The sequence below is a fragment of the Theropithecus gelada genome, chromosome 12 (genome assembly GCF_003255815.1).
Source record: "Theropithecus gelada isolate Dixy chromosome 12, Tgel_1.0, whole genome shotgun sequence".
Lineage (NCBI taxonomy): Eukaryota > Metazoa > Chordata > Mammalia > Primates > Cercopithecidae > Theropithecus > Theropithecus gelada.
In genome coordinates, this window is record NC_037680.1 from 78,929,324 (window position 1) to 78,991,876 (window position 62,553).

At 43.0% G+C, this 62,553-nt stretch overlaps 1 protein-coding gene and 4 non-coding genes across 5 annotated transcripts; all 5 read left to right on the forward strand.

Moving 5' to 3' along the window:
* The first annotated feature begins 14,963 nt into the window (after positions 1-14,963).
* NOP58 (NOP58 ribonucleoprotein) lies at positions 14,964-51,032 on the forward strand. Its single transcript, XM_025404927.1, has 15 exons — positions 14,964-15,234; positions 22,731-22,807; positions 24,918-24,970; positions 29,632-29,753; positions 31,769-31,905; positions 35,066-35,130; positions 38,295-38,429; positions 39,111-39,256; positions 41,238-41,364; positions 43,856-44,019; positions 45,568-45,702; positions 46,027-46,088; positions 48,448-48,581; positions 50,228-50,367; positions 50,757-51,032. The coding sequence occupies exons 1-15, from the start codon at positions 15,190-15,192 to the stop codon at positions 50,805-50,807; spliced, it is 1,593 nt and encodes a 530-aa protein (XP_025260712.1). The 5' UTR covers positions 14,964-15,189; the 3' UTR covers positions 50,808-51,032.
* LOC112636820 lies at positions 24,050-24,137 on the forward strand. Its single transcript, XR_003122293.1, has one exon. It is a non-coding gene; the product is annotated as a small nucleolar RNA SNORD70 (small nucleolar RNA).
* On the forward strand, positions 25,075-25,159 carry LOC112636821. The gene has a single exon (XR_003122294.1). It is a non-coding gene; the product is annotated as a small nucleolar RNA SNORD70 (small nucleolar RNA).
* Positions 39,318-39,405, forward strand: LOC112636826. Its single transcript, XR_003122298.1, has one exon. It is a non-coding gene; the product is annotated as a small nucleolar RNA SNORD11B (small nucleolar RNA).
* Positions 41,512-41,595, forward strand: LOC112636825. Its single transcript, XR_003122297.1, has one exon. It is a non-coding gene; the product is annotated as a small nucleolar RNA SNORD11 (small nucleolar RNA).
* Positions 51,033-62,553: the final 11,521 nt, after the last annotated feature.

Consider the following 62,553-nt stretch of genomic DNA (forward strand, 5'->3'; position numbering starts at 1 on the left):
TTTGAGACGCAGTCTCACTCTGTTGCCCGGGCTGGAGTGCAGTGGCCCGATCTGGGCTCACTGCAAGCTCCGCCTCCCGGGTTCACGCCATTCTCCTGCCTCAGCCTCCTGAGTAGCTGGGACTACAGGCGCCCGCCACCTCGCCCGGCTAGTTTTTTGTATTTTTTAGTAGAGATGGGGTTTCACCGTGTTAGCCAGGATGGTCTTGATCTCCTGACCTCGTGATCCGCCCGTCTCGGCCTCCCAAAGTGCTGGGATTACAGGCTTGAGCCACCGCGCCTGGCTGAATTCTTTCTTTTGAGGAGGCAAGAATTGAGGTTGCTGCAGACCCATATGGATTTGCCGCCAGTAACTCAGACACCTTTTGCCAATAACACACTGTCCTTGCTTGTGAACATAAGTGTGTTTCTATCCAACCTGAAAAGTATACAATGAAGTCAGGCTTGGTGGCTCACAATTGTAATCCTAGAATTTTGGGAGGCCAAGCCAGGAGGATCATTTGAGACCGAAAGTTCCAAACCAGCCTGGGCAACTGTATTAGCCTGTTTTCATGCTGCTGATAAAGACATACCCAAGACTGGGAAGAAAAAAGAGGTTTAATGCGCATGTTCTCACTCACAGGTGGGAATTGAAGAATGACAACACTTCGACACAGGGTGGGAACATCACACACTGGGGCCTGTCCTGGGGTGGGGAGAGCAGGCAGGGATAGCATTAGGAAATATGCCTAATGTAAATGACGAGTTAATGGGTGCAGCACACCAACATGGCACATGTGTACATATGTAACAAGACTGCACATTGTGGCCGGGCGCGGTGGCTCAAGCCTGTAATCCCAGCACTTTGGGAGGCCGAGATGGGCAGATCACGAGGTCAGGAGATTGAGACCATCCTGGCTAACACGGTGAAACCCCGTCTCTACTAAAAAATACAAAAAACTAGCCGGGCGAGGTGGCGGGCGCCTGTAGTCCCAGCTACTCAGGAGGCTGAGGCAGGAGAATGGCGTAAACCTGGGAGGCAGAGCTTGCAGTGAGCTGAGATCCGGCCACTGCACTCCAGCCTGGGGGACAGAGCGAGACTCCATCTCAAAAAAAAAAAAAAAAAAAGACTGCACATTGTGCACATGTACCCTAGAACTTAAAGTATAATAAATAAATAAATAAATAAATAAATAAATAAATAAAAAGAGGTTTAATGGACATACAGTTCCACATAGCTGGGAAGGTCTCATGAACAAGGCAGAAGGCAAGGAAGAGCAAGTCATGTGTTACGTGTATGGCAACAAGTAAAGAGAGAGCTTGTGCAGGGAAACTCCCCCTTAAAAACTCCCCCTTAAAAAGACTTATTCACTATTATGAGAACAGCATCAAAAAGACCTGCCCCCCCATGATTCAATTACCTCCCACAGGGTACCTCCCAAAGCACTTGGGAATTCAAGATGAGATTTGGGTGGGGACACAGCCAAACCATATCAGCAACATAGCAAGATCCTGTCTCTACAAAAAATTTAAAAATTGCTGGACGTGGTGGCTCACGCCTGTAATCCCAGCACTTTCGGACGCTGAAGCAGGTGGATCACCTGATGTCAGTAGTTTGAGACCACCCTGCCCAACATGGCGAAACTCCGTTTCTACTAAAAATATAAAAAATTAGCCAGGCGTGATGGCAGGTGCCTATAGTCCCAGCTACTCAGGAGGCTGAGGCAGGAGAATCACTTAAACCTGGGAGGCGGAGGTGGCAGTGAGTTGAGATCTTACCACTGCACTCCAGCCTGGGTGACAAGAGTGAAATTCCGTCTAATAAATAAATAAATAAATATCAGCTAGGCATGCTGGTGTGACCTGTAATTCTAGCTACTCCAGAAGCTGAAGTGAGAGGATCACCTGAAACCAGAAGATTGAGGCTGCAGTGAGCTGTGATTATGCCACTGCACTATAGCCTGGGTGACAGAGTAAAACCTTGTCTCTTAAAAAAAAATACATATATATATATACACACACACACACACCCCCAATTACTAATATATACTCATTACTCATATCAATAATTGATATCATTTTTACAATATATAATTAACTTGTAGACGTTGAGCTTTTCTTTTCTTTTTTTTTTTTTTTTTTTTTTTGAGACTGAGTCTCACTCTGTCACCAGGCTGGAGTGCAGTGGGGCGATCTTGGCTCACTGCAACCTCCACATCCCAAGTTCAAGCAATTCTCCAGCCTCAGCCTCCCGAGTAGCTGGGATTACAGGGGCATGCCACCATGCCCAGCTAATTTTTGTATTTTTAGTAGAGACAGGGTTTTACCATGTTGGCCAGGATGGTCTGGATCTCTTGACGTTATGATCTGCCCTCCTTAGCCTCCCAAAGTGCTGGGATTACAGGCATGAGCCACTGCACCTGGCCCCTGAGCTTTTCTTTTTTAAAAAAATTCCTTTTTTTAATTTTGAGACAGAGTCTTGCTCTGTCGTCAAGGCTAGAGTGTGGGTCTTTCCCTATGTCATGTACTGTATTGTATAATACTCAGTCAGATTATGAGTCAATCTAGGGGCGCAACTCTTTTTTGAAATAAAGATTGGGTCTTGCTGTGTTGCTCAGGCTGGTCTCAAACTCCTGGGGTCAAGCGATCCATCTGCATGGACCTCCCAAAGTGCTGGAATTACAGGCGTGACCTACAGTGCCCAGCCTAGGGGCACAACTTTAGGATTAATTATTTAATTTTTAAATTTTTTATTTTTTTTTCAGACGGAGTTTCACAATTGTTGCCTAGGCTGGAGTGTAATGGGCAATCGCAGCTCACCGCAACCTCTGCCTCCCGGATTCAAGTGATTCTCCTGCCTCAGCCTCCCGAGTAGCTGGGATTACAGGCATGCGCCACCACGCCCAGCTAATTTTTGTATTTTTAGTAGAGACGGGGTTTCTCCATGTTGGTCAGGCTGGTCTCAAACTTCTGACCTCAGGTGATCCTCCCGCCTGAGTCTGCCAAAGTGCTGGGATTACAGGTGTGAGCCACCACGCACAGCCGAACTTTAGGATTTATCAATACCTTGTGAAAGGAAAATAGAACCACAAAATCGCCAAGTCAAAGGTAAATTCAAGCTGGGTACTGTGTCAGGCAAATCTGACTCCCATTTTATTCTTAAATAAGATAGCTGCAAAGATAAAAAAAAGCTCCATACCTCCCTTACAATTTAGCCACAAGGAAATTCCTTGTGGGTCTCAACATCTTTTTTTTATTTTTTTATTTTTTTTTTATTTTTTATTTTTTTGAGATGGTGTTTTGCTCTTGTTGCCCAGGCTGGAGTGCAATGGTGCAATCTCAACTCACTGCAACCTCTGCCTCCCGGGTTCAAGCGATTCTCCTGCCTCAGCCTCCCTAGTAGCTGAGATTACAAGCATGTGCCACTACGCCCAGCTAATTTTATATTTTTAGTAGAGACAGGGTTTCTCCGTGTTGGTCAGGCTGGTCTCGAACTCCTGACCTCAGGTGATCAGCCCGCCTCGGCCTCCCAAAGTGCAGGGATTACAGGTGTGAGCCACCGCACCCGGTCTTCAACATCTTTATCCTAAAACATTTCTGTTGAATTTCACCCTGGCAAAGTAAATTGATAGCTTATCTTCACAGGTGCAATACAGAAAGTCATCCTTCTGCTCAACTGAGACAAATGCATATCTGATCACTTCCTCTGCCCTATTTTTTATGTAAAAATGCAGATTCACTCAGCCAGACTAAGGCATAAGTGACTATTTCTCTACTCCCCTCTCACATGTAAATTGTGGATTTAGTGAAAGACTGATCAGGCCGGGAGCGGTGGCTCACGCCTGTAATCCCAGCACTTTGGGAGGCTGAGGCGGGCGGATCACGAGGTCAGGAGATCGAGACCATCCTGGCTAACACGGTGAAACCCCGTCTCTACTAACAATACAAAAAATTAGCCAGGCGTGGTGCGGGCGCCTGTAGTCCCAGCTACTCAGGAGGCTGCGGCAGGAGAATGGCGTGAACCCGGGAGGCGGAGCTTGCAGTGAGCTGAGATCGCACCACTGCACTCCAGCCTGGGCGACCCAGCGAGACTCCGTCTCAAAAAAAAAAAAAAAAAAGGCTGATCAAAGACTCAAAAGAATGCAACCATTTGTCTCTTATCTGCGGGCGACCTGGAAGCTCCACCCCTCTAATGCCCCACCGCACCCAGCGCCCCACCCCCACCCCCAGCCTATGCCTGGCTTCCAGTTGTCCCACCACCTAACCAATGTACATCTTACACATATTGATTGACATCTCATGTCTTATGTCTCCCTAAATGTATAAAAGGAAGCTGTACCCTGACCACCTTAGGCGCATTTGGGCACACGTTGTCAGGACCTCCTGAGGCTGTGTCACAGGCGCATCCTTAACCTTGGCAAAATAAATTTTCTTTTTTTTTTTTTTTGTTGAGACAGAGTCTTGCTTTGTTGCCCAGCCTGGAGTGCAGTGGCCGGATCTCAGCTCACTGCAAGCTCCGCCTCCCGGGTTCACGCCATTCTCCTGCCTCAGCCTCCTGAGTAGCTGGGACTACAGGCGCCCGCCACCTCGCCCGGCTAGTTTTTTGTATTTTTTAGTAGAGATGGGGTTTCACCGTGTTAGCCAGGATGGTCTTGATCTCCTGACCTTGTGATCCGCCCGTCTCGGCCTCCCAAAGTGCTGGGATTACAGGCTTGAGCCACCGCGCCCGGCCCTTTTTTTTTTTTTTTTTTTTTTTTTTTTTGAGACGGAGCCTTGCTCTGTGGCCTAGGCTAGAGTGCAGTGGCATGATCTCGGCTCACTGCAGACTCCGCCTCCCGGGTTCAAGCAATTCACCTGCCTCAGCCTCCAGAGCAGCTGGGATTACAGGTGCCTGCCATCGTGCCTGGCTAATGTTTGTATTTTCAGTAGAGATGGGGTTTTTACCATGTTGGCCAGGCTGGTCTCGAATTCCTGACCTCGTGATCCACCCACCTCGGCCTCCCAAAGTGCTGGGATTACAGACGTGAGCCACCGCACCCAGCCGGCAAAATAAACTTTCTAAATTGATTGAGACCCGTCTCAGATAGTTTGGGTTCATAAGCTTGACCATACATGGAGCTTTCCGTCACATCTGACTTAGTTCATTTGTGTATTTCTATAGGACTTTTCTAATTTCCTTTGAAAAAGGAGAGGAAAAAAGTAATGCTTCCAGAACCCTTTAGATTTCTCAAAAGATTGTGAAGCTCCATTGTTTTGGATTTTCGTTCTATCACACATTCAAGCTCATTCATATAATTATTCATATAATTATTGTTAAACCAAGTAAATCCATTTTAAAATTCTCTATCCTTTGTTCTAACTCCATATGCCTGGACTTAGCTTAACTGCAAAGTTTAAAGCTAACTATCATGTTTAGAAGGCACACAGTCTTCCAAAAAACTGCCCTCACTTCTGACACTAACTGCAATTTTGGGGGGGTTCCCAAAACCACCCTCAGATTGAGTAATTAACTACAAGTATTCACAGAATTCACTGAAAGCTGTCATACTCATGGTTACAATTTATTATAGGGAAAGGATACAGATGAAAATCAGCCAATGGAAAAGCACACAGGGCAAAATCTGGGCAGGTTCTGCTATGGACTAAATGTTTGTGTCCCACCCAAATTCATACGTTGAAACATAATCCCCAATGGGCGGTATTTGGAGGTGAGGCCTTTGGGAGGTGATTAGGTTATGAGGGCTCTGAGGGCTTTAATATCCAGAGTTGTTTTTTTTTTTTTTTGAGAGGGAGTCTCACTCTGTTGCTCAGGCTGGAGTGCAGTGGCACGATCTCCACTCACTGCAAGCTCCGCCTCCCGAGTTCACACCATTCTCCCACCTCCACACCATTCTCCTGCCTCAGCGGGACTACAGGCCTGTGCTACCATGCCTGGCTAATTTTGGTTTTGAATTTTTAGCAGAGACAGGGTTTCACCATGGTAGCCAGGATGGTCTCGGTCTCCTGATCTTGTGATCCACCCGCCTCGGCCTCCCAAAGTGTTGGGATTACAGGCGTGAGCCACCGCGCCCAGCCTTTTTATTTTTTTGAGATGGAGTCTTGCTCTGTCACCCAGGCTGGAATGCAATGTCACGATCTCAGCTCACTGCAACCTTCACCTCCCGGGTTCAAGCAATTCTCCTGCCTCAGTCTCCCAAGTAGCTGGGACTATGGGCGCCCGCCACCACGCCCAGCTAATTTTTGTATTATTAGTAGAGATGGGGTTTCACTATGTTGGCCAGGATGGTCTCAATCTCTCGACCTTGTGATCCTCCTGCCTTGTCCTCCCAAGTGCTGGGGTTACAGGTGTGAGCCACCATGCCCGGCCTTATCCAGAGTTTTTATTGGACTTTATCACATAAGTCATAGGATTAATGCCCTCATAAAAGAGACCCCAGAGAGCTCCCTCCCCACTTCAGCCATGTGAGGTTACAATGAAAAGACAGCCATCTTTGAACCAGGAAGTGGGTCCTTGCCAGACATCAAGTGTGCTGGCACCTTGATCCTGGACTCCCCACTCTCTAGAACCGTAAGAAATAAATTTCTGTTGTTTATAAGACACATAATTCATGGTGTTCTATTATAGCAGCTGGAATGGACTAAGACAGGTCCCAAACTCAAAGCTTTCACTGTTCTGTCCTGTGGAGAGATGTGTTACCCTCTCAGTATCAACATATGACCCTATCCGTGGAGTACTGCCACCAGAGAATTTCACCCAAGTTTTAATGTTCAGAGTTTTTATTGGTGCTTCATCACATAGGCATGATTAATTGATTGATTGCCCACCAGCTGCACTCAGTCTCCAGTGTGAGTGACATTACATGACCCAAAGTCCCACTCTAAATCACATGGTGGGACTTTCTCACATGGCCAGCCCCTACCCTACAACTATTGATTGTGGCTAGCCCCTGCTCTAAACTAAGACCCTCCTATAAGGTATGACATAGATTACCTCCCAGAAGCTGAGGGTAAAGGCCAAACCTCATTTTAGACAAAGTCAAATTATCTCCTATATGTCACATGAAAACAGTTTCCATTTTTTCTTTCTTGTATACATTTTCTCCACTTAGATGGTGATCTTTGGGATTGCATACAAACAGCAGACTTTTAAGATTAATTAATCTCAAATAGTTTTCAGAGGGTACATAGCCATAGATACAGAAACATAAATGAACCATTGTAAATGTTAGCTATCTTACTTTTGCAGAAAGAAGGAAAGCTTTTTTCATTTGTATGGAAACAGAAAATGAGCAGCCACAGTTTTCCAACCTCAAAGGTTGACAGGAAGCACAGAGCACAAAACTCACCAATTACTTATAGCAGCTCCAGATCTCAAAGAGCTGTTTTCTGTTCACAGACCCATACAATATTTTTAGTTCATTAATTTATAATGACCTGCAGACAAGACAAATAACATAGAGGATACCAGGACAAACAAAGAGACAAACCAATTAAAAAAAAAAAAAGAAAGAAAAAAAACATAGAAAGACAGCCAGATTCTCTGACTTCTGCTACCCAACAGTGAGAGATTCGTTGTGTCTGCTGGCCATCGGGCAGAGACCAAATGGACATTTCATAAACAAACAAGTAAATGCCAGATTCCATGTTGCTACCATCCATAGTGTTATATAAATCAAAACCAGAACTAGGTCCAGACTTGGCCATTAACTAGAAACACTGAAATAAATTTAGGGTAAAACTCTATTGCCACACAAGAGTCAACTCAGGAGCTAGAAAAATTATGCAGAGGTGAAAATAAGCTACTTGGTTCCCTTCTCTGGAAGTACAGTCTCCTAAGCACTGATAGGCAAATCCGTGTGGTCCTCTCAATGGAATCTAAAGAATGAAACAAAAAGTCATTTAGAAAAAAAAATTACTTGCAGAAAAGTTGTTGAGAAGGTCATTTTATTTTACAGTTGTTGTTGTTGTTGTTTTTTTTCTCTTGTTGCCCAGGCTGGAGTGCAATGCCATGATCTCGGCTCACCGCAACCTCTGCCTCCCAGATTCAAGTGATTCTCCTGCCTCAGCCTCCCGAGTAGCTGGGATTACAGGCATGTGTCACCACGCCCGGCTAATTTTTTATTTTTAGTAGAGACAGGGTTTCTCCATGTTGTTCAGGCTGGTCTGGAACTCCAGACCTCAGGTGATCCGCCCACCTCGGCCTCCCAAAATGCTGGGATTACAGGCGTGAGCCACTGTGCCTGGCCAGGAGGTCAGTTTTTAAATAATAAACGTAGGCCTGGTGAAGTGGCTTATGCCTGTAATCCCAACGCTTTGGGAGGCAGAGGTGGGCGGATCACCTGAGACCAGGAGTTAGAGACCAGCCTGGCCAACATGGAGGAAACCCATCCCTACTAAAAATACAAGAGTTAGCCAGGCATGGTGGCACATGCCTGGAATCCCAGCTACTCGGGAGGCTGAGGCAGGAGAATCACTTGAGCCTGGGATGCGGGTATTACAGTGAGGGGAGATCTCACCACCACACTCCAGCCTGGGCGACAGAGCAAGGCTCTTTCTCAAAAATAATACTAATAGGCCAGGCGTGGTGGCTCACACCTGTAATCCCAGCACTTTGGGAGATTGAGGTGGGTGGATCACAAGGTCAGGAGTTCAAGACCAGCCTGGCCAACATAGCGAAACTCTGTCTCTACTGAAAATACAAAAATTAGCCAGGCGTGGTGGCATACACCTGTAGTCCCAGCTACTCCGGAGGCTGAGGCAGGAGAATCACTTGAACCCAGGAGGCAGAGATTGTGGTGAGCTGAGATCCTGCCACTGCACTCCAGCCTGGCTGACAGAGCAAGGCTCGGTCTCAAAAAATAAATAAATAAATAATAATCAAAGGTATTATTATTATTTTATTATAATTCTTATTGTTTTATACATCTCATTTTTGTTTATGTTTACCTCAAGGTTTACCAATTTATTCGCTCACTTTTTTTTTTTTTTTGATGAGACGGAGTCTTGCTCTGTGCCCCAGGCTGGAGTGCAGTGGCGCGATCTCAGCTCACTGCAAGCTCTGCTCCCCGGGTTCACGCCATTCTCCTGCCTCAGCCTCCCAAGTAGCTGGGACTACAGGCGCCCGCCACCACACCCGGCTAATTTTCTTGTATTTTTAGTAGAGACGGGGTTTCACCGTGTTAGCCAGGATGGTCTCGATCTCCTGACCTTGTGATCCGCCCGCCTCGGCCTCCCAAAGTGCTGGGATTGCAGGCGTGAGCCACCGCGCCTGGCCAATTTTTGTATTTTTAGTAGAGACGGGGGTTTCTCCATGTTGGTCAGGCTGGTCTCGAACTCCTCACCTCAGGTGATCCACCCGTCTCAGCCTGCCAAAGTGCTGGGATTACAGGCATGAGCCACCGCACCCGGCCATGTTCAGGAAACTTTTAAACTGAACTAGAAACTCAATTGAAACAGATATCCTTGATTTGCATAGGGCCCACAGGGTAAAGTGAGGGAAAGACATTGAGGTTCCTACTAGTACTGATTTGATGGCAAGAAGTCCTCAGAAAATGCTGGACTGCCCAAAAAGACAACAGCGTCATAAGAGAAAACCATCACACATCTAGTTGCATGAGCCAGACCAAACCAAAAGGATAGCTGTTAGAACAGATGATCAGAGGTTTGAGGCTATTTCTGGCCATCTCCCAATATATTATCCTAGTAGCCTGATTTCTCCAAGCACCTATGATCTCTGGGAAAAAAAGGACTCTGGCAAAAAGAAAGACATGTGACACAAGAGGCCAATAACTCTGAAAGAACAAATTAGAAGGCACAAAAGCTGATTCCCTGTTGGCTGGAAAGGGACATCAACCCATGAAGGTAGCGATATAGAGAAGGTAGGCAATCCTGTGGGCAGCACCTGTTCAACAAAGTGGGAGCAGTCAACACAGTAGAGGTCTGCAATACCAGCAGACACCACAGCAAGAAAATACAGCGCTGTAGACCCTGCGCGGTGGCTCCCGCCTGTAATCCCAGCTCCCAGCACTTTGGGAGGCTGAGGTGGGCGATCACCTGAGGTCAGGAGTTCAAAACCAGCCTGGCCAACATGCAGAAACCTTGTCTCTACAAAAATACAAAAATTAGCCAGGCATAATGGCGGGTGCCTGAAATCCCAGCTATTCTGGAGGGTGAGGCGGCAGAATCGCTTGAACCCGGGAGGTGGAGGTTGCAGTGAACTGAGATCGCACCATTGCATGACACAGCAAGACTCTGTCTCAAAAAAAAAAAAGAAAAAAAAAAAAAGAAAGAAAGAAAATATAGCACTGTACGTGGCAGGTCAGTGATTGTATGATAGAAACAATTTCCATGTCCATCTTCTGGGTAGTCCTAAAGGAAACTATGAGGAAGATTATATGATCTTGCATTACTTAACTTCTCTGAGAAGGAAAATAAGAGTAATAATAAGTATAGAGATTTTTACATATTTCTTTCACTGCTGTGTCCTTAGTGCCTGTAAGAATGCCTGGCACAGGCGAGGTGCGGTGGCTCATGTCTGTAATCCCAACACTTTGGGAGGCCAAAGTTGGCGGATCACAAGGTCAGGAGTTCAAGACTAGCCTGACCAACATGGCAAAACCCTGTCTCTACTAAAAATGCCAAAATTAGCTGGGCGTGGTAGTGCGCGCCTGTATAGTCCCAGCTACTCAAGAGGCTGAGGCAGGAGAATTCCTGAACCTGGGAGGTGGAGGTTGCAGTGAGCCGAGATCCCACCATTGCACTCCAGCCTGGGCGACAGTGTGAGACTTCACCCCCCCCCCCAAAAAAAAAAAAAAACAAGAATGCCTGGCACAGAGTAGACACTCAAATATCTGTTGAATATATAAAAGATGTTCACAAGGCCTGGTGCGGTGGCTCATACCTGTAATCCCAGCACTTTGGGAGGCTGAGGTGGGCAGATCATGAGGTCAGGAGATAGAGACCCTCCTACCTAACACGGTGAAACCCCGTTTCTACTGAAAATACAAAAAATTAGCTGGGCGTGGTGGCGGGCGCCTGTAGTCCCAGCTCCTCGGGAGGCTGAGGTGGGAGAATGGCGTGAATCCGAGGTGGAGCTTGCAGTGAGCCAAGATCGCGCCACTGCACTCCAGCCTGGACAACAGAGTGAGACTACATCTCAAAAAAAAAAAAAAAAAAATGTTCACCATCCAGAACATCCCCTTCTTGTTACCAGGCACGTGGAAGGTGTCTGAGCAAAATGATATCTTTTGCTAATCTTAATAGGTTTCTAAAAGTCCCTGGAGGCTCTACCAGCACCTTGAAATTATCCCACTATTCACTCATTCCATTTATTCATTTACTTACTTATTAGTCATGTTTATGGAATCTCTACTATGTGCCAGATACTAGCCTAGTACTTGCAGATTTTGCAACAAACTTTTATAGAGTTTATATTCTAGTTGGAACAGGGGTGGAGGTGGGGTGTACAGAGAGGACACACGAACCATGTTTCTCATCCTTGTCATTTCACCATGTTAACCACCAGTAAAACTATAAGCCCCTGGCTGGGCGCAGTTGCTCACGACTGTAATCCCAGCACTTTGGGAGGCCAAGGGGGGCAGATCACCTGAGCCTGGGAGTTCAAGACCAGCCTGACCAACATGGAGAAACCCCATCTCTACTAAAAATACAAAATTAACTGGGTGTGATGGCACATGTCTGTAATCCCAGCTACTCAGGAGGCTAAGACAGGAGAATCACTCGAACCCAGGAGGCAGAGGTTGCAGTGAGCTGAGATCATGCCATTGCACTCCAGCCTGGGCAACAAGAGCGAAACTCTGTCTCAAAAAAAAAAAAAAAATTGTAAGCCCTTCTATCATCTGTACTCTCCTATATTCTCCTTTTTATATTTCTTTGTGCTATCTCCCCTTGACTCAGTACTTTAACAAAGTACTAAGACTCTTACCTCTCCCTTGCAAGAAAAAATCTCTACTTTATTTGGCCAAGTTACAAACTCAAAATCAGAGTCAGCTCTGAACTCCTGATTAAAGCATCATATGGAGATGACTATGTAAATGGTAATGTGCAAGGACAAACTATAGGAGATACCATGGTAAAGAGATTTCTCATTGAATAAGTGGTTTCATTTCTTTTTGGGAAAAGGATTTAAGGCTTTAAATGTAAAGAAAAGAATTTTACGGCCGGGCGCGGTGGCTCACGCCTGTAATCCCAGCACTTTGGGAGGCCGAGGCGGGCGGATCACAAGGTCAGGAGATCGAGACCACGGTGAAACCCCGTCTCTACTAAAAATACAAAAAATTAGCCGGGCGCGGTTGTGGGCGCCTGTAGTCCCAGCTACTCGGGAGGCTGAGGCAGGAGAATGGCGTGAACCCGGGAGGCGGAGCTTGCAGTGAGCCGAGATCCCGCCACTGCACTCCAGCCTGGGCGACAGAGCGAGACTCTGTCTCAAAAAAAAAAAAAAAAAAAAAAAGAAAAGAATTTTACTTCCTGCAGACATTCATTCATTAAATTTTTAAGAACTAATGAGATTCTATTTCATCAGTAGCACATCATAACATGCTATACAGACACAAATACATGTAAAGTATACTCAATTCTCTAGCAGATGTCACTTCTGCTAAGGAGACTAGACAGAAAAATACTGTGCTGTTAAATAACACTATAAACAGACATGGTGTTTCTATCTCGTCCACTGACACATACCCTTCTCCCAATTAGGTAATTTTCATCTCTCTTGTCTCCCTGACCACACTGGATTATAGCTATAACTACAATCAACCATGCTGCGTTTTGTTTTTGTTTTTTTTTTGAGATAGGGTCTTGCTTAGTAGTCCAGGCTGGAATGCAATGGCAGGATCATAGTAGGTGTGAACCATGCACTCGGCCAATTATGCTCTTGAATTCACCCTAGGCAGGGCATGGTAGCTCACGCCTGTAATCCCAGCAAGCACTTTGGGGGGCTGAGGCAGGCAGATCACCGGAGGTCAAGTGTTCAAGACCAGCCTGGTCAACATGGGGAAACCCCATCTCTACTAAAAATACAAAAATTAGCCGGGCACAGTGGTGTGTGCCTGTAATCCCCGCTACTGGGGAGGCTGAAGCAGAAAAATCGCTTGAGCCCAAGAGGCGGAGGCTTCAGTGAGCTGAGATCGCGACACCGCGCTCCAGCCTGAGTGACAGAGTGAGACTCCATCTCAAAAAAAAAAAAAATAATAATTCACCCTAGATTCCTCTGTCCTGTGACTTTCTGTTATTCAACCCAGGATTTTCTTTCCTCTTGATCTCAGGTTGCAGAGTTGCTACCTATTTAATGTTCCACAATCTTGAGCAGGTTGCAACTTTTTGTTTTTGTAGGCGGACTCTGGCTGTGTCACCTAGCCTGGAGTGCAGTGGTGCCACCTTGGCTCACTGCACCCTCCACCTCCCGGGTTCAAGCAATTCTCCAAGCAGGTTGCAATTTAATGATTAGGAGCAATCTGCATATAGGGCCTGGGAAGTGAGTGAGGAAATTTTACTCCTGTTGGAAGACAGACTTGTGAAATAACTAGGGTATTTAATCCCAGTCCCTGAGACTGAAAAGCCTCCAGAAAAGCAAGTAACACTATGCCAAGAAGACAGTTTAAATTCAGCCGCGCACGGTGGCTCATGCCCATAATCCCAGCACTTCAGGAGGCCAAGGCGGGCGGATCACCTGAGGTCGGGAGTTTGAGACCAGCCTGACTAACCTGGAGAAACCCTATCTCTACTAAAAATACAAAATTAGCCAGGCAAGGTGGCGCATACCTGTAATCCCAACTACTCAGGAGGCTGAGGCAGGAGAATCGCTTGAACCCGGGAGGCGGAGGTTGCAGTGAAGCGAGATCGTGCCATTGCACTCCAGCCTGGGCAGCAAGAGTGAAACTCCATCTCAAAAAAAAAAAAAAAAAAAAAAAAAAAGAAAAAAGTCTAAATTCACACCCTTGGGTCATTTTAACAAATGCAGCAAACATGGGAGACATTGAGAGAAAACTGTGCTAATAATTAATTTGGCCAGACAGAATGGCCAGGAATGCTCACAAATATAGTGACAGTAATGGTGTCATTCTGAGGCCTTCGCCTCAAGGAAGGGCTTGAAAGGAGATAAAGTCTAAGGGCAGTAGCTGGCATTTCAAATTCTAGATGCCTGAGACAGACAGGCACCGAGACAGCTCCACGCTTCTCTCAAAGTAAACATATAATTCATAGAGGGTTAACAAAATAATAATGTGAAATTTTTCCCCTTTAAATCTCTGGGGGTGGCTCACGCCTGCAACCCAGCACTTTGGGAGGCCGAGGTGGGAGGATTGCTTTAGGTCAGGAGTCCGAGACCAAACTGGGCAACATAGCGAAACCCTGTCTCTACAAAAAATTAGCTGGGTGTGGTGGCACAGGCCTGTAGTCCCAGCTGCTCGAGAGGTTGAGGTGAGAGGACCGCTTGAGCCTGGGAGTTCGAGGTTGCAGTGAGTCGTGATGGTGGCACTGCACTCCAGCTTGGGCGACAGCAAGGCTGTCTCAAAACAGAAAAAAAAAAAAAAGGCTGGGCGCGGTGGGTCACACTTGTAATTCCAGCACTTTGGGAGGCCGAGGTGGGCGTATTAGGAGGTCAAGAGATCGAGACTATTCTGGCCAACATGCTGAAAACCCTGTCTCTACTAAAAATACAAAAATTAGCTGGGCATGGTAGTGCGTGACTCTAGTCGCAGCTACTCCGGAGGCTGAGGCAGGAAAATTGCTTGAACCCGGGAGGCGGAGGGTGCAGTAAGCCGAGATCACACCACTGCACTCCAGCCTGTGCAACACAGCGAGACTCCGTCTCAAAAAGAAAAGAAAAAAGAAAAAAAGGCGCAAAGTCTCCGTTCAGTCCTTAGATCCCACGATACAAACTTTCTCCTCCCGACCCAGCCCCGTGTGGCGGGAACATTCTGGAAGTGACGGCAATCTCTGCGGCAGTCTTCTGTCGGAAGTGACGTCGCTATCCCAGAATCCTTAGAGAAGGAGAAGCGCGTTCTTGCGTCCTAGTCCCAGTACAGCGTGGAGGGCTTAGGGAACGTGTTCTGATTCTCTGCGGGACGGCTAGCACGTTTGTGCTTTGCCCGCCGCGGCTTAGGGGACTTTTTGGGACCGTGTAGTCGGTGTTTTTGAACTGAGTCCACAGCTCGTGGTGGGCCGTGCGGCGCCCTGACCCGGCCTCACCATGTTGGTGCTGTTTGAAACGTCTGTGGGCTACGCCATCTTTAAGGTAGGTGGGAGAGCGAGCCGTTAAAGGGGGAAGGCGGGTGCTGGACAGACGAGGAGAGGGAAAGACTTAAGCACAGAACTACTCAGGGTAGCGTGGGTGCCTGTTATGGCCCGGGCTCTGGGAGGAGGGAGAAGGCCTTTACATCTGAGAGCCCTGTTACGGGTAACACGTGGCCCCGCCGTTTGGGGAGACCCGTTCTGCGTTAAAGGATTTTATTTCCTCCGTTGAAGAGGTGGGCAGGAGGCGTGTTAGAATTTAACAGTATAGTTATAGGAAATTCGGATTTTCTTCTAGATGTTTTGAGGAATGATCGAAAGGTTTTTTTTGTTGTTGTTTTGTTTTGTTTTTTGAGATGGAGTTTCGCTCTTGTTGCCCATGCTGGAGTGCAGTGGCGCAATCTTGGCTCACAGCAACCTCCGTCTCCCGGGTTCAAGCCATTCTCCTGCCTTAGCCTCCCGAGTAGCTGGGATTACAGGCATCCACCACCACGCCTGGCTAGTTGCTTTGTTTGTTTGTTTGTTTGTTTGTCTTTTAGTAGAGACAGGGTTTCACCATGTTGGCTAGGCTGGTCTTGAACTCCTGACCAAGTGATCCAACTGCCTCGGCCTCCAAAGTGCTGGGATTACAGGCGTGAGCCACCGTGCTCTGCCGATCGAAAGGATTTAAGCAAAGGAATGACCTGCTAATTGGTCTTAATACGGTTACTCTGCTATGTGGAGATTAGACTCGAGGAGGTGAGAAAGGCGGCAAGAATACTTTTGCATTCATTTAGACAAGATGAAATTGCCTGGTATGGAGATAAACAAATATCGATAGAAATTTTGAAGGTAGAACAGAAAGGATTGGCTGATAGATTGAATTTGGAGTTTTGGTTTAAATAAGATGTTAAGAAAGTTTCTTGCGGGGAAAGGACGAAAGATTTCCGGTTTGGGCTGTGCAAAGCTTGCAATGTTTATTAGACCTGATAATGCAGTTGTGTAGATCGGGCAGTTCAGTATTTCAAATTCGAAGCTTAGGGGAAACAATCTGGGCTGGTGATGTCAATTTGAGATTTGGTTGTTTTCATGGGCAGAGTTTGACAAGTTCGTCAGCACTGAAATGGTTGAACGGTAAGACATTCGTATCGCAAGATGCTGTTGAGATGTCAGTAAGAATGAGTGAGATTGAGTGCCTTTTGTGCCGTGCACTCTTCTGAGCTCTGCGAATATAGCAATGAAAAATAAAGTTTTATGTATATTCTACGTATATATGTGTTGGTAGAAAGCAAAAAACGCTAGATAAAAATAAATGCAATACAATTTTAGCTGTGAACCAAAAAAAAACCATTTGTGGTGTGGATGCAGAAGGTCTAGATGGGTGCGGAGTTCTCCATGTTTCACTTCTGACATTTGAAAATACGCAGTTTGCATTTGATACGTCAAATACTTATTTTTAAGAAAACCAATAAAATCATTAAAACCGAAAAGGCAGTTTTGCTTGTTTTTACCTTAATTGGAGTTATCTGTAATTGCAGTGTTAGTAGTTTTAAGGATTTTAAGTTACTTAGTCCCCTTTAGAGCTACGAAACATATCAATTTTACTTTTCTCCAGCTTTTTGGAATCTTATCTAAAATCTCATGTAGAGTTCTGCATAGCTCCAAATTCTCTTAGCCAATGTGGTCTGTCAGTGTCTGTCGACGAATTTCACCGTTAATTGATACAATATGCTGTTCTGAACCGGATGTTAAGAGGAGCAACTGTGCACAGTGCACTGGTTGTCTCCCATGGTAGGAAGGAATTGGCTTATCAATGGTCCGCCTAAAATTATTATTATTTTTTTTTTTAGAGACAGAGTCTCCCTATGTTGCCTAGGCTGGTCTCAAACTCCTGGCCTCAAGGTGCTGGGATTACAGGCATGAGGTACAGTGTTCTGCCCACTTCCGTATTTAGAGCGATTCGAAAGGAAAACACTTCAAAACTTTATTGTTCATTAACAGGGTTATATATATGTATATATATTAATATAAAGACATTGTGTAAAGCAACTTTTGTGATTAATTCTAGGATATTATAAAAATTCAACCTGTGGCCGAGTGCTGTGGCTCACACCTGTAATCCCAGCTACTCAGAAGGGTGAGGCAGGAGAATCAGTTGAACCTGGGAGGCAGAGGTTGCAGTGAGCTGAGGTCGCATCACTGCACTGCAGCCTGGGCGACAAGGCAAGACTCCATCTCAAAAAAAAAAAAAAAATTTACACCTGTGTCCTTGTGTAACGTGGCACACAGCATAAGATGTTAGTCTTGCTCATACCAGACTTTCTTCGGCTGCTCCTCATGTGGTAGCCATTAGTACATATAACTATTTCACATGAGATATAACTGATAGGACTGAGGCAGTGCATTTTAACTTATTTGAATTTTAATGGTTATATGGTACAGTGTAGCTGTGTAGCATAGCATTTTGTGTCACTTCGTTTTCTCAAGGTTTGGAGAAAGATTTTTGGTTTATATACCAAATGTCTGTATAAAACCTAGGCACTGAGCAATATATTTTTTCTAACTTTATTAGGGGTACTTTACATACTGTATAACTCGCCTTTTTTTTTTTTTTTTTTTTTTTTTGAGGCGGAGTCTCGCTCTGTCACCCAGGCTGGAGTGCAGTGGCGCGATCTCGGCTCACTGCAAGCTCCGCCTCCCGGGTTCCCGCCATTCTCCTGCCTCAGCCTCCCGAGTAGCTGGGACTACAGGCGCCGCCACCACGCCCGGCTAATTTTTTTTTTTGTATTTTTAGTAGAGACGGGGTTTCACTGTGTTAGCCAGGATGGTCTCGATCTCCTGACCTCGTGATCCGCCCGTCTCGGCCTCCCAAAGTGCTGGGATTACAGGCTTGAGCCACCGCGCCCGGCCTATAACTCGCCTTTGTTGCAAAAAGTTATGCCCATTTTCAAGTTAGTCCTGCTCTAGACAACCACTGATCAGCTTTCTTTGCGTAATTTTTTCTAGAAGTTTCATGTAAGTGGAGTAGTATTTAGTCTTTTGTGTTTGGCTTTTTTCACTTAGTCTAGTGCTTCTGAAGCTAACCCAAGAGCTTTTTCACTCTTGTTGCGTGTATGGATTTGTTTCTTTTTGAGCCGTGCACATTTTAAACTAATTATCAGTTTTATCCTGTATTCAAACAAGTTTCATAAAACATTACTTGCTCATATTGTCTGGGGAAGTAAAAGTTAGCATCATGTATTTACAAATATAGAGGTTGGGTGCAGTGGCTCATGCCTGTCACCCTAACACTTTGGGAGGTGAGGCAAGAGGATTGTTTGAGCCCAGGAGTTGCAGACCAGCCTGGGCAACATGGTGGGAAAAAAATTAGCTGGGCACAGTGGTGCTTGCCTGTAGTGCCAGCTACTGCAGGAGGCTGAGGTGGGAGGGAGATCATGGCTGCAGTGAGCCGTGATTGGGCCTCTGCACTTTAGCCTGGGCAATAGAGTGAGACCTCATCTCAAAAAAAAAAACAAAACAAAACGAAAACCACATAAAGTCTCAAGCAATCAAGTAAAAGTGAAAATTAGGAGCTGTGCATGGTGGCTCATACCTGTAATCCCAATACTTTGGAAGGCTGAGGTGGGCAGATCATGAGATCAGGAGTTTGAGACCAGCCTGGCCAACATAGTGAAACCCCGTCTCTACTAAAAATACAAAAATTAGCCAGGCATGGTGGCACGCATCTGTAGTCCCAGCTGAGGCGGGAGAATCGCTTGAACCAGGGAGGTGGAGGTTGCGGTGAGAAGACTGCGCCTCTGCACTCCAGCCTGGGTGACAGGGCAAGACACTGTCTCAAAAAAAAAAAGTGATTAAAATTATTAATTCCATACAGCCTCACCAATATTCTGTGTCAACTGCCAAAGTATTGGATAGGATGGGATTAATCCTGAAATGCACAACCCCCATATTTAACATCCCTAAAATTCGGATGTCTTAAAATTGATGACAGGTCAATTGGGAGTGTAAAAGAATAGCATAAGCCGGGTGCGGTGGCTCACGCCTGTAATCCCAGCACTTTGGGAGGCTGAGGCGGGAAGATTGCCAGACCTCAGGAGTTGGAGACCAGCCTGGGCAACAGGGTGAAACCCTGTCTTTACTCAAATACAAAATAAATAAATAAATAAGTTAGCCAGGCATGGCAGCGTGTGCCTGTAATCCCAGCTACTTGGGAGGCTGAGGCAGGAGAATTGCTTGAACCAGGGAAGTGGAGGTTGTCGTGAGCCGAGATCATGCCACTGTGCTCCAGCCTAGCCAACAGAGCAAGACTCTGTCTCAAAAAAAAAAATAGCATATTAAATTTGGTGAAATATAGTATGCACAGATATTATGCATATATTTTTATTTAAAAACCAGCTGGGTCAGGCACCATGGTTCCTGCCTGTACTCCCAGCACTTTGAAAAACCAAGGCAAGAGGATCACTTGAGTCCAGAAGTTAGAGATCAGCCTGGGCAATAAAGCAAGCCCCTGTCTCTACAAAAATATTTTTAAAATAGCTAGGTGTGGCAGTGTGCGCCTTTAGTCCTAGCTACTTGGGAGGCCGAGGCAGAAGAATCGCTTGAGGCCAGGAGTTTGAGGCTGCAGTGACATAGCACCACACCACTGCACTGCAGCCTGGACAACAAAGCGAGACCCTGTCTCTGGAAAAACAACACGGCTAGTAAATATAAAACTATACCTTGCTAATAAGCATTATTTATCAAGTCCATAATATAGCACATCTACACATTAACATGCAGTTCTAGTCTGCTTATGTATTTTCAGTAAAAGAAACAAAATTGCAAGTTGTATAAAACTTAGATGAGTGTGACAAGATGATTTTAGGGATTTGTTCTGATGTATAAATTTAATCACACATGGTTGAATTAGATATGTTGGTAAAAATAACCCAAACTAGAAAAACTTAGTCACACAAAGCAGTAAACAACGACAAAGCCTAGAGTTGGTATTAACAATTAATAAACTAATAGTTCTACCTTTATATATCATGAAGCTTTAGAATCCAAAGACAGCTCACCAAGCCTCATGACTATACTGAAAACATTGATTAAAATTTTTTGAAATTGTTCAGAGAATGCAGCTAACCGTAACTGAAGTTCACTATTTTTAAGAGGATATGTATCAACTAGGGGATATGACTCATGAGTAAAATTCACATTTTTTCTAGCTGAAAAGCAAGTATATTTGAAGATAACATTTGGGTAACAAAATTGCCATATTTAAAAGATACTGTAGGCCTGGTGCGGTGGCTCATGCCTGTAATCCCAGCACTTTGGGAGGCCAAGGCGGGTGGATCACGAGGTCAGGAGATAGAGACCATCCTGGCTAACACGGTGAAACCCCGTCTCTACTAAAAATACAAAAAATTAGCCAGGCGTGGTGTGGGCGCCTGTAGTCCCAGCTACTCGGGAGGCTGAGGCAGGAGAATGACGTGAACCCGGGAGGCAGACCTTGCAGTGAGCTGAGATCCTGCCACTGCACTCCAGCTTGGGCGACAGAGGGAGACTCTGTCTCAATAAATAAATAAATAAATAAAATAAAATATACCATCACCATTCTTAAACTGAAGTTAAAATAACAAAGGAGATGTAATAAAATCAGGGCAATTCATGAGCACACAAAGGTTTTCAAAGACTATGTTATGACAGCCAAAACCATTACTATGACAAAACCACTGTGTTCCCAACTGTGCAACAACATCTTGAAGAAAACATTGCTAATAAAGACAATCTAAATAAGAAACTAAGAGATATTGCTACATTTTCTGTTTTACATTTGTCTCAAAATTTTTTTATTTGTCTCAAATTTTTAATCATTTCTTTTCAGCCAGGGTAATGATAAATATTTGTATACAAAAATCCATTTTAAGTTTTATCATTTTAAGTTAAGATAGAATAATTCCCATTTCTAAGTAGAAATAGTATGCAACTATTACCATCGCAATCTTTAGCATTGTTGTTACAATAATAGTAGCTTTAAAACAAGTCTTTATATTTTATAGATACAAACTGAAATATTAACAGGTAAAATTAAATGTCTAGGTCTTGCTTCAGAACAATACGAGGGGGCTGGGTGTGGTGGCTCACGCCTGTAATCCCAGCTCTTTGGGAAGCTGAGGTAGGTGGATCGTCTGATGTCGGTAACTCAAGACCAGCCTGGCCAACTTGGCGAAACACAGTCTCTGCTAAAAATACAAAAACTAGTTGGGTGTTGTGGTGCACGCCTGCAATCCCAGCTATTCGGGAGGCTGAGGCAGGAGAATCGCTTGATCCCAGGAGCCGGGGTTGCAGTGACCCAAGATTGCACCACTACACTCCAGTCTGGGTGACAGAGCTAGACCCCACCTCAAAAATAAAACAACATTTAATGTGATTCCTAAAAGTATGCATGAACATGCATTGCACAGACATTCAAAGTCTTGGAGAATATATACCTGAATGTTGATGAGTATTTTGTTGATTACCCTACATTTAAAAAAATTTCACACATCTAGATGTGTCTCACAATTGGTGATAGTTTTAGAGAAATCCATAATACTTTCATTTAGGATGATCATAGCAGTAAATTATGAATATCTATTGAAAGTAAGCAGTAAAAGGTTTTTTTTGTTTGTTTGTTTGAGATGGAGTTTTTTGCTCTTATTGTCCAGGCTGGAGTGCAGTCACACAATCTCGGCTCACTGCAACCTCCGCCTCTGGGTTCAAGCAGTTCCCCTCCCTCAGCCTCCCGAGTAGCTGGGATTACAGGCATGTGCCAGCACGCCCAGCTGATTTTGTATTTTCTTTTTTTGTAGAGACGGGGTTTCTCCATGTTCGTCAGGCTGGTCTCGGACTCCTGACCTCAGGTGATCTGCCTGCCTCCGCCTCCCAAAGTGCTGGGGTTACAGGTGTGAGCCACCGCACCTGGCACAAATAAAAGTTTTTAATTATTACAGTACTTTATTGTAAAGGGATTAATGGCTCTTTTAAAAGAAAGGTTCTCAACCAGGTGCAGTGGTGCACGGCTATAATCCCAGCTACTCAGGAGGCTGAGGCCCTAAAATCTCATGAACCCAGGAGGTGAAGGTTGCAGTGAGCCAGGATTGCTCCACTGCACTCCAGTCTGGGCTACAGAGTGAGACTCCATCTCAAAAAAATAAAAAGAAAGGTAGGTTCCCTGCCCTACCCCCCAGGACCTGTAGCTCCAGCTATGGTCCAAGGCTGGGGCAGGGATATCACTTGAGGCCAGGTAGATCCTAGACTGTGAATAGCCACTGTACTACATCTGACTGGACTAGATCTGAATTCCATTCAGCTGTTAAATGGGCAATTCGAACTAGTAATTTGACCAAAAATATATACATGGTAGGAAAACTAGTTCATTATCTTAGTGAAAGAAATAGCTTCTACCACCCTCATTTTACATGTAAAATTGTACTTGAAGAATGCAGCTGTGTATGCCTAACCTGTACCATTTAAAGAAAACTAAACATTTTATTATAGGTTCTAAATGAGAAGAAACTTCAAGAGGTTGATAGTTTATGGAAAGAATTTGAAACTCCAGAGAAAGCAAACAAAATGTAAGTAATCTTGAAATCAGTAATTTAGCAGTTAACATTTAGAGCTTGTTTTATTTTTTACATTTTTTCCTGATTTATATAATGTTACATTCGTAGTTTTCTGTTTTGAAATCTGTTTCAGGAATAATTTTGGTATGAACCTAATTATTGTGAATATTTTATTTGGAGTATAGGCCATCTCAATTAATTTAGAGGCAGTAGTCCCTCCCTTACCCCAGGGATTATGTTCCAGAAAACCCAGTGGTTACTTTAAACCTCGGATAGTACCAAATGTGATTGCTGTCAGGAACACATTTGTCTTCATGTCTTCCACACACAAATGTAATACCTTTTCTATCTTAACTAAGCACTTACCACACACAGGGGTTGTAACCTGCTTTTTGAGGTGCAACAGCAAAACTAGCATGAACTTCTTTTTCCTTCATCACAATTTCATGGAAGATTCATTCTTGGTGTAGATCTTAAATCTTTGTTTTTTGTTTGTTTGTTTGTTTTTTGAGACAGTCTTGCTCTGTCTCCCAGGCTGGAGTGCAGTGGCGCGATCTCTGCTCGCTGCAACCTCTGCCTCCTGGGTTCAAGCTATTCTTCTGCCTCAGCCCCCCAGGTAGTTGGGATTACAGGTGCTCACCACCACGCCCAGCTAATTTTTGTGTTTTTAGTAGAGACAGAGTTTTGCCATGTTGGTCAGGCAGGTCTCAAACTCCTGACCTCAGGTGATCCGCCAGCCTTGGTCTCCCAAAGTGCTGGGATTGCAGGCATGAGCCACCGCATCCGGCCTAAATCTTCGTATTTTTATGTATATTTAAGGGACCACACTAGCATGTTCCTTTACAAGGTAAGAAAACCTTGCTTAAGATGACACTGTTGCTGGGCGCGGTGGCTCACATCTGTAATCCTAGTACTTTGGGAGGCCCAGGTGGGTGGATCATTTGAGGTCAGGAGCTCGAGACCAGCCTGGCCAACATGGTGAAATCCCATCTCTCCTAAAAATACAAAATTAGCCAGGCGTGGTGGCGCATGCCTGTAATCCCAAGTACTCGGAGGAAGCTGAGGCAGGAAAATCCCTTGAGCCTGGGAGGTGGAAGTTGCAGTGAGCCAAAATTGCGCCACTGCACTCCAGTGTGGGCGGCAGAGTGAGACCCTGTCTCAAAAAAAAAAAAAAAAAGGTGATACTGTGTTTTAGGCAAATAGAAGACTAGTTTTCCTTCTTAAAGGGTTATATGCTTTGTTGGGTTAATCTGATTCATTGTTGTCAATGATGTATTCTTGTTGGAACTGAATCTAAGTGATCTGACTCAATATTCGTCACTACCACTGAGACAACAATGAATCAACTATTATGTTTCTTTCTGCATAAAATACTGCCCTGAGGCCGGGCGTGATGGCTCACTTCTGTAATTCCAGCATTTTGGGAGGCCAAGGCAGGTGAATCAGTTGAGCCCAGGAGTTCAAGACCAGCCTGGGCAACATAGGGAACTCTACTAAAAACAAAAATTAACCGGGCGTGGTGGTGCACACTATAGTCCTAGCTACTTGGGAGACTGAGGCTGGAAGATCCTTTGAGCCCGGGAAGTCAGGGCTGCGGTGAGCTGTGATTGCACCATTGTATTCCAGCCTGGGTGACAGTGAAGGGAGTCCCTGTCTCAAAAACATAAAGGGTAGGATGTAACAAGAATGAGATCTGACAATAAGTTATTTTTTTAATGGCATTTGTACAGGATAGACAAATGAATATCATGAGATTCTTAAAAGGGACCCACATACTTTTTCTTGAGTCAGTTCTATGCTGTATAATAAAGTCATCTCTGTACGGCTTTATGCAACAGGAGTTTGTATTAAAGCTTCAACATCTTTACAGTTGGCCAAAGTTTCCTTCAAAGCCTACAACTTTCTTTTAATAATCCAAGCATTACTAGTCTAACATTTAGAAAAACTAGTAATTTTATGAAGAATATCTAACTTCACACCCTGACACACAATGATAGGCATGTTTTATTTGTGTGTGCTTTGGAAACAGTCAAGCACTTCTTTCCAAGTTATGTGGCTTTTGAATCAGTGCACTGTCCCCCACCCCCAATAACATGCTTCTCTCTCTTTTTTTAAATTCTAGAGTAAAGCTAAAACATTTTGAGAAATTTCAGGATACAGCAGAAGCATTAGCAGGTAAAGTAAAAAACCAGAAGGTTGCTTTTTTGAAAAAATTAAGTCTTAGCCGCTTGCTTTTCTTGTTAAAAGGTTGTTTGCTTCAGTTGCCTATGTTAACCTTATTCAATGTTGTCAATGATGCATTCTTACTGGAACTGAATTTAAGTGATCTGACTCATTCGTCACTACCACTGAGACAACATTGAGTTAGCTTTTTTCACCGTAGGGCTGATTTTCCCCATGTGTGAGGAGAGGTGAGAAGTGGTTAAGTTGATCTCCCTGTGGAAACCAGCAACATAATGCTGAAGCACAATTCAGTAAAAGGTGTTCTACAAGGGACCAAGGTAATGTGGTCAAGTACACAGCTCTCTCCTCATTTTAAATCAAGGGTAGAGTTGTAATCTTGAGAGCAGCCAGGATTCACAGTTGAAAAAATAATTTAAAAAGCTCTTCTTGGCTTATAGATTTTTAGTTCAAAAAAAGCATATCAATATTCAGATTTATCCGGAAACTGACAGAGGTTTTTTTTTTTTTTTTTTTTTTTGAGACGGAGTCTTTGCTCTGTCGCCCAGGCTGGAGTGCAGTGGCGCGAACTCGGCTCACTACAAGCTCCGCCTCCTGGGTTTACGCCATTCTCCTGCCTCAGCCTCCCGAGTAGCTGGGACTACAGGCACCCGCCACCTCGCCCGGCTAGTTTTTTGTACTTTTAGTAGAGACGGGGTTTCACCGTGTTAGCCAGGATGGTCTCGATCTCCTGACCTTGTGATCCGCCCGTCTCGGCCTCCCAAAGTGCTGGGATTACAGGCGTGAGCCACTGTGCCCGGCCCAGAGGTGTTATTTTTAAAAGATTTAGAAGAATGGATGACTCATACTCTTCAACTAGATTTCATCATGGGACAACAGAGTGGTAGGGTTTATTTACTATAATTGACTGCGGTAGGTCTTACAGTTTTGTTTTTTTAAGTGTTGGGGAAAACAGGAAGAGCAGATATAAAGCCCAAATCATTGAATTTTCAACTGCCTAAATTCTCTATCACAAATCAGCCAACTCTTTGGCAGTGTAGTTTGAAAATGAAGGACTGTGAGGAAGAATATGGCTTAAAGCTGGGCAAGAATATGACAGATGCAAAAAATTGTGTTAAATAACCACAGGAGAAAGGTACAGTTTTTGTTCAAAAATTGGGAATCCAACTAAACATTCTGGAACATAACAGACCACCCTAACCTTGGCAGAGGGGTAAACTGAAGGAAGACCCATAGGGCCAGTTTCTTTGTTTTATAAACATAGTTCTCCAGCTTCACCAACCCTTCAGTAATTAGAGTTATATACAGCCATAAAGAACAACTGTGGTAATATTAACTGGGAGAATTTTTTAAAAGATAGCCTGTTCATCACAGCTTGTAAGTATGGGTAAAAATTTGGTAAAATTCCAAGCAAGATTGTGTTACCTGTATTCCAACTCTAGGGGGTGTTGTTGACACACACTGGGATATGAACAGTTCCTAGTGGAGATGTAGTGTGCTGCAGTCCTGATCTCAAGGAGTGTCTTCTGAATTCTTTTTTGCATATGATCTTTAATCTGCTTGGGATATTTCTGGCCAGTCCTTATTAAACTGTATTAAATGGACAAGCCAAGCTTTTGCCCAAACAAGCAGGTTTTTACTATTAATACCTAATATATTGAGCACATACTGATTGTCAAATTTATGTTTATGATTTCATAATTGTTATTTAATTCTTGAATCCTGTGAGGAAGATAACCATCATCTCTATGTTACAGATGATAAAACTTGAAATTTGAGCAGTATTTCTAGATTCCTTTACCTAGCTTCTTTGTATTATTTAAAGTAATGTACAATAAGGCTAGGCACAGTGGCTCACGCCTGTAATCCCAGCACTTTGGGAGGCCGAGACAGGTGGATCACCTGAGGTCAGGAGTTCGAGATCAGCCTGGCCAACATGGTGAAACCTCGTCTCTACTAAAATTACAAAAATTAGCTAGGTGTGGTGGCAGACACCTATAGTCTCAGCTACTCGGGATGCTGAGGCAGGAGAATCACTTGAACCCAGGAGGCGGAGGTAGCAGTGAGCCAGGATTGCGCCACTGCCCTCCAGCCTGGGCAACAGAGCAAGACTCTGTCTGAAAAATAACGTAAAATTAAGTAATGTACAGTAAATGGACAAAATGCCATAGTAGTTGAGAATTTAAAGTCAGACTCCCCCCTCCCCTCCCAGTCTAAGCTCCATGAGGGCAGAGACTGTTCTGTATTGTCAAATTCCTATATAAGGTTTATAAATAAATACTTTGGGGAAAATGAATGAAAATAGTGAATTTTGTCAGCAGTGCTGTCATAGAAACATTTACAGTGCCTTTTCCTATCTGTTTTCACCAGAAAGTTAAATGAACATCAGCTAATTAAGAGAGCAGAATCCTTTTTTGAGAATTCACTTCTCACTGCCTGTTACGAGGCAGTTTTGACATGACAGAACTACAGCTAAATGACTGTTAATGTCACAGTGTACATTTTAAACCTCATAGCCTTAGAGTTTGATGAGACCAGGCGCAGTGGCTAACGCCTGTAATCCCGACATTTTGAGGGGCTAAGATGGGCAGGAATTTGAGATCAGCCTTGGCAGTATAGCGAGACCCCCTCTCAAATTTTTCTTTTTGGAGACAGAGTCTTGTTCTTTATGTCACCCAGGCTGGAGTGCAGTAGCACGATCTTGGCTTACTGCAGTCTCCACCTCCTAAGATCAAGCAATTCTCCCAGGAGGCTGGGTTCAGCCTCCTAAGTAGCAGGGATTACAGGTGGTACCACCATATCCAGCTAATTTTTATATTTTTTAGTAGAGACGGGGTTTCGCCTGTTGGCCAGGCTGGTCTTGAACTCCTGACCTCAGGTGACCCACCTGCCTTGGCCTCCCAAAGTGCTGGGATTACAAGCACGAGCAAGTGTTCCTGGCCATCAGTTTGTTTTTTTTTTTTTTAAATAAAGAAATAGGGTCTGGGCCGGGCGCGGTGGCTCACTCCTGTAATCCCAGCACTTTGGGAGGCCAAGGCGGGTGGATCACGAGGTCAGGAGATCGAGACCGTCCTGGCTAACAGTGAAACCCCGTCTCTACTAAAAAGAAAAAAAAAATACAAAAACGTAGCCAGGCGTGGTGGTGGGTGCCTGTAGTCCCAGCTACTCGGGAGGCTGAGGCAGAATGGCATGAACCCGGGAGGCGGAGTTTGCAGTGAGCTGAGATCGCACCACTGTACTCCAGCCTGGGTGGCAGAGCGAGACTCCATCTAAAAAAAAAAGAAAGAAATTGGGTCTGTTGGGGTATGACATTGAAGTTGTATTGGTTTCAGACATTCATATATACTATTTACATGAAATGGTTTATTTTTATTCTTGATTGTGTTTTCAACTTGCAAGTCTTTTTTTTTTTTTGAGACTGATCCTTGGCTGGAGTGCAGTGGTGCAATCCCAGCTCACTGCAATCTCTGCCTCCCGTGTAGCTGGGATTACAGGTGCATGCCACCATGCCCACCTAATTTTTGTATTTTTAGTAGTAGAGACGGGGTTTCACCATGTTGCCTAGGATGGTCTCATCTCCTGACGTCGTGATCTGCTCACCTTAGCCTCCCAAAGTGCTGGGATTATCCATTTGATCATAATTCAAATGGATATACAATCTGGAGGGAAGAGCAAGACCTTACTTATTAAGTGCAAACTGCCTTACCTTGGAAATTGTTGACTTCCTTCCTTCCTTCCAAGCATTCTTCTTTTTTTTTTCTTTTTTTGAGATGGAGTTTTGCTCTTGTCTCCCAGGCTGGAGTGCAATGTCACGATATCACTGCAACCTCCACCTTCTGGGTTCAAGTGATTCTTCTACCTCAGCCTCCCGAATAACTAGGATTACAGGCATGAGCCACCAGGGCCAGCTAATTTTTGTATTTTTGGTAAAGAGAGGGTTTCGTCATGTTGGCCAGGCTGGTGGTACATGCCACCATGCCTGGGTAAACCCAAGCATACTTTTACCTCAGTCAAATGTCAGATAAATATCCGAAGAGGTATTAGTTCATGTGGGTCCAGAAAATGGGAATAAAGGTCTAAGGAAGGATGAGTATTATAAAGTAGCCGATTTAGAACTTCCCAGAAATACCAGCGGTCTCAAAATAGAATAGGTAGCCTTTGCTACAAAGTTTTACATTGCTGGAGGTGTACAAGCAGAGATACAGCAAAGGTAAGGCTTTCACTCAAACACGCTTATGTTGTGGCAGAATTTTGAAAATGATTACACTCATTTTTACTAGTTTTGATGTGATTTTAGGGTATTTCAGGACGGTCTATTTGAAATGACAAAGGAAAGTGAATCTATTTTGTCTTCCCAAAAAGATTGTTTCTAAGATTTCATGATTCTCTCTTGAGTTCATGAGAAGATTCTTGTGAGAGGGAAGAAACTCTGTACCTGATTTTACCCCTGACTCTGTAGCAAAAATGAGGGTGGGAAGATCAAATGAAATTGTGAAATTTGTAACTTATAAAACATGTATCGTTTCATTTCAGAAGTAACATTAAATTCAAGCCCTTTGAAAGGTCTATTTTGTTTTTTTAAATGTCAAATAGGACAAGGTCTCAAAGTTAAAAATTTGAGAGTTAATGCTTTTGTTTTTCTTTTTCCTGAAAAGCATTCACAGCTCTGATGGAGGGCAAAATCAATAAGCAGCTGAAGAAAGTTCTGAAGAAAATAGTAAAAGAAGCCCATGAACCGCTGGCAGTAGCTGATGCTAAACTAGGAGGGGTCATAAAGGTAAAGTAATGATTTTTTTGGTCATGCCTGCTAGTCAGATCTCACAGCATACCAACTACAAAGCCTAGCCTTTGTAATAAGTTGCTTATCATAAGTTCTTAATACTTTTTTTTCTCTTTTCTCTAAGCTGCATGATAATGGATTTCCCCTAACATCTGCTGAACCAAGCAAATAAGCAATACCTATTTGTTGTAGAAGATATAGAAGAACAAAAAATGATAAAAATTGTCTTTAACAAATCTGCTACCCATATATAATGTTAACATTCTATGTATATTATGCCATATTTTTGTCTAGCCACATTTTTCTTTTTTCAACAAAAATGGGGTCCTTATATTTTTTAGAAATGTGTTTATTAGAAAACTTTAGTAGGGGTGTATTGCTGAAGATGAAATAAAATGTGAGAGTGGATAGAAAGACTAGGAAAATAGCCTCCCAAATGCAGAAAGCAGAACAATTTGGGCCGGTCGCATTGGCTCACACCTGTAATCCCAGCACTTTGGGAGGCCGAGGTAGGAGGATCACGAAATCAGGAGATCGAGACCATCCTGGCTAACACGGTGAAACCCCATCTCTACTAAAAATACAAAAAAGTAGCTGGGCATGGTGGCAGGCGCCTGTAGTCCCAGCTACTTGGGAGGCTGAGGCAGGAGAATGGCATGAACCCAGGAGGCAGAGCTTGCAGTCAGCCGAGATCACGCTGCTGCACTCCAGCCTGGGCAACAGCAAGACTCCGTCTCAAAAAAAAAAAAAGAAAAAGAAAAAGAACAGTTCGAAAGTCAGGGCTGGAGCGCAGGCAGTGGCGCAGTCTCACAGCTCACCGCAGACTTGACCTCCCGTTCTCAAGCAATCCTCCCTCTTCAGTAGCTGGGACTACAGGCACGTGCCACCATGCCGGCTAATTGTTTTATTTTATTTATTTGAGACAGAGTCTCGCTCTGTCGCCCTAGCTGGAATGCAGTGGCACAATCTCAGCTCACTGCAACCTCTGCCTCCTGGGTTCAGGGGATTCCCCTGCCTTAGCCTTCCCAGTAGCTGAGATTACAGATACCCGCCACTATGCCCTGGCCTCCCAAATTGCTAGGATTACAGGTATGAGCCACCATGTCCAACCTGTAATTTTTTTTTTTAAGGCAGAGTCTCACTCTGTTGCCAGGCTGAAGTGCAGTGGCACAATCTTGGCTCACTGCAACCTCCGCCTCCTGGGTTCAAGAGATTCTCTTGCCTCAGCCTCCCGAGTAGCTGGGACTATAGGCACCTGCCACCATGCCCAGCTAATTTTTGTATTTTTAGTAGAGACAGCGTTTCACCATGTTGGCCAAGATGGTCTTGATCTGTTGACCTTGTGATCCGCCTACCTCGGCCTCCCAAAGTGCTGGGATTACAGGCGTGAGCCACTGCGCCCAGCATAACCTGTAATTTAAAAAGAAAGTTAAGTAACAGGTAGTAAAAGATTCCCTTAAACCAACTACTTGCTCAAATTATATTAATGTTTTTATAGCTTTTATCTTACATAACCAAGCTGCCTTCTGGAAGCTTGTATCAGTTTTTACTTCCACCAATGATACACTCAAGTAATCTACAAACACACTAGAAATTATACTTCTTGTCCAGCTGAGAAATGCATATATTTAAGTCAGTGCCACTTTAATATTTAAGAAATAATTTCAGGCTGGGCACGGTGGCTCATTACTGTAATCCCAGCACTTTGGGAAGCTGAAGCAGGCGGATCACTTGAGGTCAGGACCAGCCTGGCCAACATGGTGAAACCCCGTCTCTACTAAAAATACAAAATTAGCTGGGCATGGTGGTTCATTCTTGTAATAATCCCAGCTACTCGGGAAGCTGACATAGGAGAATCACTTGAACCCAGAAGGTGGAGGTTGTGGTGAGCCAAGATTGTGCCACTGCACTCCAGCCTGGGTGACAGAGCGATACACTGTCTCAAAAAATAATAATAACTACAGGTAAGTCTTCCTTTTCTTTATTTAATATAGATGTTCTTGTTCTCGTAGGAAAAGCTGAATCTCAGTTGTATCCATAGTCCTGTTGTTAATGAACTTATGAGAGGAATTCGTTCACAAATGGATGGATTAATCCCTGGGGTAGAACCACGTGAAATGGCAGCTATGTGTCTTGGATTGGCTCACAGGTGAGAATTACTGGAAAATAAAGTCAACTTACTTTTATTTGATAAGCACTTAACATAGCATTGTTCTAAGAATATTACAAATGTTCATTTGAACCTCATCAGAACCTTATGAAGACGATTATAGTACTATCCTCATTTATAGATGAAACTGATGCCCAAGGTCAGTACAGCTAGTAAGTGGTAAAGCCAGGGTTTGAACCCAGGCAGTCTGGCTCCATTGTCTGGATTCTGAAAACCTCAAAACCTCATCAAAGGAATTCTCTACTTCTCTGATCTTGGATCCCCTATTTCTTGGGCTTTCCTTCTTTTATCTCTGCTAAGTCATGCCACTCCTCCATCTACTTAATATTTCCCCAAATTCTGTCATCTGCTATGGTCTTATGGGGTAGGTGTGTATTTGTGTTTTGATTGTTTTACTCTGATATTTAATGAGGCAAAGAGGACTAGGTGCAGTGGCTCACCCCTGTAATCCCAACTCTGGGAGACCAGGAGTTTGAGACTAGCCTGGGACAACATAGCAAGACCTCATGTGTCTCTTTTTGTTTTGTTTTGTTTTGTTTTGTTTGAGACAGAGTCTTACTCTGTCACCCAGATTGGAGTGTAGCGGCGTGATCTCAGCTTACTGCAGCCCCTGCCTCCCAGGCTCAAGTGATTTTCTTGCCTCAGCTTCCGAGTAGCCAGGATTACAAGCGTGCAACACTACCACCCAGCTAATTTTTGTATTTTTAGTAGAGACGGGCTTTCACCTTGTTGGCCTGGCTGATCTTGAACTCCTGACCTCAAATGATCCACCCGCCTCAACCTTCCAAAGCACTGGGATTATAGGCTTCAGCCACCACGACTGGCCTCTTTTTTTTTTTTTTTTTGGAGACAGGGTCTCACTGTGTTGTTCAGGCTAGGGTGCAGCGGTGCAATCTTGCCTCGCTGCAGCCTTGACATCCTGGGATCAAACAGTGCCACCTCAGCCTCCCAAGTAGCTGGGACTACAGGTGCGTGCCACCATCCGTCGCTGGTTTTTTAACTTTTTGTAGAGACGGGATTTTGCCATGCTGCCCAGGCTGGAACTGCTAGGCTCAAGTGATCCACCTGCCTCAGCCTCCCAAAGTGCCGCTGCTACAGGTGTGAGCCACCATGCCCAGCCATGTCCCTATTTTTAATTGCATCTTAACCCTATCATATTTAATTAGAAGTCCCTTAGAATAGGCATTATTGTTATGTTGTGATATATCTGTTCATGAAAAGCATAATACTCTGGAATTGCACTACAGTTAACAGGGTTGTGAAGAAAGTAATGGTAGGTAGTTGCTCAAAACCTATGCAATTTTGTAATCAGTACTATCAAATAGTAATCCTAATAAAATTATTACCACAGTCCAAAAGACATCTTAAGTTCATATTAAAGAAACACTGCAGGCTGGGTGCAGTGGCTCACGCCTGTAATCCCAGCACTTTGGGAGGCCGAGCTGGGTGGATCACGAGGTTAGGAGATCGAGACCATGGTGAAACCCCGTCTCTACTAAAAATATGAATAATTAACTGGGCGCGGTGGCAGGTGCCTATAGTCCCAGCTACTCAGGAGGCCAAGGCAGGAGAATGGCATGAACCCAGGAGGTGGAGCTTGCGGTGAGCCGAGATTGCGCCACTGCACTCCAGCCTGGGTGACAGAGCAAGACTCCGTCTTAAAAAAAAAAAACAAAAAAAACAAAAAAAAACTACAATTAAAAAAGGTCTATTTAAAAAAAAAAAAAAAAGTCTATTTTAAAATTAAAAGGTGGGCATAGATTGAAAGGGTTGAAGCTGCTAAGTTAGTTAAGACTGAAAATGCACAAAGGTCAGGGAGAGCTTTGTAATAAGCATTTCTAAGAGAGAACAAATGGTGAAACTGAGTCACAAATCCAAACTTGGGTAAATCTGCATTGTGTATAGCAGTGGTTCTCTATCGAGGGCAATCAGATGTCCCCTCAGTGGGCGTTTGCCAATGTCCATAGACATTTTTGGTTGTCACAATTGGAGGTGGGGTGGGGTCTGCCACGAACATCTAGTGGATAAAAGTTAGGGATACTGCTAAAGGTCCTATAATGCACAGAGCAGCCCCTACAACAAGGAATTAGGCCCAAAATGTTAATTGTGCTGAGATGAAAAACATTTATATACAAACAATATTGTTACTCCACAGTTTTCTGTTTTCAGATGTTAAGAGTGCTGCAAAATTCTTTTTTTTTTTTTTTTTGAGACGGAGTCTCCCTCTGTTGCCCAGGCTGGAGTGCAGTGGTGCAATCTCGGCTCACTGCAAACTCCTCCTCCCGGGTTCACGCCATTCTCCTGCCTTAGTCTCCCAAGTAGCTGGGACTACAGGTGCTCGCCACCATGCCCGGTTAATTTTTTTGTATTTTTAGTAGAGACGGGGTTTCACCGTGTTAGCCAGGATTGTCTCAATCTCCTGAGCTCGTGATCCACCCGCCTCTGCCTCCCAAAGTGCTGGGATTATAGGTGTGAGTCACCGTGCCCAGCAAAGTTCTTAACTGGTAGTATAAAGCTTAATATGTTCTATAAAAGATTGCATGAACCAATATGGCTTGTTTTTGAGACGGAGTCTTGGCTGTGTTGCCCTGGCTGGAGTACAGTAGCACGCGATCTCAGCTCACTGCCACCTCTGCCTCCCCGGTTCAAGCGATTCTCCTGCCTCAGCCTCCACAGTAGCTGAGATTCAGGCATGCCCCATCATACCTGGCTAATTTTTGTATTTTTAGTAGAGACATGGTTTCGCCATGTTGGCCAGGTTGGTCTCGAACTCCTAACAGGTGGTCTGCCCACCTTGGCCTCCCAAAGTGCTGGGATTACAGGCGTGAGCCACCATGTCCAGTCCAATATGACTTTTGTATTACACAGCTTATTCTATTTGTCACTCATACATAAACTCATTCATGTTACAGAAATACAGGTGGTAGCAGTATACATAGTTTTTTGTGTTTTTTTAAGTGTGTATTTTCTCATCTTGCATGGTGCATTTCTACTTAGCTGATTTTTCTTCTTAGAAAAACCAATTATAGCTCTGACTACAGGCTGATTTGAGTGTAAAAAAAAAAAAAACTTTAAGGTGTTAATTTAAATGCTTTCCCTAGATGCTATCTTACTAATTTATTTTCCCCTTTTTTCCCAGCCTGTCTCGATATAGATTGAAATTTAGCGCTGATAAAGTAGACACAATGATTGTTCAGGCAATTTGTAAGTATAGTACATGCAAAGTCTGATTTGTTGCTCTGTCCTTCATGCGTTTTCATACTGTTGAAACTGTATCTTTTATGATTCTATCTGTTGAGAAAGAGAAAGGAGGCCAGGTGCCGTGGCTCACGCCTTTAATCCCAGCACTTTGGAAAGCCGAGGTGGGCAAATCACCTGAAGTCAGGAGTTCAAGACCAGCCTGGCCAACATGGCAAAACCCTGTCTCTACTAAAAATACAAAAAAATTAAATGTGCATGGTGGTGTGCACCTGTAATCCCAGCTACTCAGGAGGCTGAGGCAGGATAATCGCTTGAACCCAGGAGGCAGAGGTTGACTATTTGGAGATTATATGAATCACAGAGTTAACATTACGTTAATTAATTCATTTCTGTTTTTCCATGAAAATGTTAAAAACATAAGTGGAATCTTTGTAGTTGTATGTTCTGCTGTGTCATTAAATGATTTTTAGAAAGCTGAAAAGCTGCCAGGCACAGTGGCTCATGCCTGTAATCCCAGCACTTTGGGAGGCTGAGGCGGGAGGATCACCTGAGGTCAGGAGTTCGAGACCAGCCTGACCAACATGGAGAAGTCCCGTCTCTACTAAAAGTACAAAATTAACCAGACTTGGTGGTGCATGCCTGTAGTCCCAGCTATTTGGGAGACTGAGGCAGGAGAATCACTTGAACCCTGGAGGCAGAGGTTGTAGTGAGTCGAGACAGCGTCATTGCACTCCAGCCTGGGCAACAAGAGCAAATCTCCATCTCACAAAAAAAAAAAAAACCTCAAAATCTTAATCATATTTCTGTTTTAGAAATGCATTTGGCCTTGGCTCACGCCTATAATCGCAACACTTTGGGAGGCCAAGGCAGGTGGATCATCTGAGGTCGGGAGTTTGAGACCTGGCCAACATGGTAAAACCTAATCTTTAGTAAAAAAATACAAAAATTAGCTGAGCATGATGGTAGGCACCTGTAATTCCAGCTACTCAGGAGGCTGAGGGAGGAGAATCACTTGAACCCGACAGTTGGCAGTTGCAGTCGGCTGAGATCACACAATTTCACTCTAGCCTGGACAACATGAGCAGCACTCTGTCTCAAAAAAACAAAAAAGTATTCAGCTGGGCGCAGTGGCTCACACCTGTAATCCTAGCACTTTGGGAGGCCAAGACAGGTGAATTGCCTGCGCTCAGGAGTTCGAGAGCAGCCTGGCTAACATGGCGAAACCCTGTCTTCACTAAAAATGCAAAATAGTAGCCAGTTGAGGTGGTGTGTGCCTATAGTCCCAGCCACTTAAGAGGATGAGGAAGGAGAATCACTTGAACCCAGAAAGCAGAGGTTGCAGTGAGCTGAGATTGCGCCACTGCACTCCATCCTGGGTGATGGAGTTAGACTCTATCTCCAAAAAGAGAAAAAAAGAAATGTGTTCAAGCAGCAAGTCCTTTCCTAGATTTATACCCAAAAGAATTAAAAACAAGAACTCAGAGTTCCTTGTACACCAATGTTCATAACAGTGTTATTTACAAAACCAAACAGTGGAAACAACCCAGATACCTTTTTTTTTTTTTTTTTTTTTTTTTTGAGACGGAGTCTCGCTCTGTCGCCCGGGCTGGAGTGCAGTGGCCGGATTTCAGCTCACTGCAAGCTTCGCCTCCCGGGTTCACGCCATTCTCCTGCCTCAGCCTCCCGAGTAGCTGGGACTACAGGCGCCCGCCACCTCGCCTGGCTAGTTTTTTGTATTTTTTAGTAGAGACGGGGTTTCACCGTGTTAGCCAGGATGGTCTCGATCTCCTGACCTTGTGATCTGCCCGTCTCGGCCTCCCAAAGTGCTGGGATTACAGGCTTGAGCCACCGCGCCCGGCCCCAGATACCTTTTAACAGATGAATGGATGAACTGCCTTGTGGATGCAGCTTGAATGTCTCTAATCTGAAATTCAAAATGCTCTAAAATCGAAAACTTTTTTTGCTACCACACGAATCCACAAGTGGAAAACTCTACACCTGACCACATGTGATAGGCCACAGTCAAAACTTTGTTTTATGCACAAAATTATTTAAAATATTGTGTAAAACGGCCAGGCGCAGTGGCTCATGCCTGTAATCCCAGCACTTTGGGAGGCCGAGGCGGGCGGATCACAAGGTCAGGAGATCGAGACCATCCTGGCTAACACGGTGATACCCCGTCTCTGCTAAAAATACAAGAAATTAGCCGGGCGTGATGGCGGGCGTCTGTTGTCCCAGCTACTTGGGAGGCTGAGGCAGGAAAATGGCATGAACCCAGGAGGCAGAGCTCGCAGTGAGCCGAGACTGCACCACTGCACTGCAGCCTGGGCGACAGAGCGAGACTCCATCTCAAAAGAGTCCCATCCTCAAAATAACCTCACATGTGTTTGCAAATACTCTGAAATACCTCTGGTCCCGAGCATTTTGGATAACGTACACCCAGCCTCTACACACAGTGGAATGTCAGCCAGCCTTAAAAAGAAATGAAATTCTGACACACATTTCTTACGCTAAGTGAAATAGTCACAAAGTACTGCATGATTCTGCTTATATGAAGTACCTAAAATAGGTGAACTCAGAGACCGAAGTATAGAGATAACTAGAGGTTGGGGGGAAGGTGGGAATGAGTTACTATTTAATGGGTACAGAATTTTTCAGTTTCTGATGATAAAATTGCTCTGGAAATAGATAGTGGTAATGGTTGCATAACATCATAAATGTACTTAATGCTACTGAATAGTACACTTGAAAATGGTTGAAGTGTTATTGTTTTTTTATTTTTTATGACACAGTCTTGCTCTGTCACCCAGGCTGGAATGCAGTGGCATGATCTCGGCTCACTGCAGCCTCCACCTCCTGGGTTCAAGTGATTCTTCTGCCTCAGCCCTCTAGAGTACCTGGGGTTACAGACATGAGCCACCATGCCTGGCTAATTTTTGTATTGTTAGTAGTGACGGAGTTTCACCATGTTGGCCAGGCAGGTCTCGAACTTCTGACCTCATGATCTGCCTGTCTCGGCCTTCCAAAATGCTGGGATTACAGACATGAGCCACTGCACCCGGCCTGAAGTGTTAAATTTTATATTGTGTATATTTTACCATAATAAATCCCTTTAAGTTCCTGGTTTTCTTTTGTTTTTGTTTTTGTTTGTTTTTAATATACTACAGCTTTGTTAGATGACTTGGATAAAGAACTAAACAACTACATTATGCGATGTAGAGAATGGTACGGCTGGCATTTCCCTGAATTAGGAAAAATTATTTCAGATAATTTGACATACTGCAAGTGTTTACAGAAAGTTGGTGAGTAATTTGTTCATCCTTTAAGGCATTGAAAGTAAATGAATTTGATTGCATCCTAAAACATAACGTATAGCATTTTGTTAAGATTCCCAGGGTTTTTGCAATTTCTATGTATTTGGGAAATGTAGCAATTTAGTGTCTTAAATTTAAGAAACAAAATGAATTTTAACTTAGATTTTGATGGCCTATGACATGACATTAGTACTTAATACTAAATAGCTGTATTTAGTGTTACAGACAGGATTGCTGTCTCTACTGTTAATATACAGAGGAACTTGATTGTTGATTTTTTGTTAATGTGCAAAGGAACTTGATTGATTCATGGTTTACTTGACTTACAAATTACTGGCCCCAGCTTTAGTATAAAATTGTCTGTGACATTATTATTAGTCCTGTCTTTTTAAATTTTTGCTACTTATTTTCTGTAATAAGTTTTGTGGCATATTTTGTCTTGTTTTTACTCTGACTATTTTTTGGAGGAAGGTGTTGGGGAGACATTTCATGTCTAAACTTAAACCCTTAAATGAGGAAAACTATTATACTAGGTCAAACTTCTTCATTTTTTTGTTTTGTTTAGGCATCCTTTTCATTGGCTTTCTACTTTTTCTTTTGACTGTTTGCTGGATTTTATATAATTTGTTGAAGAGTGATTCTCCCTCATCCTCTGCAAACATTCCATAGGCGATAGGAAGAACTATGCCTCTGCCAAACTTTCTGAGTTGCTGCCGGAAGAAGTTGAAGCAGAAGTGAAAGCAGCTGCAGAGATATCAATGGGAACAGAGGTTTCAGAAGAAGATATTTGCAATATTCTGCATCTTTGCACCCAGGTAAATTTTACTTCTGGAGAATCTAGTTGTGGTGTTACCAGCTCTATAATACTAATTTTTCTGATGGCAATGATGATTTACACTTACTGTTGTTCACCTGATAACATAAATATGAGGGTGTTCAGTCACTACCTCATCTGATGCCATCATGATTTGTATACTTAAAAGGGGGAAATACATATTAAAAGGAAGTAATTTACAATCATCGTCTGAATAATGAATTAACCAAAAATCAATTAAGACGGCAGAGAAGACGCCGGGCGTGTTGGCTCACGCCTGTAATCCCTGCACTTTGGGAGGCCAAGGTGAATCACCTGAGGTCAGGAGTTTGAGACCAGCCTGACCAATATAATGAAACCCCATCTCTGCTAAAAATACAAAAATTAGCTGTGCGTGGTGGCATGCACCTGTAATCCCAGCTACTCAGGAGGCTGAGACAGAATCGCTTGAACTAGGGAGGTAGAGGTTGCAGTGAGCCGAGATGGCGCCATTGCATCCAACCTGGGCAAAAAGAGCAAAACTCCATCTCAAAAAAAAAACACAAAAAAGATGGCAGAGAATTATGGATTGAGCTTTTTAATTCTGAGTTTTATGTCTATATCTTGTGATTTTTTTTTTTTTTCTTTCAGATTTGAAGATAGTCATATGGGAATTAAAGAGAGCATGACACAAATGTTTATTGCTTAGAAACTTTTTTTTTTTGGGAGACAGAGTCTCACTCTATAGCCCAGGCTGGAGTGCAGTGGCACATTCTCAGGCTCATTGCTACCTCTACCTCCCAGGTCCCAGTTTAAGCGATTCTCCTGCCTCAGTCTCCCGAGTAACTGGGATTACAGGCACGTGCCACCATGCCCAGCTAATTTTTGTATTTTTAGTAGAGATGGGGTTTCACCATGTTGGCCAGGCTGGTCTTGAACTCCTGACCTTGTGATCCACCTGCCTCGACCTCCCAAAGTGCTGGAACTACAGGCGAGAGCCATTGGGCCTAGGAGCTGCTTAGCGCTTAGATTTTTTTTTTTTTTTTTTTTTTTGAGACAGAGTCTAGCCTGTCTCCCAGGCTGGAGTGCAGTGGCACGATCTCAGCTCACTGCAAGCTCCGCCTCCCAGTTTCATGCCATCTCTTGCCTCAGCCTCCCGAGTAGCTGGGACTACAGGCGCCTGTCACCAGGCCTGGCTAGATTTTTTTTGTTTTGTTTTTGTTTTTGTTTTTTTGATTTTTTAGTAGAGACGGGGTTTCACCGTGTTAGCCAGGATGGTCTTGATCTCCTAACCTCGTGATCCGCTCGCCTCGGCCTCCCAAAGTGCTGGGATTACAGGCATGAGCCACTGTGCCTGGCCTAGAATCTTCTAAAAGTACAGTTACATTTTCAGGCAGTGGACTAGGTGGTTTACATACATTACATAAGAAAGTCCTCACTACAGCCATTTTATAGAAAACTGATATTAGGATCACGACGTCACGAGATTGCACCACTGCACTCCAGCCTGGTGACAGAGCAAGACTCTGTCTCAAAAAACAAAAAGAAGGCCGGGCGCGGTGGCTCAAGCCTGTAATCCCAGCACTTTGGGAGGCCGAGGCGGGCGGATCACGAGGTCAGGAGATCGAGACCATCCTGGCTAACACGGTGAAACCCCGTCTCTACTAAAAAATACAAAAAACTAGCCGGGCGAGGTGGCAGCGCCTGTAGTCCCAGCTACTCGGGAGGCTGAGGCAGGAGAATGGCGTGAACCCGGGAGACGGAGCTTGCAGTGAGCTGAGATCCGGCCACTGCACTCCAGCCTGGGCGACAGAGCCAGACTCCGTCTCAAAAAAATTAAAAAAAAAAAAAAAAACAAAAAGAAAACTGATGTTAGGCATAGTTGATGTACCCAGGGTTGTGTAGCTGCTCTTTCATGATTGAGGGCTCCAGTGTTTTAGACAGGAATTTTATACTGTTTTTACTCATATGATATTTGTGACTCACTTTATTCCTTATACTAGGTGATTGAAATCTCTGAATATCGAACCCAGCTCTATGAATATCTGCAAAATCGAATGATGGCCATTGCACCCAATGTTACAGTCATGGTTGGGGAATTAGTTGGAGCACGGCTTATTGCTCATGCAGGTGATGGTTTTAATGTAATTTGTAAATATGAGTGTTTGAAGTATTTTCTGGTTAGGATTTTGTTTACATTTTTAAACCACAGCTATTAAAGAAATTTTAGCTAATAACACAAAAGTAGATGGTATGTAGGAGATCACTAAGGGCCAGGTGTTCAATGATGATTTCTATTTGTTTGCCTGATTTCCTTTTGGATAATGAAGGCATCTTTAGTCACTACCTCTTCTGAGACACTTGTAGTCCATTGTTAGAAGTTTGTTATGGTTAATTAGAATAATCAGATGCATGCTGAAGGATAAAACAGTTAACATTTTCATAATAAAAACTCACTAGACCTAGATTTGAATACAGTTTTAAGAAATCACTGTAGAGGATTTATGCCCTCAATTGATTATCTTAGTTTCACTATTGAGTGTGCGGATGTAATATGTTTGACTTTGAAAAATATTTTCAACAACTGATTTATAATAAAACTTTGTATATGTGTATGGCAGTATTATAAGGATGATATGCTATAATTAAAATGCTATGTAATTGAATACCTACAAATACAATGAAGTGCTGATTCATCATTTTTATGTTACTTGGAGAGATTGTCATAATCCATCAAAAAAGATCCTATATCATCTGCATCAGAGTGTTTAAAACAGCATAACTCCTTTTTTGTTTGTTGGTTTGAGACGGAGTTTCAGTCTGTTACACTGGCTGGAGTGCAGTGGCTCACTGCAACCTCCGCCTCCCGGGTTCAAGCAATTGTCCTGCCTCAGCCTCCTAAGTTGCTGGAATTACAGGCGTGCGCTGCCACCATGCCTGGCTAATTGTTACATTTTTAGTTGAGACAGGGTTTTTGCCATGTTGGCCAGGCTGGTCTCAAACACCTGACCTCAGGTGATCTGCCCACCTCGGCCTCCCAAAGTGTTGGGATTACAGGCATGAGCCACTGCGCCTGACCTGGCATATCCTTTAGCTGCATCATTAATCAAAGATTTCATTCAAGTGCCCTCAGCTATAAGATCAGATGATTTCATTGCCTCCACCCATTTTAGGTACAGCTAAACTTGTAGCAGTAAGCAATGGCAGGGGTTAATAGAAGTATGTGTTTGTTGGCCAGGCGTGGTGGCTTACACCTGTAATCCCAACACTTTGAGAGGCTGAGGTGGGTGAATCACCTGAGGTCAGGAGTTCGAGACCATCCTGGCCAACATGGTAAAATTCCATCTCTACTAATAACACAAAAATTAGCTGGCCTTGGTGGCGTGAGCCTGTAATCCCAGCTACTCGGGAGGCTGAGGCAGGAGAATCGCTTGAACCCAGCAGGTAGAGGTTGCAGTGAACCGAGATTGTGACATTGCACTCCAGCCTGGGCGACAAGAGTGAAACTCCATCTCAAAAAAAAGGAACTATGTATTTATTACACTTTTTAAACTATGTCTAGTGCTTAAATTCATAGCATTAATATTGAGTCTGTTTTCTGACAATAAATATTCTATTCAGCATATCCAACTAAGCAGCATGTTGATAACAATAGTCCCCAGCTATTTATGGGGATATATTCTAAGCTCTCCCTTCCAAGGATGTTTGAAACAGAGGATAGTACTGAACCCTATACTGTATATACTGTTTTTTCCTAAACATACATATCTACAATAAAGCTTAATTTATAAATTAGGTACAGTGGGATATGAACAACAGTAATAATAGAACAGTTATAACAATATTCCAGCAGCCAGGTGCAGTGGGTCACACCTGTAATCCCAGCACTCTGGAAGGCCGAGGAGGGTGGCTCACAAGGTCAGGAGTTCAAGATCAGCCTGGCCAAGATGGTGAAACCCTGTCTCTACTAAAAATATGAAAAAAATTAGCTGGGCGTGGTGGTGGGCGCCTGTAATCCCAGCCACTCAGGAGGGTGAGGCAGATAATTGCTTAAACCTGAGAGGCAGAGGATACAGTGAACCAGGGTCGTGCCACTGCACTCCAGCCTGTGCGACAGCAAAACTCCATCTCAAAAAAAAAAAAAATATGCCAGCATAACTATTTTTGTGCATTGTTTACTTGAATATAAGCTCTGCAGTACTACTGCACCACAGAGAGGGCTACAAAAGTGATTAATGGGTAGATAGGGATGGCGGGGGAGCTGAGTGGGGCGGCAAGAGACTTAAAACCTAGTATTCCTGTGTGTGACATTTATGTCACTCCTGTAGTACACTAATGAAATATAGAATGGTACTACCATCTCTCAGGTGAATAGAGACATTGGACTTAATAAGCTTAACCTTCAGTTTGTCCTAGGCATTCATTGCAAACCTGCTTGTGCTAATGAAGCAATGACAAATGAAACATCAAAGTTTTTAGGGAATTCTGGATTATAGAATTCTATATTATATGTGATTTTTATTTATTGTGGTGGCTATAATATTGTATAGGTCTTTTGTTTTAGTACATGGAACATTCATATATTTGAAGGTGCATTCTTTGTAACTTTTTTCTTTTATAGGTTCTCTTTTGAATTTGGCCAAGCATGCAGCTTCTACCGTTCAGATTCTTGGAGCAGAAAAGGCACTCTTCAGAGCCCTCAAATCTAGACGGGATACCCCTAAGTACGGTCTCATTTATCATGCTTCACTCGTAGGCCAGACAAGTCCCAAACACAAAGGAAAGGTGTGTTACAGGGTTTTGTTTTGTTCTTGAGGTTGGACTTCTTCATTTTTTACAACCCTTTTTTCTTCTGTAGTACACATTAAATCTTTCTATTGTCTCTTTCTCGTTAGAGGATGGTGAGTTATTTAAATAAAAAGCACTTTGTGTACACTGAAGGATAAAGTTAGAAGAAATTGTTATTTGTTGATTTAAAGCCAGTTTCTTCATTGTGTTAGTACTTTTTTTTCCCCTAGGATCTCCCTGTGGTTGGCACACTGAAAATATTATCTCTGGCAGGAAAAAAAAAAATCTGACATTTATGAATCATAAACAATAGTATATGCATTATGCTAAAACACTTTGACAGAATTCACTAAACCATTTTTTTTTTTTTTTTTTGAGACGGCGTCCTGCTCTGTTGCCAGGCTGGAGTGCAAGTGGCTTGATCTCGGCTCACTACAACCTCCACCTCCTGGGTTCAAGCAATTCTCCTGTCTCAGCCTCCTGAGTAGCTGGGACTATAGGCATGTGCACACCTGGCTAATTTTTGTATTTTTAGTGGAGACGGGTTTCACCATGTTGGCCAGGCTGGTCTCGAATTCCTGACCTCGTGATCCACCCACTTTGGCTTCCCAGAGTGCTGGGATTACAGGTGTGAGCACCCGTGCCCATCCTAAATCTTTAGTAGCCTTATGAGATGTAGGTATCTGTTTTACAGATCATGAAACTGAGGCTTAGACAAGTTAAGTACTTTCAATGTTTTTGAAAGATGTGTTGTTTAACAGAACTAAACTGAAATTTGATAAAATTTAGAGCAGAGTGGTGAAGGGAAATAAAGGGTGCAATAAAATAAAATGTTAATTAGGTTGAAAAAGAACCCACACTTTTTATTATTCATTTATTTATTTATTTTTTGAGACGGAGTCTCTTTCTGTCGCCCAGGCTGGAGTGCAGTAGTGCGATCTTGGCTCACTGCAACCTCCACCTCCTGAGTTCACACCATTTTCCTGCCTCAGCCTCCCGAGTAGCTGGGACTACAGGTGCCCGCCACCACTCCCAGCTAATTTTTTGTGTTTTTAGTAGAGACGGGTTTTCACCATGTTGGCCAGGATGGTCTCGATCTCCTGACCTCGTGATCCACCCGCCTCGGCCTCCCAAAGTGCTGGGGTTACAGGCGTGAGCCACTGTGCCCAGTCAGAACCCACACATATTTAAGATTGTTATGGGGAAAAAGATGCACTTGTTGTGAATGACCTCAAGGCACAGAACTAATGTCAGTGAGTAGAAAGTAAAGTTATTTTACAAAATCCAGTTTGAGCTAATTTTTGACAGGAACTGCTATAAAATCTTTTCAGCCACAGAATTGGTGGTGATGTATGGCCATTAGATTGTGGCAAAGATTGAAATACGATGGATGATTTGAATTGTATGATTCATAATAGTTTTGTAACTCCTGATTTTAAAACATCCTGGAATAAATGTGATAATTTGCTGGAACTGTTTCATGAGCCAGTTATTGAGGATTTTACATCTGAACATGGAATATAGTTCTTCATGTTTTTCTATTAGATTTCTCGAATGCTGGCAGCGAAAACTGTTTTGGCTATCCGTTATGATGCTTTTGGTGAGGATTCAAGTTCTGCAATGGGAGTTGAGAACAGAGCCAAATTAGAGGCCAGGTTGAGAACTTTGGAAGATAGAGGGGTAAGAATACCACATCATGCCTATTCCAGAAGTATTAAACTGTCAAAAGTTAATAAGTTGAGTAAATTTATGAAGTTACTTTATCTGCTAAACAGTTTTATGATCCTTGTTAGTATGTCTAAAGTATTCTTTTTGTGCCTACTATTAACAATTGCTATTATTTACCAAGAATTGATGTATACAATAGCATTTGCCATTAGGGTATGCTTTTCAAAATAACAAAAAATAGCAGAAATTGTTTGCTGGCCCACTGATTCACTAGACTGTTTAGTGTATTATAAAGTGACTTAGAATTGTATTTGTAATTTTTCCTTTTCGTCTTAGATAAGAAAAATAAGTGGAACAGGAAAGGCATTAGCAAAAACAGAAAAATATGAACACAAAAGGTGAGTACATTTAAGTGACAATGGGGTGAATAGTTTTTTTAAATGTTAATTATTGACAGCGATTTGTAAATTTCACTTTGATGTGCCCATAGTTTTTCAAATTTATTTAATTGACAAAAATTGTTTATTGTGTACATGTTATTTTGGAAAATGTGCACATTGAGGAATGATTAAGTCAAGCTCATTAACATGCATTGTCTTACATACTTTTTTTTGTAGTGAGGACACCTTAAAATCTACTTAGCAATTTTTAAGAATATAACACATTGTTAACTGTAGTTAACCATGTTGTGCACCCCTAATTTTTTTCCGTGCCATTTAGTTTTCCACCTTAACTTCTAGTTTTCATTCATATACGTATTTATTCATTTCCAGATATTGATAGTAAATTTTTAAATCTAAGGTTTCTCTATAATATGTTCTTTATCAAAAAGTTCATTCAGCCGGGCATAGTGGCTCCTGCCTGTAATCCCAGCACTTTGCGAGGCCGAGGCGGACAGATCACCTGAGGTCAGGAGTTCAACACCAGCCTAGCCAACGTGGTGAAACCCCGTCTCTACTAAAAATACAAAAAACTATCTGGGCGTGGTGGTGGGCGCCTGTAATCCCAGCCACTTTGGAGGCTGAGGCAGGAGAATCGCTTGAAACCCGGGAGGCGGAGGGGTGCAGTGAGCTGAGATTGCGCCATTCCACTCCAGCCTGGGCAACAAGAGCAAAACTCCGTCTCAAAAAAAAGTTCATTCAGAGTTAGTCCCTACAGAAAACTATTTTGTAAAAAGTATAAAGACAGAAAACAAGTCTAAAAATGGCTGAGGCATGATAAAGCATTCAAACTTAACTATCAGATTAACAAAAGATTTGTATGTGGAGGGGTATTTGGCTTATTATTTGAGGTAATGCTCAATGCTGGTGAGGTTGTCATGGTGGAGGCAGAATGTGGTATAGCTATTCTAGGAAGCCATTTCACAGTATGTATCAAGATTCTTCAAAATGTTCCCAGTCATTACCCAATAAATTATACTTTCAGGGCTCATAAACCTTCAAGAATTTATTTATTTATTTGGTTCTTTAATTTTATTTATTTATTTATTTATTTTTTTGAGATGGAGTCTCTCTCTGTTGCCAGGCTGGAGTGCAGTGGCGTGATCCTGGCTCACTGCAACCTCTGACTCCCCGGTTCAAGAGATTCTCCTGCCTCAGCCTCCCAAGTAGCTAGGATTACAGGCATATACCACCACATCCAGCTAATTTTTGTATTTTTAGTAGAGCCGGAATTACACCATGTTGGCCGGGATGGTCTCGATCTCCTGACCTCATGATCCACCTGCCTCGGCCTCCCAAAGTGCTAGGATTACAGGTGTGAGCCACAGCGCCTAGCCTCCTTCAAGAATTTTAATAGTAAAATCTTACACTATAAGTGGATAAGGAGAGCAATATATAGTAACATTAGCAATTATAAATACATATTTAAGTATAATTAGTGTGTTCTGGAAGGAAATCAAATGTGTTTCTGTGGGCATTCACATTTTCTTTTTTGTGAATTTTCCAAGCTTTCTACAATAGCCATACATTCTGCAATATTTACAGTCTGTAACTTACTATCTCTAGTTGACAAACATGGGTCTTTGTTTCTTAAATTGTAAATGCCTTTAACCTTTAAAAATTAAATAGTCATGCAGTTTACAAATCTGCTTAAGAAACAGAACATTTTTTAACTTGTTTTGAACCAATTTTTTTAATGTTCCTGTGCAATTAATGCTTTTTACTTTAAACATATGCAGTTAAAGCATCAGTTCACATTTTAGGCACTCATTTCAGTATTTTCTTCCTGCTTACATTAGAACAAAAGCAAATGTTGGGTTCTAAGGAATCTTTTCCATGTGTATGTATTTGTATCCTTTCTTGTTCTGCTTGTGATCTTGTGATGAAGACTTCTATACTAAGCTTGGTTTAGATTTTTTGTTTTGCTTTTTTTTTTTTTCCTCCATTTAATTGCGCAGTGTTCTGAAAGTTGGATTGGTTCATTTTTCACTTTCTAGTTAGGTGTGAAGACATTTTCTTCTTTCATTTCCCCCATGCTGATTGAGTGTTTTCCTGTACCATAGTAACTACATTGATTACTAAATCAGAATTCATTTAGCTCACCACTTCTCTTGAATGTGATTGACCTACTTGAAAAATATTAATACCTTTAACTTTTGGAAACTATTAGTCTTCATAAACTACCCCAAAGCCACTAAAATGAAACAACATTGTGTGCTTATGTAAGTATTATCTAATGGCATTTTCTTTATCTCTTGAGAATTATTTCAATTACAGATGCTTGTAGAGATTTTCTAAAACTTTTTGGGTCTTTCAGTGAAGTGAAGACGTACGATCCTTCTGGTGACTCCACACTTCCAACCTGTTCTAAAAAACGCAAAATAGAACAGGTAGATAAAGAGGATGAAATTACTGAAAAGAAAGCAAAAAAAGCCAAGATTAAAGTTAAAGGTTAGTTTGAATTTTTTTTAACACAACTTATACTCATTTCTTTAGAACTATGGATTTTGTGAGTCTTACAAGTACATGCCATTGCACTTTATTATAAAACTGCTCGTTGAACGCTAATGGTGTTTTAATAATGCCATGATGTTCTCTGGGAATGATATTGTTAAATTTATCGGACTTCACAGAGGAAATGTGAGAAGTTTAGTCAAATTAGGTATTTTACTAAGAGTACCTAAACTTCAGTTTCTACTACATGAACTATTTTGAGAATTAAGAGAAAAAAGGAATGTGTTTTCTAAATTGGTTGTTGAAAATTTTTTGTTTTATAGTTATATGGAATTGATGGAACAGTGATTTTCTTCATTGTTTCTGTTATCTGGAGTGGACTAGAAGGAACACATACTGGTAGCCTGCCGTCATAGTTAAAATATCCAGTAGGTGCTCACCAGTTAACTAGGCTGTCTTGTGAAGTTGATAAGCAGGGGTCCCATTATTAGTTAAACCTGGGTTTCTTGAACACCTACTAGCAAGTCTAGCAAAAGAGTAAAGCATTAACACAATGATTGCTTTAACTTGGTTTCTAAGTAGCTTAGTGGTCAAAAGTGTATGTTCTACAAATGTGGATAGTATACTTGATAGAGAAGTAATTTATTTAACTTTTACGCTTCTTTTTATTGAAAAGTAAGGAGATCCCTAAACCCATTAGTAGCATTTGAGGCACCAAACTCTGTCTTTTGTATCCTCAATTGTGTATCCAATAAGCTTTTCCGATTTATCTGTCAATTTTTCATCCCACAGTTTCCCCCCTTTTTTCCCCCCGCCCACAAGACAGAGTCTTGCTCTGTCACCCAGGCTGGAGTTCAGTGGCGTGATCTCAGCTGACTGCAACCTCCGCCCCCTGGGTTCAAGTGATTCTCCTGCCTCATCCTCCTGAATAGCTAGGATTACAGGCATGTGCCACCAGGCCCAGCTAACTTTTTTTGTATTTTTATTAGAGACAGGATTTCACCATGTTGGACAGGCTGGTCTTGATCTCCTGACCTCAAGTGATCCTCCCGCCTCAGCCTCCCAAAGTGCTGAGATTACAGGTGTGAGCCACTGCACCCAGCTGGTCACTGAATGTCTAATGATAGCTACGTGTTGAGTCCTTATTGTAATGTGTGCTAAGCATTATACTTTGTACTTTCTATGCATCATCTTTTTAAGTCTCGGTAACAATCCAGTAAGATAAGACATTCTTAAGTTTTATAGATGAGGATATGTAGTTTTACCAGGGGTAAATACAATTTTTCAGGGTTGTAGAGAGTAGACTAAACCCAGGCCTTCTGACTTCAGAGTGCAAGCTCTTAACCATTTCTAATATAATTGACTCTCTTCCCAATAATGATTGGAGATCAGATGACTGTTGTTTTAATCCTGATTTTTATACATGATTTCATGCTCGTGAGAAAATTGCCTGAGCTCTATCTGTATCGTTTGTTAAAGTTAGTGGTAGGCCTTGGAGAACCTTCCCAATTATAAAATAAACAAAACAAACATTGGGTAGTTGATGAGAATGACAGAAAAAAACCTAGGACTCAAACGTTTTTGGAAAGAGTGAGATCTGATATAGTGTTAATTTTTTGTGCCTTTACACTTACTCTATTCAGTTGAAGAAGAGGAAGAAGAAGAAAAAGTGGCAGAAGAAGAAGAAACATCTGTGAAGAAGAAGAAGAAAAAGGGTAAAAAGAAACACATTAAGGAAGAACCACTTTCTGAGGAAGAACCATGTACCAGCACAGCAATTGCTGTATGTTTGTTTTTAATTATCGATGTTCACTTGGAGGGGCCAGTTCTCCACATTTCAATCTATTTTCTATATCAGAAATGAGCAGGCATTTTAAAAAATGGTTTTCATTGATGGGGAGGTAAAAGTGAAATGGCTTTGTTGTATTTATATTATAAAAGGCCATTTCCCAAATCTAGAATTTATTACTAAAAATTGAGTTTGCATTGAGAGGAAGAGTATGATTTGCTGAAACGTACTTTTATAGGTGGGGTTTTTATATTTTCAATTTTAATCTTTTCCCTGAATTTGTTTTCAAGGGAAACAGATTGATTTTGCATTTTATGAAGAAAAGTGATTAGTCACCCATACAATTACAGCTCTTTCAAAGCATTCTTGTTGGCTATTTTCAGAGTCCAGAGAAAAAGAAGAAAAAGAAAAAAAAAAGAGATAACGAGGATTAACAGAAAGGAATTACAAGTGTATCACCTGGACACATCATGCTTAAGATTCAACTGGGAGCATACCAGGGATGCTCTCTAACATAACCAAGGGAAGGTTCAGTAAAACAAAGTGATTTATCATCTCTAACTTCAAACCTATTTGTGTCTTGACATCAACTCTGTTAACCTTATGTCATCATTTCTTAGAGTCTTTGATATACAAATAAAATTTTCTTTGTATTTTAAGACAATTTTGTGATCTCTTTATATCTTGAGTAGAGAATCTTTGGCTCTTTCTGTAGTTTGCCATGTGATGATTATTGTTTTGATAATTATAACTGAAAAGTGAGAGTTTTTTTGAAATTTGACCTTTTGGAAGGCAGTGACTAAGTGGACCAATTCAAGAACCCTACTCTAATGTGTTTCTTTTGCCTTTTTGGACTACTTTTTATTTTCCACCTATTGTCTTTCTACCTCTCTTTATTTAAATATTGTTTCTTGTTCAAATTTTAAAATTAGGTGAGCAAAACATTTTAGTATCTGTTCAGAAGGGTGGGAGACAGTATCCCTACCTTTATTGTTTGCAATTGTAAAAGGCACACCGAAATAATTCTTAATACCCTGATTTGTTTTTAAAGTAGTCAACCTGAAGTGACTTTTTTAAAGGTTGTACAAAGTGATCATAAAGAATGGAGAATAGAGAAAAAAAAATAAGAAAAAAAAAAGTGCCAGTGGGAATGAGGTATAAAAAAGTAGGACAGTAGAATGCCAAAGAGAAACCTTTATTTCTGAGTGGTAGTGTTTAAAGCCTGGTAGACCTTATAGTCATGAGAGTCATGAGTTTTATAGCACTGTTACGTATTGCCAGTTTGTATATGTCATAGGCATCTTACTAAAGCCCAATTCAGTAAACGCTGTTGGTGGGTGGAAACTAGAATGACTATGGCTTTTGAGTTCCACCTTTGCTTTTCAAGTCAACAGCCCCTCTTTGGTTTTCTCATTTCTAAATCACAGATAATGGTCAATTTTATCTCTCCCAACTGATTTGTAGAAAATGAAATGACATAAACTTTCAGAGATGTTACTAGGCTTCAAATTTAATTTGCTTGAAATAAATATTGATAAAATACATGCAGCCATCCCTAGACAAAATTACATAATAAAGCTGGTTATCTTGTTCCCAGGAGAGCATTGTCATTTTTGCATCACCCACTTGTACCGCAGATACATTCCTAATTTAGGACAAAACGGACTTAGTTTATGACTGACTTTTGATGAAAATGGCCTAACCACCTACCCAGATGTACAGTCAAAAGGTTTACATGCAAAACAAGATAGGTTTTTGAGAAACCTAAATAATAGACTTCTAGTTATTTGAATAATCTTCTGCAGGCCCAGAGAAAGCATAGTTAAATCCTGCAGCAACCACCTCTCATAAGGTCTGAAGGCTTAATTGTTTAAAACACTAACCAAAAGGTAGGTTCTTATTCTTCTTGGTACTATTGAAGCACTTCTGATAAAGAGCCTTGTGAACTTAGTTTGAAATCGGAAACTCGGGTGACTTTTATATACCTAGTTTTGATTAGTAAATTTGAAGAATTTCTGTGGCTGCACCGCAAAACTCTGCTGAAAACTTACTGATTCTCCATTTCCCTTCAAAAATGGAAATTTCTATTTTCCAGTTTGAGCTCCTGTATCTGTCCATTGCCTTCTGGCTCCTCAGCACGATTACACGGCCCTTGAGTGAGCTGTCCTCTCTCCTCCAACTTCAGTGCTGTCCCAGGGCTCTTTTAGAAAAAGATTTGTTTGCTGCCCTTGATGGGTTCTCTGATCCATCTGTTGCTTCTCTGTGACCATTTTCAGACTTGGCTCAGGCTCATCCTTTATCCCAACTGTACCCCTTAGAATAACATGGAGTAGGGCCAAATGTCTCAAACCCTAACTAGTGTGCATAGGAATTATCTAGAGACCTTGCTTGATAAAATGTAAATCTGATGCTCTATTAGTGCCGCCACAGCAGAAAAAAAAATGCAGGTCTGGGTTGGAGCCCAAGATGTCCTCATTTTTCACAAGCTCAGGTGGTGCTAGATGAGGGTCCATGTGCATGGTAGCAAAGTACTAGGATAAATTACTTAAACTCTCAGAACCTGTTTGCTTATCTGAAACTGGATTTCTCTGAGAATTACGTGAGATAATGCTTGTGAAGAAGTTTATGTGGTAAAGTCAAGATTTAACCCTTAGCTACTTGGGAGGCTGAAGCAGGAGGATTGCTTGAGTCCAGGAGGTTGGGGCTGCAGTGAGCCGTGGTCACACCACAGCACTCCAGTCCGGGTGACAGAGCCAGACTCTGTCTCTTAAAAAAAATTTAGCCAGGCGCGATGTCTCATGCCTGTAATCCCAGCACTTCGGGAGGCTGAGGTGGGCTGATCACAAGGTCAGGAGATCAAGACATCCTGGCTAACATGGTGAAACCCCATCTCTACTAAAAATACAAAAAAAAATTAGCTGGGCGAGGTGGCGGGTGCCCGTAGTCCCAGCTACTCGGGAGGTTGAGGCAGGAGAATGGCGTGAACCTGGAAGGTGGAGCTTGCAGTGAGCCGAGATGGTGCCACCGCACTCCAGCCTGGGTGACAGAGCGAAACTCAGTCTCAAAAAAAAAAAAATTTTTTAAAGAAGTGCAGTTGATTCTTGAACAATAAAGGACTAGGGGGCCTGACCCCTGCACAGCTGAAAATTTTGCATATGACTTATGATTCCCCCAAAACTTAACTGCTAACAGCCTACTATTGACCAGAAGCCTCACCAATAACAAAGCCAAAACACATTATGTGTGTTATGTATTATTTACTGTATTCTTACAGTAAGCTAGAGAAAAAAGTGTTGTTATTAAGTGGAAGTGGGTGATCATAAAGATCTTCATACTTGTTTTCATGTTGAGTGGGCTAAGAAGAAGAGGTGTTAGTCATGCTATCTCGGGTGGCAGAGGCGGAAGAAAATCTGTTATGTGTCAGGGATCAACTGTAAATTAGAATGGTGGTTCCTAAAACACCTGGAGGTTGAAAGAGTAAGTGTCTGATTTAGTGGGTATAGGGTAGAGCCCAAGAATTTCCATTTGTTACAGATTCCAGTTGATAGTTGGGGGACAGTACCTGGACCACTGTACTACAAGGACTCCCTTCTTTTACCTTGCCTAGCCCTATACTTCTCCAAACTAAAACCTAACTTGATGGTCAAGAAATCAGGCCTGCCCATTTTGTCCACATGAAAAGCACCAGAAAACCAGCGTCAGGCCTGAGTTGTGCTGTTGCACTGTAGGTAATTGAGCACCCTAGAGGGCTAGACAATCAGATCAATGCTCTTCCTACATAGAAAACGCAAGCTTGAATGGGTACAAGAAATAATCACTAGCATTGTTTCCTGGCCATAAGAATTTGCTCTTGGTGGCCGGGCGCGGTGGCTCAAGCCTGTAATCCCAGCACTTTGGGAGGCCGAGACGGGCGGATCATGAGGTCAGGAGATCGAGACCATCCTGGCTAACACGGTGAAACCCCGTCTCTACTAAAAAATACAAAAAACTAGCCGGGCGAGGTGGCGGGCGCCTGTAGTCCCAGCAACTCGGGAGGCTGAGGCAGGAGAATGGCGGGAACCCGGGGGGCGGAGCTTGTAGTGAGCCGAGATCCGGCCACTGCACTCCAGCCTGGGCGACAGAGCGAGACTCCGTCTCCAAAAAAAAAAAAAAAAAAAAATTTGCTCTTGAAGGAACAAACTTAATTGCTGATACTGCAAGTGTTCTATGTATATTTAGTATTAAATAAAAGGGAAAAAACTTAGTCTTTTTGTTTCTTTTTTTGAAACAGAGTTTTGCTTTTGTTACCCAGGCTGGAGTGCAATGGCGCAATCTCGGCTCACTGCAACCTCTGCCTCCCGGGTTCAAGCAATTCTCCTGCCTCAGCCTCCCGAGTAGCTGGGATTACAGGCATGCACCACCAGGCCTGGCTAATTTTGTATTTTTAAGACAGATGGGGTTTCACCATGTTGGTCAGGCTGGTCTCAAACTCCTTACGTCAGGTGATCCACCCGCCTCAGCCTCCCAAAGTGCTGGGATTACAGCTGTGAGCCACCGTGCCTGGCCCCATTGTGTTGTTTATTAAAGTTTGTGAGAACAATACCAGAATTAAAGCACCACAAAACATACAGCAAAAAGTGTACATGCAATGCAAAATCATCTGAAAAATGTCAGAAGATAAATTCATGCCCTATTCCTGACATTGTGCATGTGGCTAAGCATTGCTTAGTCTTGCTTTAATTAGCTAAAATTCTAAGGAGTCTGATATGACTAGTTGAAAGAAAATTATCAATTTAGCATCAAATTTTTATTTATACTAGACTCACGATATCTTCATATCCAAGTGTCTTCTATTTAGTATTTTTGAGTGCTTCCAAATTTTTTTTTGTAGGCTGCAGTGAATGCCTTTGAACATTTATCTATCTTCATGTATTTGCATTTCCATAGGATAATTTTCAGATGTATAATTACTGTGTCAAAGGGGATATAAGTAAAATAATGTCAGTTTGCCTCCAAAAGAATGTCGTAATTTACACTCCAATAGCATTAAAAGAAAGCTCATATGTCAGGAACCGTCTCATAATCATCTTTTTATTAGCATCTATTCCAGTCCCCTGCTCACTAGCGATTTTTCATATAGTAGTAAACAATGTTTTAAAATATTAATTTGAACTTAGTGGCTTTAAACCTGGATAATTTTCCTCTCACAATGCTGTGGTCCATGATGTACAAGAAGATTCCATTTATCAGTACAGCATTGAAATCATCTTCAAGCTTATATACTCCCACCTAGCCTTGTGCTGCTAACCCAAAGGGTATTTGTGTAAATAGAGAAATTTTTTTTTTTTTTTTTTTGAGACGGAGTCTCGCTCTGTCGCCCAGGCTGGAGTGCAGTGGCCGGATCTCAGCTCACTGCAAGCTCCGCCTCCCGGGTTCACGCCATTCTCCTGCCTCAGCCTCCCGAGTAGCTGGAACTACAGGCGCCCGCCACATCGCCCGGCTAGTTTTTTGTATTTTTTTTAGTAGAGACGGGGTTTCACCGTGTTAGCCAGGATGGTCTCGATCTCCTGACCTCGTGATCCGCCCGTCTCAGCCTCCCAAAGTGCTGGGATTACAGGCTTGAGCCACCGCGCCCGGCCGAGAAATATTTATTTTTTTTAAAGATGGGGGTCTCACTATGTTGCCCTGATCTTGAAATCCTGGCCTCAAGTGATCCTTCTACCTCAGCCTCTGGAGTAGCTGGGACTACATGCACAAGCCACTGCACCCAGCTGTTGGAGCATTTTAGTAGCCTGAAGATAATTGGAATCTTGTCATTGGAAAAAATAAATAGTTTGAGTCTAGCAGTGAGTTGTGCTTGCTACCCCTGTGGAGACAGATTGGAGTAGCAGCTCACTGGAGGTTTCTCACGAAGCCTGGGGACCCAAGGCTGGTACTTGCTACTTTGATTTAAACCAAGCCCCCAAACCTGGCAAGCCACCAAGCAGTAGCTAGCTTTGGAAGTGGCTGCCTGGAAATTCCTGGCCTACAGTGTTGAGACAAAGGGCCCCTAGTACTCAGCTGGTCATGACATCCATTTGCATACCAACTCCTATGTCACAGCAGCAAATGCAGCCTTCAAAGTTGGAAGGTAAACTGTTACTAGGATAGCTGTGAATGTATCCTGTATAAAAGGAACCAAAGCTGAACAAACTGTCATAAAAACTACAGCCCTTGATTACTCAAGGTGTCACAATACTTGAGAGCTAATGGCTGTAAATGAGACAACATGGAGCATGACATCACATTCGTCAAAAATTTGATCTGTTGTCAGGGGAATAGAAGATTTTAGAGTTAAAAGGAATCCAGGAAATCGCCTATATACAATGAAGACTCAGACCCAGAGAGACCTTTATACATGCACCCAGCGTGCTGGTGCATTCCAAAGACATTAGGCCTGTCTTTTCTCTTAGAAAACAATTTCTTTTCCTTTTTGTTTTTTTTTTTTTTTTTGAGACGGAGTCTCGCTCTGTCACCCAGGCTGGAGTGCAGTGGCGCAATCTCGGCTCACTGCAAGCTCCGCCTCCCGGGTTCACGCCATTCTCCTGCCTCAGCCTCCTGAGTAGCTGGGACTACAGGCACCCACTACCGCGCCCGGCTAATTTTTTGTATTTTTAGTAGAGACGGGGTTTCACCGTGGTCTCGATCTCCTGACCTTGTGATCCGCCCGCCTCGGCCTCCCAAAGTGCTAGGATTACAGGCGTGAGCCACCGCGCCCGGCCTTCTTTTGGTTTTTTTGTTTGTTTGTTTTTGGTTTTTTTTTTTTTGAGAAGGAGTTTCACTCTTATTGCCCAGGCTGGAGTGCAATGGTGCGATCTCGGCTCACCACAACCTCCGCCTCCCAGGTTCAAGCGATTCTCCAGCCTCAGCCTCCCTAGTAGCTGGGATTACAGGCATGTGCCACCACGCCCGGCTAATTTTGTATTTTTAGTAGAGAAGGGGTTTCTCCGTGTTGGTCAGGCTGGTCTCAAACTCCCGACCTCTGGTGATCCGCCCACCTCAGCCTCCCAAAGTTCTGGGATTACAGGCGTGAGCCACCGCGCCTAGCCAAAAGCAATTTCTTTTATTGAAAGTTTACACATTTAATTCAGCTTTTAGGTTGGTCTTTTAGGTTTCAGTTTACAGAAAAAGCATCATAGGAAACAATCAGATCCAAAATGTGCAACGTTAAAGTCGAATAATTAAGAACGCAGGGAAGAGAGCCAGCCGAGGTGACCCACGCCTGTAATTCCAACACTTTGGGAGGCTGAGGCGGGCGGATCACTTGGGGTCGGAGTTCAAGACCAGCCTGGCCAACATGGCAAAACCCCATCTCTACTAAAAATACAAAAATTAGCCAGGCATTGTGGCACACGCCTGTAATCCCAGCTACTTGGGAGGCTGAGGCAGAAGAATTGCTTGAACCCGGGAAGCGAAGATTGCAGTGAGCCGAGATCACACCACTGCACTCCAGCCTGGGTGACACAGTGAGACTCCATCTCAAAAAAAAAAAAAAAAAAAAGTGCGGGAGAAGGGCAGGCCTAGTGGCTCACGCCTGTAATCCCAGCACTACTTTGGGAGGCCAAGGTGGGCAGATCACTTGAGACCAGGAGCTCCAGACCAGCCTGGGCAACATGGCGAAACCCCTTCTATACAAAAAAAAAATACAAAAGTTAACCAGCCATTGTAGTGTGCGTCTGTAGTCCCAGCTACTTGGAAGGCTGAGGTGGGAGGATCACCTGAGACCAGGAAGTTCGAGGCTGCGGTGAGCCAAGATTGCGCCACTGCACTCCATCCTGGGTGAAAAGGCAAGACCCTGTCTTAAAAAAATAATAATAATAAATTAAAGAAAAAAAAGGTGCAAGGATTTCATTGTGATTGCTTGTTAGGAATTACATTCTGAGAATTGAGGGTGGGATGGGGGATAAGGGACTACTGGTTTCATTATATCTTAGTAGCAGTTGTCTCAGTCTCTAAACGATGTGTATGGATTGCTTAGATTTGAAAACTGTTTTTAAAAAATTATTCTTAAACATGGGTATGAGGAAGAGGGGCTGTTTAGATCAGAGGTGGGCAAAGGACAGCCTGAGGTTCAGATCCAGCCCACGGCCTGTTTTTGCAAGTAAAGTTTTATTGGAACACAGCCGTGCCCATTCCTTTAAGCTGTCTGTGTCTGTACTGTTCATGGCTATATGCTCCAACAGCACAATTAGGTATTAAAAAGGACTATGGCCTGCAAAACCTGAAATATTTACTGTCTAATCCTTTACTGGAAAAATTTTCTGACCACTGTTCTGGATTAAAAGGCACTTAAAGGGTCAAATGCAATGTGTAAACCTTGATTTATCCTGATTTCAAAACATGAAAGGTATAAAAGATATTCTGGGAACAGTTAGGGAAGTTCTAATATAAACTGGATATTACATGACTTTAGGGAGTTATAATTACTTTTAGATGTGATTAGGCTACTGGGGTTATGTAGGATAATGTCCTTAGTTTTCTTTTGGTTTTTTTTTGAGATGGAGTCTCACTCTGTCGCCCAGGCTAGAGTGCAGTGGTACGACCTTGGCTCACTACAACCTCAGCCTCCTGAGTAGCCAGGATTACAGGCGTGTGCTACCATGCCCTAATTTTTGTATTTTTACTAGTGACGGGGTTTCACCATGTTGGTCAGGCTGGTCTCAAACTCCTGACCTCGTGATCCGCCCTCCTCAGCCTCCCAAAGTGCTGGGATTACATCCGTGAGCCACTGTGCTGGCCGTCCTTAGGTTTTTTTTTGTTTTTTGTTTTTTTTGAGATGCAGTTTCACTTTTGTTGCCCAGGCTGGAGTGCAATGACGCCATCTCAGCTCTCCGCAACCTTCGTTTCCCGGGTTCAAGCAATTCTCCTGCCTCAGCCTCCCGAGTAGCTGGGACTACAGGTGCCCCCCACAACACCCAGCTAATTTTGTATTTTTTTAGTAGACACAGGGTTTCTCCATGTTGGTCAGGCTGGTCTCGAACTCCTGGCCTCAGGTAATCCACCCACCGTGGCCTCCCAGAGTGCTGGGATTACAGGCATGAGCCACTGCGCCTGGCCTGTCCTTAGTTTTTAAAGATGCAAGCTGTTGGGAAGAAGTATCCTGATGTCTATAATTTGTTTTGCAGTGCTTCAGCAGAGATTATGAATATAAATAGATGAAGCAAATACAGCAAAATGTTCACAGTTGTTGAAATATGTGGTGTGGGTATATGAATGATCATCATACTATTTTCTCCCTTTTTATTCCTGAATGCTTGAAATGATCATAAAGTCTTATTTTTTAAAGCAGAAACATGCTATTTATTTTGCTTTAATTCTGAGTTCTTTCTCTCTGAAAACTTCCAAGATCCTTGCAAAGTTCTTGCCAGCAAGTATTTGGGACACCCACTATGGGCCAGGCACTTGCGAGCAGGGAGAACTCAAGGAGAAAGATGCAGGAGTTGCTGACCTCAGAGAATTCACAAAGTGAACCTCAGACCTCAAACGCTCCTGATGAGGAAGGCATGTTCTCACTGAAATAAATAACTGAGGAAGGGGGAATGTGGGGAAGCAGCAGTTAGAGATCGCCATAGAAGATTAGAATTATGGAAATTAGGAAGACAGAAGCTGTGAAGTCGAATTTGAGTTTATGAAACAGAAATCATTCCTCTCCCTTTCTCTACTAACCACCAAATACTACACATGTGAAGAAAGTAGAAAACAGCAGAAAGAGCTGAATGGGGTGACACTTGCCTATAGTTTCAGCTACTCAGGAGGGTGAGGCCGGAGGGTCACTTGTGCCCAGGAGTTCGCGTCTAGCCTGGGCAACATAGCAAAACCCTGCCTCTGGAAAACAAAAAAAAAGCAGTAAAGCCCACCCCTTGGCAGATAATAGAGTTGGGATCTCCCCACCCCAAAACTGGCCTTCCACATCCTTTAAGCTTTGGCAATTTAGTACTCACCTGGAGAGCTCTTCTGTGCCACAGAAGTATAAGGAGGCAGTCATGTGCCTTCTCAGGGCCTTATAAAACTGCCTCTTAACCTGAGCCAAGAAGCAGGGAGGGCTTGGTTTCTAGCAAGGGTAAATGTGCCTGACTCCAGGAAAAGAATCAGTCAGACAACAAATACATCTATTTATAGCCTAAAATCTGCTGGGCCAGCAACATGCTAATAACCAGCTGGGCATGATGGAGAGGCCACAAGCTAACTGTCAGGATGGGAAGAGCCCTGCACTACTGGTAAGAGAAAATATACATGAAAGTGCTGCATAAGCCACATGGCACTATTTAAAATATCCTTGCTGTTATAAGCTGATTTCACTACTTACTAGTTCATGTCCTTAGACAAGTCAACCTTGCCCTTTCAGGCTCAGTTTCTTCAGCTATAAAATGGTAATAATTTTTTGTTTATCTTATAGAGCTCTTAGAAACTCAGATTAGGCCGGGCACGGTGGCTCACGCCTGTAATCCCAGCACTTTGGGAGGCCGAGACGGGCGGATCACGGGGTCAGGAGATCGAGATCATCCTGGCTAACACGGTGAAATCCCATCTCTACTAAAAATACAAAAAATTAGCCAGGCATAGTGGTGGGTGCCTGTAGTCCAGCTACTTGGGAGGCTGAGGCAGGAGAATGGCGTGAACCCAGGAGGCAGAGCTTGTAGTGTGCTGAGATTGCGCCACTGCACTCCAGCCTAGGAGACAGCGAGACTCTGTCTCCAAAAAAAAAAACAACTCAGATTTAAAAAATGCACAGGCCAAACACGGTGGCTCATATCTATAATCCCAGCACTCTAGGAGGCTGAGGTGAGTATATCACTTGAGATCAGGAGTTCGAAACCAGCCTGGCCAACATGGCAAAACTCTGTCTCTACTAAAAATACAAAAATTAGCCAGGTGTGGTGGCACAGCCCTGTAATCCCAGCTACTCAGAAGGCTGAGGCAGGAGAATCACTTGAACCTGTGAGGCAGAGGTTGCAGTGAGGCAGAGGTTGCAGTGAACCGAGATGGTGTCACTGCACTCCAGCCTGGGCAACAGAGTGAGACTCTTGACTCCAAAAAAAAGCACAAATTCCTTGTAAACTGAACAAATATATTGTTTTTTGGTTTTTGGTTTTTTTGAGCTGGAGTCTCGCTTTGTCACCCAGGCTGGAGTGCGGTGGCACGATCTCGGCTCACAGCAAACTCGGCTCCCAGGTTCAAGCAATTCTCCTGCCTCAGCCTCCCGAGTAGCAGGGATTACAGGTGCACACCACCACACCCAGCTAATTTTTTGTATTTTTAGTAGAGATGGGGTTTTACCATGATGGCCAAGCTGGTTTTGAACTCCTGACCTCAAATGATCCACCCGCCTCAGCCTCCCAAAGTGCTAGGATTACAGGCGTGAACCACCGCGCCCTGCCTATTGTATTATTATTACTGGAAATTTATTTACATAAAAAAATAAGATGCAAGAATGTACCAGCCTTATTTTCTCTTATTTTTGGGCACAGCTAGCTAGAATATTCCTCAGCCTTTCTTGCAGTTAGGTATGGCCATGGGATGAGCTCTATCCAACGAAATGGTAGTGGGTGGCAGTGATTACATCACTCAGAGGCCTGTTCCATAAACATCCCCCAGTACACTCCTCAATGCCTTATCCCCCCATTCTGTCTCAATGTGGCAGATATGATGACCTTGGACGTCATTTGTTAAAGACAGAAAAGTTACAAGATAGAAGAAACCTGGGACACTGAATCACCAGTGGTGTCAAGGACAGCTACCGACTGATGAAGGACATCTGTTTTGGACTTCATAGACAAATAATACACTTTTGTAATGTTTAGGCAATTATATTAGGTTGAACCACATGAAACTGCCAATATTTGACTGGTTTTGACCTATAAAAATCATTCCATGTGGTACAACCTAATAGACATTTTGCTTTGTTTCCTCCAAAATGAAAATCTTAGAGAAAAAAAAAAAATTTTTTTTTCTTTGTTTTGTTTTGTTTGTTTGTTTTGCTGGAATGCAGTGGCACAATCATGGCTCACTGCAGCCTCAATTTCCCCTGGCTTAAGTGATCCTCCGACGTCAGACTCCCTAATTGCTGGGACTACATGTGCACGCCACCATGCCCAGCTAATTTTCTTTTTTTTTTTTTTTTTTTTTTTTTTTTTTTTTTTTTTTTTTTTGTATTGTTTTTTT

What these genes read in the sequence shown, in the direction of transcription:
- NOP58 (XM_025404927.1), top strand. Translation starts at nt 15,190, where the DNA reads ATGTTGGTGCTGTTTGAAACGTCTGTGGGCTACGCCATCTTTAAG. An exon ending in TACAGCAGAAGCATTAGCAG is followed by an intron (nt 24,971 to 29,631) that starts GTAAAGTAAAAA and finishes TTTCCTGAAAAG; the next exon opens with CATTCACAGCTCTGATGGAG. An exon ending in AACTAGGAGGGGTCATAAAG is followed by an intron (nt 29,754 to 31,768) that starts GTAAAGTAATGA and finishes TTGTTCTCGTAG; the next exon opens with GAAAAGCTGAATCTCAGTTG.